General features: G+C 35.4%; 2 protein-coding genes, 4 long non-coding RNA genes and 1 pseudogene across 7 annotated transcripts; 4 read left to right on the top strand and 3 right to left on the bottom strand.

Moving 5' to 3' along the window:
• Nucleotides 1–5,877: 5,877 nt before the first annotated feature.
• Nucleotides 5,878–6,604, top strand: LOC114169548 (uncharacterized). The gene is made up of 2 exons (XR_003600963.2): nt 5,878–6,112; nt 6,285–6,604. It is a non-coding gene; the product is annotated as an uncharacterized LOC114169548 (long non-coding RNA).
• A 1,321-nt stretch (nt 6,605–7,925) lies between these two features.
• LOC146881825 (uncharacterized) lies at nt 7,926–10,099 on the bottom strand. Its single transcript, XR_014986425.1, has 2 exons — nt 9,484–10,099; nt 7,926–8,303 (listed from the first exon to the last, which is right to left on the bottom strand). It is a non-coding gene; the product is annotated as an uncharacterized LOC146881825 (long non-coding RNA).
• A 13,021-nt stretch (nt 10,100–23,120) lies between these two features.
• On the bottom strand, nt 23,121–23,746 carry LOC146881826 (uncharacterized). Its single transcript, XR_014986247.1, has 2 exons — nt 23,643–23,746; nt 23,121–23,525 (listed from the first exon to the last, which is right to left on the bottom strand). It is a non-coding gene; the product is annotated as an uncharacterized LOC146881826 (long non-coding RNA).
• Nucleotides 23,747–29,192: 5,446 nt separating this feature from the next.
• LOC146881827 (uncharacterized) lies at nt 29,193–33,300 on the top strand. 2 transcript variants are annotated; one of them, XR_014986391.1, is made up of 4 exons: nt 29,193–30,736; nt 30,828–31,888; nt 32,008–32,079; nt 33,123–33,300. It is a non-coding gene; the product is annotated as an uncharacterized LOC146881827 (long non-coding RNA). The 2 variants fall into 2 exon arrangements; XR_014986390.1 differs by having other exon boundaries at nt 29,193–31,888.
• An 11,817-nt stretch (nt 33,301–45,117) lies between these two features.
• LOC146881828 (uncharacterized) lies at nt 45,118–46,941 on the top strand. The gene is made up of 4 exons (XM_085669357.1): nt 45,118–45,560; nt 45,645–45,947; nt 46,034–46,118; nt 46,198–46,941. The coding sequence occupies exons 1-4, from the start codon at nt 45,190–45,192 to the stop codon at nt 46,939–46,941; spliced, it is 1,503 nt and encodes a 500-aa protein (XP_085525483.1). The 5' UTR covers nt 45,118–45,189.
• A 654-nt stretch (nt 46,942–47,595) lies between these two features.
• LOC146881829 (uncharacterized) lies at nt 47,596–48,914 on the top strand. The gene is made up of 5 exons (XM_085669358.1): nt 47,596–47,672; nt 47,752–47,878; nt 47,979–48,257; nt 48,352–48,456; nt 48,540–48,914. The coding sequence occupies exons 1-5, from the start codon at nt 47,596–47,598 to the stop codon at nt 48,912–48,914; spliced, it is 963 nt and encodes a 320-aa protein (XP_085525484.1).
• A 21,906-nt stretch (nt 48,915–70,820) lies between these two features.
• The window catches only part of LOC146881830 (protein OCTOPUS-like), a 4,113-nt pseudogene continuing 2,844 nt past the window's right edge, over nt 70,821–72,089 (bottom strand).

Below are 72,089 nucleotides of genomic sequence, written 5' to 3' on the forward strand. Positions count from 1 at the left end.
GATGAGATCGACGATCCGGACGGACCCGACAGCCCGGACGATCAAGACCGGCCCGATGACCCGAACGGGCTCGACAACCCGAACGGGCCGGACAATCTGAACGGGCCCGAAAACACAAACAGGCTCGACGACGCGAACGGGTCGGACGACCCGAATGGGACCAACAACCCAGACGGGCCAGACGACCCGAACGGACAGGTCCAAATAGTCGGGCCCAATCGGGTAGTCGGGCACGTTCGAATCGTGGGGCCGTCTGGGTCGTCAGGTACGTCAAGGTCATCAGGCCCGTCTGAGTCGTCGGGCCCATCCGGGTCGTAGGGCCCGTCCGGGACGTCGAGCCCGTCTAGGTCGTAGGGTCGTTCGGGTCGTAGCGCTCGTTCATGTCATCGTGTCATCCGGGTCGTAAGGCCCGTGTAGGTCGTCAGGCTCATCCGGGTCGCCAGGCCCGTCAAAGTCGTCCAAGTTGTCATGTCCGTCCGGATTGTCGGGCCCATTCAGGTCGTCCGGCCCGTTCGTGTCGTCGTGCCCATCCGGGTCGTAAGGCCCGTGTAGGTTGTTAGACCCATCCTGGTCGTCGGGCCTGTACGGGTCTTCGGGCCCATCCGGGTCATCGGGTCGTCAGGCCCATCCGGGTCATCGATCCCGTACGGGTCTTCGGGCTCGTCCGGGTCATCGGGCCATATGGGTCGTCAGGCCCATCCGGGTCGTCGGGCCCGTACGAGTCTTCGGGCCCGTCCGGGTCATCGGGCCGTTTGGGTCGTCAGGCCCATCCGGGTCGTCGTGCCCGTCTGGGTCGCCAGGTCATCCGGCCCATCCGGGTCTTCGGGCCCGTTCAGGTTGTCAGGCCTGTTCAGGTTTTTGGGCCTGCCTGACTCGTTCGAGTCTTTGGGCTGCCTGACCTGTTTTCGTCATTGGTTCTGCCTGGTCCGTTCGGGTTTTCGGGTCTGCGTGACTCATCAGGTCATTGGGCCAAATCGACTCGTTCGGTTTGTCGGGCCCGCCTATCTCGTTCATATCTTTAGGCCCGCCCAACCTCTTATGGTTGTCGGGCCTGTTCGATCCGTATAGGTCGTCGAGCAAGGCCCATCCAAGTCTGAATTTAGTATAGTTCCTCTCAACCTTTAGTCTAACCCAACTAAAAATTTAAATTGAAAATTTGGATTGGATTTTTTGGATTATCCATATTTAAAAATCTTGATTTATAAAATGGATATCCAATCCATAAGATATATAAAATGTAAATTAGATTGGAATCCATATCCATTAAATGGATTTTAAATGGATTAGATTTTTAATAAAATGGATTATAAATGGAGTGGATTGGAGCAAAAGTGGATTGGATCAAGAAAATTAAATTTTTTGCCCACCGCTACTGCTGGTGCTTCATTCCCTCTTCAACCTGTTCGGTTGATTATACAAGAGACACGATATCGTGACGTGTTTTGCTAGTAGTATGGCTTTCCTAATAATAAATATTTAGTAAACCTATATAAGAAAGCACATGTAATTAATCAGAACAATTTTAATTGATATTTTTTTAGCTAAAAGGAATCTGCTTTGATAGCATTCAAATACAAAAATTGAGTATGTATATGATTTGTTATTAATCACTGGTTTAATTTACATGATTTATCAGTCACTTGATTAATTATTTTAATTTAATTATAGTTTTAGAATTCATCGGACAACATAACTTATTAATTCAATTTTAACCTAGAATGAGTCGAATAACATAACTTAGATGACTCAGAAATTTGCTAGTAATCAGATAGATCGTTATAAGAAAATGTTTTATTAATAATCAATTTTAGTGACAAAAAATTATTAATCAATATAGTGACCAATTTAAATATCAATTTACAAAATAAAATAAAATTATTGGTCACTAAAATAATCACTATTCTGAATAAAAAAATTGTAATTGATCTCTAAGTTGGGTTTTAAAATTTAGTTACCAAAGTTTTAGCTACCAAAGAGAATTTGTCATTAAACACTAGTTACCAAATTTTTTGCTATAAAAGGAATTGATTTCTTAATTAGTCTTTAACTAATCAATGACAAATTTAACCACCTGTAGTAATTTTTTATTAATAATAGTGACTATTTTAGTAACCAATAACTTTTTTATTTTGTAAAATGATATCTAAATTGATCATTGTAGTAACTAAAAACTTTTAATCACTAGAATTAATGGTTAATAAGAAAATTTTTTAGTAATGTATGTTTATCATTAATGTACTTAATTATTTGATTTCAACTTTATGTGTATGGTAAATTATTTATGAAAAGAAAAAAAATTGATTAACTAACTGTTGAGATAACCAAGTTTTTAACATTGTTCAACAGGTAATGAACAGTTTCATTGGAAGATCAAGCGATGAGGCTTTGTTTAACTTCTTAATGAATAATTCATTAAAGTTTTGCTTTTTCAATAGCCCGAATCTCATACTATGACACAGAGAGTTCTAGTACCTCACAAGTCGAAAGCCTGATGCAGATTTTAGAATTCATGGTATGTTGCCTTACGATGATGACTCATACCCCTCTAACTATGATCCTAACTACCCTTTCAACCCATCTCAGATACTTCATTACCATATCTCATAATTTCTTAATGAAAATAATTTAGATATGGTACTTCAATCCTAATCTATAAATAACACAAACATCTCATATGTTATCAAGTTTCCTATTTTGTAGTAACATGCAAGTTGCTTTATTAGATTTCATATTGATAAATCAAAATAAAACTCTTTGTTGATATAATTATTTTGTTATGTTATTAATTGATGGAATTAATGGAAGATAAATGTTTTTTTAGTGTCATAATTTTTATATATTTTAAATTTTTATAATGATAGATTTTATTGAATAATTTTTCATGGTTTAAAAATAATTTTCGTGGTTAAAAAAAAAGATATACGAGCTGGTCCTGGTCCAGATAACTTTAGTGGACATTTTGATCCTATGAATTTTTCATAATTAATGATAGATTTTATTGAATAATTTTTCATGGTTAAAAAAAAGATATACGAACTGGTTCTGGTGCAGATAACTTTAGTGGACATTTTGACCCTATGAAATCAGGGTTTATTTTGTTTTTTTTGAACTTTTTGGCTCCAACCCATGGGGACTAGAGCCAAATCCTGTAGAGAAGACCAAAGTGACAACCCTAGCTAATCCTAAACAACATCAATGTAATTGTTAGCTCCCTGTAAGCTAGTAATAGTTTGCGTCAGTTTGAGAATTACATCCACTTTAAATCAATGATAAGTAAAATAATATAATTTTAAGCCTTATTTCATTCAAATGCACGCTTATTTGTCATTTTAAAGAAAATATTTATTGTTGTCACGATCAAGTTGAAGGTCGTGACTAGGACTGGTAAAAAATGAACTAAACAAGAATATACAATAATTGAAAACAAAGAATAAAAAGACATGATGGAAGAAGTGTATTGTTAAAGCAAAATTCAACAGCCCTTGGTTTTTTTAAGTGTTTGTCATAACATATACAAAGCATGAAGATATTTTGTTTGAAAGACAAGGAACTATGAAAAGAACATATCATGTAAAACATATTGTTTCATCTCATAGATGATACAACATATTGCAATTTCCACTTCGTTTGATAAGTGGAATATACAATAAATAATAAGTGCATGAAGACGTTAAGTTTACATTGTACCTAACAAAAATGTTCTCGAAAGGCATTATCATGTTGTGGGAAATGCATTTATTTGTTGAATGCTCGGCCAATTTGCAAAGTAAAAGTCTATACAAAATCCCTTGAATATGAGATAAAGTTGTTTTGTGTTAGAAAGGTTAAAATAATTTAAAAAAAAAAGTTAAAATAAAATAGTATTGTTACCGATGTTTTAATTTGAGTTAAATATTATTTATGTATAAACAATTTTTTTTCATTCATTAGAAATATTCTTATTTAAAACATAGTAAATACTAGAGTTCTCTCTAACACAACATCAATAATGCTTCAAACAGCCCAAAAAATCAATGCTCTGCTGAAATCTAACATGGTTTCTCATACGCCATATCATCAAGACAATACCAATAATCACATCCTGACGAGTCAACCTAATTCGAGGACTGCATTATTTTTTAGAAAAGCAATAATTGAATCAGGAGAAGTAATCATAAAGTCTCCAAAAATATGTTTCACCCATAACCAGAACTTCATTGCCATATCACAATAAAAAAAGAAATGAAAAACACCTTGAATAACCATTATAAACCCTATATTAACCTGAATATTGTTCAATAGTAACCATATCACTTAATATTTTTTTATAGGTAGTTTAATAATTTAATTGTGTCAATGTAATACCTTCTATAATCCTCTTGTTATGAACATCTTGGAAGAGTGCAATCAAATATGCTGCAAGGACTACTACTAAAGGACCAGCAATGGAGTGCCTATATAGATCATTCCCTTGGAGCTTTCAGTTGGTCAGAGGTATTTGGTGTGAGAATATATGTTTCCTCTACTTATCATATTGATTGTATTTTGCAACTTCTGATTTATTATAACTAAGTTATTCTTTAATGGATTCCCTATTTTAATTTAACTTTAAATGTTTGGTTCTGCCACCTTAAATGAAAGGTTTCTATATGTGAAAAAGATGAAGTATTTTGTGATGAAAAACTACAAGAGTAATGACTTGTGCAAACACAACTATTGAACTATTATTCTCTACGATTGAAATACAATTGATTATGCATGCTTCTTCAACTCTTTAAATAGAACTAGTACACCAATTGTTTAGCTAACATTAGTAATCCAGTTTTAAGCTCTGAAATATAGGTAGTGTTGAGAAGAAATGATCGCTTCTAAGCAACTGCAAAGTTATTGTTGTAGCCTTTAAACTGTAGAAGTAATATTTTTGCAAATTAATGACAATTGATTGTTTCCTGCAAGAATGTTTCTGTGCTTGTGTATCTGGCTGCAGTTACAAGGTCAGTGTGATCTCAAAAACATAAATTTTGGTTAACTTATCATATCCCTTCCAACTCTCCTCTCTTCCTATATTTTGGCTGCAATTGTGATGTATCAGCTGCTGTTTCAGATTTGCATACACGTGATGATGTGTTCATATTGATGATATTGTTAGTGCAAGGGATGGAATCACATGTTGTTACTGATTTGAGTGTTGTGTTTGACATTAAAAGCATTGGTGAGATTCTGTTTGGGGAAATTAAAATGGTTGCAGCTGCTGAGATTGAACAAAAAGTTGAGATTAAAATGTTTTAAATTTTTGTCCCTGTTTGAGTATGCATGTACACTGGTAGTCTCTTTACTGGTTTGGTGGGTCACTTAAGTAATTATACAGTGATAAGGCACAGTTTTTATCCATCCCAAAATTTCTATTAGAACCCTTTAATTATTCATCCTGATTGATAGTGAAACTGTGATTACCATGCTTCATTTAACAAGCAATTGAAAAGGCCATTTTTTCATGGGTTACCATGCGTGTAATTTGTTGTCTAAAAGAGACAATTTTAGTTTGATATATTAAGAAACATTGAACTATTTGTTTGTCCAGGAACAGTGAAAATAGTAGGAAAAACTAAGAAAGTACAATAAATTGAAAATTAGAGCTGAATGGGATTGCCAATATGATGGTGTTATATTTTTTGCTAATTTATTGTTGTTTTGGCATTTATATCCGCCCGTTTCCAAAGTGGTAAGGTTGGTAACATTGGATCCATTATGTCCTCTCCTTTTGCTTTTACTATCTCTAAAGTTCTGGTGTCTTATTTTAATCATGGTAGACCCCACCAAAGTTTCTTATCCACAAAATAAACATCTTTATAGTATGTCCATCACAGCAAAATTATTATATGTTAGCACATATGAAAAGTTGACATGTGTTGCAATATTAAAAAAGTTCTATCCTATGTCTTTCAATTTTGCAATATAAAAGTTGGAGCATTAAGTTCATGCTTTAATCACGATTTTAATAACTTTGAGTTCTGAAGCTCCTTTTTTCTTTCTCTAGGTTATTGCTGTTGGAATGAATCCTCTTCAAATTGCTCTTGGGATTGAGAAGACAACAACTGCACTTGTTTCTGAACTCAGTTTCATGTCAAGAGAGGTAGGATCCGTTTATTTCTTTTTAAAAAACTAAGACATCTGGATTATTAAAATTTTTGAAGACTTGTTTCTCATATTTTACCAATGTAAAACTTATTCTCATTTGAATTCTAACACAAGGTTGATTTAATTATGATTTTTGCTTCGTGTCAATTATTACTTATAATTTGCAGTGCGGGGAATGATTATGCAGTTGAAAACATGATTTTTGAGGCACTGCATAAGCAAGAGAGTAGTAGTGACAATTGAAACTAGAAAAGTAGAGATTATGGAGGGAATGCAATTTGATCATGTATATTTGTCCCCATACTTTGTCAACAATAGAGGAAAGATGACAGTGGAATTCCACATGTATTTATGAAAGATTCTACTCACTTCTATTGTGCCAGGTTATTGTTGGGCAGTTATAAGGTTAACCTAATGTATTATTCGGTTATCCTAAGGTAAATTTATCGTGCTCTATGGAAAGAGTTACTATGTTTATTAGCGGTTACCAATATGTACTTGGCATTGAATCACATGATATTTAATTGAACACTGTAAAATCTTCGGATGATTGGTTAATAGCTTTATAACTAGATTATAACGCAGCATGACCAAACATCTATCTTCTGGGACATTATATAAAAGATCATTCATTTGACTTGAATAGTCCAAACTAAGAATGATCATATATTGAATTTTTAAAGATCTGATGCAAATTTAATCAAAATCCAAAAATATAGATAAGATTTTAGATTCATATCTTTCTTTTTATGCTCAAACTAGTTTGGATATTTTTAAATCAAGGTCAAATTCATATCCAAATATTTAAATTAAGATAAAATTCCAAATCTACTTCTAAATTCAAATCTAGAAAATGGATTAAAATATGGATTAACTAAAAAACAGATTTAAGGAAATGGATTTTTAACGGAAAACAGGTTGAAGAGAAATGGATTCTTAATGAGTCAAAACAGAGCAAAATTGGAGCAGATTGATAAAAGTAAAACTTTTGCCCAGTGATAAGTTGAACTTAATAACTAATGTTGAATATTCATCCACCAAAGGCCCCGCGCATAGCTTCCATAGTTGCGTGTACAGATCAACATCTACCACACCAAATAGAACATAAATCAAAACAATTAAGGTCCTCACTTTCACAAATGAAAGTAAACAACTTCTCCCCTATCCAAGTTCCTCTAAATATAAATAATATATTAATTAATATTTAAATAACTATACAAAAGTTTTAATTACAAAAGTTTTAAATTCATCTACTACACAAATATATAAAAAAAGTTAAACAATATATGAAATAATAAAATTATAATAATATTATAATTTAATAATATTAAAAATAAAAAATAAAAAATAATATACTATATAATCTATATAAATTTTTAACATTAAATAAAAACTAAAATCATATAAATATCCATATAAATTCCATAAACCAACTTCAAGCTAAAACAAAATATGAGATAAATATAAGTTTTACACGCAGAAAAAATAGTTTACAATTTCCACTCATATAAAACCGCATGGTGTTTTTAGAAAACAACCAGGTGTTTTAGAAAACCGCATGGTGTTTTAATGTCTTCCGCATTAACTCTCTCCGCCCACGCATTAATTCTCTCTAACAACTCCTTTTTTCTTTTTTTTAAAAAAAACAACGTTCTCTCCTTTGCGTTTTCACTTACCCGTTCCAATTTATTGGTCACAACAACTCTTCAACACTCAACTCCTTTCAAACTTGATAATGAAAAAGAGTACAACATAAAGAAGGTTCTGGGGCCCTTGTCCACATGCAATTCTTTTCGATTCACCAAGACTAAGGGTCTTTGCAATGGACTCAAATATAGAAAACGCAACCTCATCACCACCAAAAGCTGGAATGATAGGTTTCCCATCAATGGGTAACCCAGTTAAAAAAAGAACATGCTCAAGCGTGATGTTCATACAGATATGTCATTGACTAAGAAAGAAAAAATTCTAAGTGTTCGACTTTGATTTGGTATTTTTCTAATAAAATTTGACACAAACGAGTTGGATAAGAGTTGCTTTATGCACTACCATCAATAAGCGAAAAAGACAACTCGCTGGACCATTTGAGGATATGCTTTCAATAGTGAAAGCCTTCATTTCATTATCCAATTCGCGATATAACTCTTTTAATGTGTCCAACTTGCCACAACCCTTAAATGCCATTCCTACATTTATTCAGTTCATAAACATATACAAGAGCAATTAATGAAAAAATATGAGCAGATAAAAGAATTAATGGAAGTTGGCAAAAAAAAATGTATACAGAAGTTCAGTGAATCAGAGACAGTATACAAGTTGCAATCCAATGAATACATTAACTCTAGAGATGAGAAGGAAAGGAGGGTGGAAAATGAGAATGATGAATTAAAGTGCAAAACTGTATACTTTAACGAAGCCAAGATTGTTGAGTTTTGTGGCAAACCAAACTGCACTACCTATAGAAATCAAACTACAACACAATTTCACTAAGAAAATACAAATCTAGGCTAAACTCAACTATTATTCTAGAAAAATATTCAATCCATTAAAACTAACTCCAAAGTAGTTTGAATTGGTGTGAAAATGAATTAGTTTTGACTACTTAGATATACACAGGATTTTGCAATTTATATCTACAACTAATACAAGTTATGATTTAAAATAATGACCCAAAATAAATATATAAAACGTCACATGTCAATAATTAGAGTATAATATAACACATCATGAACAACCAACACATTGACCTGTATGAAAATGGTAACCCACGGAAAAAAGGCCTTTTCAATTGCTTGTTCAATGAAGCATGGCAAGCACAATTTCACTATAAGTCAGGATGAATTATTAAAGGGTTCTAATAGAATTTTTGGGGTGAGTAAAAACTGTGCCTTGTCACTGTATAGGTCCCAAGATATAGTTTATCTCAATACAAACAACACAATTATTGCAAGCTTAAAAATAGCAAAAGAACTGAACCAGCAACACAGTCAAAACTAGGTCCCAAGACAAAGTTTATTTCAATACAAACAACACAATTGTTGCAAGCTTACAAATAGCAAAAGACTAATGGAAAAAACTAACTACTAAAAATTATGCAGAAATTTAAAATCATCTTGTGCCTTGATAAACTACTTTAGAACACTACTAAAATGAGTATGTAAATCTGAAATAGGCCTAATACTATCAAAATTAACCAGAAACAATAACAAAACAAGATCAATTTCATCTACTAAACAACTATTGTAGGTATTTATAGAATTATAACTGAATTGCAAAAAGTTCACTATATGCCTAGAAATATACCACAAAACATAAAAAATTTCAAGGTAAAATTGACAGAAAAATAAATTTCTAAAAACAGCATACTAGAATTAAGGAAAGGAAGATGGAACCAAGTTGGATGTGCAGCTCTCAAGACTAAAACTTGTGCAGCAGACCTACAACAACACAACAGTAGAGTTAAGCTTCTTCCACCCCACACTTTAAATCGTTACTGGTGTGAGTGAGGTGTGGGTTGAGTGGCGGCAATGCTCGAACAACGGTGGCAAGCTTGCGGTTTAGAGTGGCTCGAGATTGGGTGGGAACGGTGTTGGGTTCGAGCAGCGTCGGGGTTGAGTGTCGAGTTGGAGCTGCGCTGGTGTTGAGGTTGGAAGGAGTTGAGGTTGGAAGGGGTTGAGTGTTGAAGAGTTGTTGTGACCAATAAATTGGAAGGGGTAAGTGAAAACGTAGAGGAGGTTACGGTGTTTTTTAAAAAAAAAAGGGAAAAAAGGAGTTGTTAGAGAGAGTTAATGCGTTGGTGTCAAACTATGTCGTGGTAGCTTGTAACCCAAACGGAGATATTAAGGTGTTGGAACTTGTATTATTAGACTTATTGGTGCGACAATGGCTGTTTTCTCTTCTACTTCAAACGAAGTCCTATCTCTATATAACAACCAGCAGGTTGAAGAGGGAATGAAGCAATATGCAGTGTTTGATCGCCACCATCCACGGTCTCAAATATTATATAATACTACTTCGAACGTTCACTTTTTTATTCATTGGTAGTCCAACTTCACCACATACGAGAAACATAAAAAAAAATTAAAATTATATTTTGGATAACTTGTACTTTCTCTCATAGATATTCCCATCTAAAACTCTGACAACTATTCCTTTTATAAAGTTTTATTGAGTTCATTACCAAATTCATATCCATTTATAAATCTTATAAAATCTGACTATTTTGGATAGAACATGCAGATTAAAACGTTCATTGCCCTAGGTTGAGATTTATTGTTTTTGCTGTTGTAGCTATTCTGAGAATAGATGTACGTATACTTACAAATAGTTTTCTAGTTGCAACAATGCTATCATCAACATTTGATGAATAGGACTTAATAGTATACCCAATAAAAATCTTCGAATCTCAAAAAGCAAATATTCAAGTACCCTATATCTTTTTACAGAACATTTGTCCTTATTAGGTTAGAACACTCAAAGTGCTCTGTTACTATATTTATTAGTTTTTTACTGATAAAAAAATAAATTTTCCTAGTGGGGAAAACCTAGGTAATGAGCTGAATTTGGTTGGTTGACATTGATATTCCTTGTTTTAGTTATACTTAATTAAATTTTATCACAAGGTATAACATGATGAAAACATTTGACATCATATTTTGATAATTTGTTTGCAATTTTAAGATCATGAAGACAACGAAAACCATGAAGATAGTAAAGACCATACTAGGAAGACAACAAGATAATCTTTTACAATAGTAAAATTATTGTGTGTAGTGAAGAAACACTTCAACATATGTTGTTGTTTTTTTTTTGTAGCTTTAACTTTATAAGTTCATCCTAACGACTTGAAGGCAACTATTTTAATAATGTAGTTTGAATTCTAAAATATGTTTGAATTATAGTCATTATAGATTCAATAATAGTGGTCTAAATTTGAACGTATACAATAAATTTTGTATTTTAAAGTCTTGTATAAGTGATCTATACAAAATTAAAGTAATGTATTTTGTATAAAACAACAGTTAAATAAATATAACTTAGATCCAAAAACAATATAAAAATGTGGTATAAACCTTTTCAAAAAAAGTACATGTCAAAACTCGTGATTGTTGTTATGATTTTAAGCAACCATTTTTAAAGTATTCTCATACTATAATTTGTTGCTTATCAATTTCCTCTGAAACCTAAACCATACTTGAAAAACCATTGTCTACACCTTAAACACTGGTATAAAATAAGTATATTAGATCGGTTCTGGAATATATATTAGATTAATTGCATAAATTTAATATGCATCGATGTAATATGAAACAACCGATCTAATACTTTAAAGTCGAAAACCAAGAATCACACCCACACACAAATAATTATTCAACAAAAGATCTCCAAAATCCAATTAAAGAGCCAAACATTCTAACAACCTAACAAAAACCCTAATTAAATAGAAAGAAATGACTTAAGTAAAAAAGGAAACATTGAAGGAATCAATCACATTCAAAAAGATTGGGTGAAAGAATTTAATCATTTGTACTAAATCTCAAACGGGAACTAAGTTTCACTCACTGTATACTATAAGTATAATAAATCTACATATATAAAATAACACTGCAACAATAATATTCAAAAATAAAATGCAATGAGAATTATTTAAACATGCATATATCTAATAATAAATATAATTTTATTTTGTAATTTTACAAATATTATTATAAAATTTTAAATAAAAAATAGGCCAAAAAATTAACAAAAAAATAGTCTAAGACTAAAACTATAATGACATTTATAAAAAAATATAAGTAATTCTATACATACAATGAACAAATATATACATACAATGAAAAACTAACCTCTTCTAATTGAAAGACAAACTTTGAGAGGGAGTTTAGGGTCTCCGCACATTACTGGCCAAATGGGAACGAAGAGCAAGTGTGACAAATCTCAAAACGCTGCAAATGGGGATGAAAACGAAAAATAATCGGTTCAAAACGCGTAAAATCAACCCATAATCAAACCCCAACAAGTTTGATGGCGAAAACCTTTCGAAACTCACCTGGAGGGGGTCGGAAATGGCATCGCCGGCGGGAACTCTCGCGGAAACGATGAACAACGCGAGGGTTTCTGCATTTCGCGCAGAGATAAACCAAAACTTAACGTCGGGGGTGTGGTATCCGACGTTAAGTGACGTCTGGCGTGTCCTGGTCCGACGTAAAGGGACGTCTGGCGCGTCCTGGTCCGACGTCAAGGGACGTTTGAAGCGTTGGGGGCCGACGTCCTTTTTTGAGTGACGTCAGGGTATCTTTTAACAGACGTTAAGTGACGTCTGTCCGCTCCACGTCAGACGTTAAAAAGGTCCCGTTATTTACAAAAATGTCACCGATCACTTTTAACGCTGGGCTTTTTTTAGGCAAACGTTATTGGGGTGATGTTAAAGGGCTTTTTTGTGTCAGTGAATGTGGAAACTGATGAGCGTGAAGAGAAAGATTAAGAAATTGGAATTGGGTGAAATTTGAAGGTAAATAAATAAGGTTAAAATACCTTTTTGGTCATAATTTTCGTCAACTTTTTTCAAATAGGTCCCAATTTTCGCGGGGTGCTCAGATAGGTCCTAATTTTTGTCACTTTGGTTCAATTAGGTCTTAACTGGGTAACGCCGTTTAAATTGATAACGTTTCACTGTACAGTTGGCTATTCTTTGCTACGTGTCCAAATACTAATCTTACGTGTCAGTGTTTCTGTACAATGAGGTGGTTAATTAGTGGGTTAAACACATTACGTTTTTAATTAAATGTAAATAATGAAAATTTAAAAAATAAAGTGTTAGGGTTTATAAAAAGTCGAAGAAGCCATCTCATGTGTGAACTTGGTCATGCTTGGAACGTTGAAGCTTTGTTGCAGCTATGTCTCGGACCCAATCATCTTCTTCATATTGTAATAACTGTGTGCAGCGTAGTGTTCCCTCTTCTCGCACCCAAGCTTTAAGACCCATTTGTGACTGTGGGGAAGCTGCAGTTTTGAGGACAATGACAACACAAACGCACAATAAAACAAACAGAACCGCTTTCGAAAATCACACCAACCCAATCACAAACGAGCAAAACCAATATCGCAAACGACCAATCACCAAAAAACGAAAGTGAAAGCTCTAACGCAATAGAAAACCTAACCTGGATTCAATATCTGCAATGAATTGATTATGATCCCGTAACAATTGCACAACCCAAACGAAGCAAATTTGCTTTTCTTTCTTTCCCTCAAATTCGAGCATAGGTAACCTAAATCCCCAAATTTGCTTTTCTTTCTTTGCCCTAAACACGTTTAACCCCTTTTACTTTTTAATCTGCGTTCAAATATCTTTTTAATTTTCCTTTCTTTTACTTTTTTTATCTTTAAATACAATTAATTAAAACCTTAATGTGTTTAACCACCTAATTAATCACCTGATTATAAAGAAAAACACTGACACGTAGGATTAGTATTTGGACACGTAGCAAATAATAGCCAACTGTACAGTTAAACGTTATCGATTTAAACGGCGTTACCCAAATAAGACCTAATTGAACCAAATTGACAAAAATTAGGATCTATTTGAGCACCCCGCGAAAATTGGGACCTATTTAAAAAAAGTTGACGAAAATTGGGACCAAAAAGGTATTTTAACCAATAAATAATCATGTCTTTAAATATATAAAAGAAGACTTTAAATATATAAAAGAAGAGAAGAAAAAACTTGCTAAAGTGTGACGCGACAACGATAGGGCCACTACAACATTTTCAAGTAACATTTTCACAGTTACATTTATTAAAAATGTTACTTTTATGTATACTTTCGTTACATTTTTTTAAATGTTAGAATAAAGAATATTAACAGTTATTTTGTAACATTTTAAAAAACGTTACTATAGGTCATTACACTTTTTTATGCTTTTAGTAACATTTTTTTATTATAATTATTAAAAATGTTACTATAGATAATATTTATAACTTACAGAAACTTTTTTAAATAAATATTATTATAAATTATATTTTAAATAAATGTTTATTTCTATTACCTACAAATTTTCTTGATAAAAATTATTCATAAAAATATTTTCAATTTTTATAATAAAATATTTGCTACAAAAAATATTTATAATTTTTTTAAGATATTTTTTTTCAAGTAATACTCACAAATTTTTTTGTAAAAAATTGTTTCCAACAAATCAAAATTGATACCTGCAAATTTTATGAATTAATAATAATATTATAAATTGCAGAAAACTTATAAAAAAAATTTTCATAAAAAAATATTTTTAAAAATCCAATAATTATACTTATCAATTTTGCTGGATAATATTATATTTTTAAATTGTTTAATAAAAATTTGCAGCAAATCAACATTTTCGTATACTCTCATTTTCCTCGTCATAGATTTCACTCCCCTCGTCATAGATCGTCGTTGTCGTTTTCGTTGCCATTGGAGTCATAGGTCATCGTTATCAACTTTTTCTCTCACATTTTCACACAGTCTCCTCAATCTTTCGTTGATCTGGCAACGATTTCATATTTTCACTCCGATCTCAACGGCTTAATCTCACTTAGGTTTCTTACTTGTTGTTTTCGCCCTTTTTTCTTCTTATTCTCGCTCACCTATCTCTCACCCTCTCATGGTCTCTCGTGTTTGTGATTCACATTTTTATGTTTTTTCACATGTAATGGATTAAAATTCGTTCTGACATTTGAATATTAATTGTCTATTTTTGATTTTTTACATGTTCTCGTGTTTCGACGTTTTATAAGTTTTGAGATTTTATAGGTAAGTTTTCTTGCTTTTTCTTTACTTTTCATTTTCAATTGTGATTTGATTTTTGTTTTCATAGGTAGGTTTTCATTTTCATATGTAGGTTCTGCAATTCACATTATTGGTTTGGTTGTTCTTATTTTTATTGTTGACAATGATTTAATTTAACTAGATCAAACTGTTAATAAGGTCATGGGCTGGATGGTTAAAAAGGCCCAAATTGTAATTGTTAAATTCATGAGTCTAGTTCCTATAATATGCACACCAATGAGTTCTCACTTTCAATTGCTTTGTTCAAGTGAAAATTTCCCCAACATCAATATAAACAATGACATAATCAACAAAAAACATGTTTCAACAAGCATACATTTATATCCAAAAGAAGGCTAGAGTGAGAAAGGAACTTGTGGTCACCAACCATTATAAAGTAAATTTGAACATTAGATATAGTAGTTTTTAGATTAATGGCTGAAATGTTTTTTGTTTTTCTTCTCTTTTTGTCTGATTTAACAGTGTTACATAATACAATTTAATAGGGCAATTTTCTGAGTTCAATTCAAAAAATATTTATGTTTCTGCCTGGAAAGAATTCTGGATAGTTGATAGGTTCTAGGTATATAGGAAGGGACATATAGTAAACCAAAAAGACGTCAAAATAAAATTTCTCCCTTCTCTCCCCTTTGATACTAAGCTTATTAATAAAAAGATTTACCTGGATAGAAGCTTTGCAATGATCAACAGATAATTGTAATTCTCCTACTAAACAAAAAGCCTGAGTTTATAATATATTGTATAATACAAGTAATGGTTCTGTTTCCCTTTCGAATTTGAGTTTTTCACTTGGATAAAGGGAAAATAATGAAATTTGTTGAATGAGGGAGTTGATTAAATGGCAAAAGTTTGTTGGCCAAATTTTGATCTAGAGTGTGAGAACTTCAACAACGAATCAATCATGCAAGGTTCACTGTTTTATTTTCCCTTGAATTGCAAGTTTGGTTTCCTTTTCTTTTTCTTAGCAATGGTTTGCAAATTGTGTAGATTCTCTCTGCATTTACATATAGCTTAATTGGTTTAATGTAATCTCAAAGGTAAAAGGAAAATAAAAGCATAACAAAAAGGTTAAAAGCTTGGGTAATTTTTAACTTAATTAGTCTTTGTTATCAATTTAATCCTCACTTGAGTCCAAGGTTAGTCTTAGCTATAGCTTTCTATTAGCCATCTATTAGGCTTTATTTTTTTGTTCTCTTTTTCCTTTTTCATTTATGTTATTCTCCATCGTATATATACCTGCTTATCTTATAATAAAAGATGAAATCCTTCATTGATCATTCTTTTCACTTATTTTCTCACCCTAGGTAGCTCCCTATGAAAATGGAGAAGAAGTGACTCTTTGATGGTAACTTTCTTTATTGCCTTTGATTAGAAACATATGTTAGCAACTCCTCTGTTTTAATTTGAACAAATGAACAAAAAAGATAGCTGAAAACTAAATTGAAAAGCATATTGAACAAACATAATTTTTGTTAAAACTCCATTAAGTCAATTGTAACAAAAGACCGAGATGCACTAGTGGAATCTACCATCTACGGTTAGTTCTATCCACCATGAAATGAAAATCTACGTTTATATTAGAATATTGACAAAGTGAATGCTATTAATTGTAATTTGATTCTTGATAGGAATATATAATGGAAGAAGGGTTGAAGGATAAGAGTATCTTTGACTCATCAAGTTAACTCTCTCTTATAGCTTTTGATTCTATTTTGGTAATTTTGTTCAGCTTGAGACTTTAATAAAATCATTTTTCATTTATATGTTTCGTCCATAATGTGGTGAGAAAGAAAAACCATCCTTGTTGGCCAAGAATGTTAAAGTGTCATTTCCAAGTGATTATTGGAGACACTACAAGTGAGCTCTTAGAGAAAAATGCACATGTCTTGAATAACATCTCTACTAATCTTGAAAAAAAGGAAAAAGTCCAGAAAACTAAGACCAAGTTAACTAAGAGGTGATTAGCATATTTTTTCTTTATTTTTCTTTTATATTATCTATCAATTAGTTTTCTTAATAATATTTTGGAACATATCTTACTATTTCTTTTATCCAGGAAATTAGAAGATCTTAATGTTGAAATGGTCACACTTGAACAAGATCTTAGCATTCTCAAATATCCATCCAATGTCTTTGAGCTTTTCCTATAAGATCTAGTTCTCTAAAGTATGCTTATAATTTTATTGTTTTTGTTTATTGACTTATAAATGATCACTATTACAAGCAAGAATTTGCAAACAACTATAAAGAAACAAAAGTTGATTTAGATAATTTTGAATGTGTATGTGAATTTCAATATATTGATAAAGCTTAATTATTTGTTTAACATTTCATTTAAAAAAATAGGTTAAGAAAAAAGTTGTTAAGGCATGGAACTCTCTGACAAATAGTTTGGTTAAAAACATTTATGTATTTGTTATACCAATTTATCAATGTTAATTATCTTTATTTACAGTTGCTAGATAGTGCACATACATTGTTAGATGCAAATGAGCTGAAGAAGCGACTTGAATAAGGTGTGAATGTTACATTATATATATCTTATATGGTTGGTTGTTTTGAAAATAACAATTTTAGTAGCAAGTATACATAATATCTCATTTTTTTACTCATTTTTGCAGGCAAAATAGTAGGGTGGAGTTAAGAATAATCTTAGGACTTCTTTGGTTGTGATCATATAAGTCATTAAGAAGGAAGTCAATTATGGAAGGTGCTAGATGGATTTTGTTAAAGTTTGGGTGATTTGGTGCTTTTGTTTATTTGTGTTTGAATAATAATAGTTAACAATGATGAAATGCTCAAAAATATATCATTAGAGATTATTAATTTTTTTTACTCCCTCTATACATCTGAATTATCATCAAGTTTGAGAAATAAATTTCTCAAAAATATGGTGTACTATTTGTTTTTTTACTCCTTTTATGCTTTTGAATTATAATTAAGTAACATAATATATTATAATAAGGTGAAATATTTGATTATTTGCGGTAAGAACTAAAAATAACTAGAAAAGGGATACAAATAGTTGTAGAGATTTCAAAGAATTGATCTATAAAAATTAAAATCAAATTTTCCTGTGATTACAAGAGATCGATTGGTCAAAAAAAGTGTTGGTGTAACTATTTATATTAATGACATTTTTATAATGTTACCTTAACAAAAAACAAATATCGCTAAATTTTTTGAGTAACAATTTTAAAATGTCTCTTTATTTCAAAAAAAAAATGTTACCAACTAGTTTTAGTAACATTTTTGTAATGTTACTCATTTATAAAAAAACATATAACTAAAAGGATTTAGTAACATTTTTTAAAATGTTACATTTTTATTAAATAAATGTTATTAAAGATATCTAGTAACATTTTTATAAATGTCTCAATTCATACGTTAAAATGTCACTAATATTTATTAGTAACATAGAGTATACGTAACATGTGGTATAATATTACTAAATTATATTAGTAACATTTTTTATAATTTAGTAACATTTTTTAATGGGCACAGTGGCAACAATGGTGAGTGACTTGGAAGAAAAAAGAGTTTTATGGTTCTTTTAGCAGGTTAGAGCACTCAAAGTGCTCTTTTAGTATATTTATGAATTTTTTGTTGATAAAAAATAAATTCTCCTAGTGGAGAAAACATAGGTAATGAGCTGAATTTGGTTGGTTTACATTCATATTCCTTGTATTTAGTTATACTTAATTAAATTTTATCAAAATGTATAACATGATGAAAACATTTGACATCATAATTTTGATAATTGTTTGCAATTTTAAGATCATGAACACAATGAAAACCATTAAGATAGTAAAGACCATACCAGGAAGACAACAAGATAATCTTTTACAATAGTAAAATTATTGTGTGTAGTGAAGAAGTTCAACTCGACCCGATTTGTCCCGTCCTGCAATTTAATGACAACTAATTATGTCGGTTATAATCCACTCGGTATAATAAGTGACGTAGTGACAAGACTGTAAATTTAATAAATTTTCAAAATAAAGAGCAATCGAACAGTCTAACCAAAATCCACCCTAACATTCTAACAGCCAAACAAAAAGCCTAATTAAAGAGCAAGAAATGACCAAAGTGAAAAAGAAAAAATTCGTGGAATCAATCCCATTCAAAAAAATTGGCTTAAAGAAATTGTGAAATGAAACCCTACCTTCATAAAACTATCGAATCAAAATAAAAATTGAGGTCGTGGAATATGACGAGCGTGTAGAGAAAGATTGAGAAATTGGAATTGAAATTGGGTGAAAGAGAGAACGCAACTAGTTTAAAATTGTGGATTTAATTTTCCAAACATCGTTTCCAACCCTTGGATGTAACTATAAAGATGAAATTTGAAGGTAAATAAATAATCATGTCTTTAAATACATAAAAGAAGAGCATGTCTTTAAATACATAAAAGAAGAGAAGAAGAAGCTTGCTAAAGTGTGACGCCACAACAGTAGGGCACGGTGGTGGTAGTGGTGAATGGCTTGGAAGAAAAAAGAGTTTTGTTGTTTTTTCTAGGGAAGAGAAGAAGACGAAGTTAAAAAAGTGAAAAGGTTTTTCACACTTTGTAGTGAAAAAGACATATTATATTGGTTATTTCTTTAATCGATCTAATATATGTACATATTAGATCGTTTCTTTCTATAAGTGATCTAATATGTTCATATTAGATCGATTCTCCTATAACCAATTTAAAATACTTTCTAGTATTAACAATTATTCACTGCATTTTGTATTAAATCGATTTTGCTACAACTGATCTTATATCTTATTCTAATATCACAACTTTCCACTTGTAAAGTCACAATTTTCCACCATAACTTTATGTTGTTACTTAATGATATTTGTTGTAGTGTTCAAATATCTTTCTTTATAAAGACAAGATCAAAATATGTCAAAACGGAAAAGTTTGTTTTCTTTTTTATCTTGTTCTAGGAATAAATAAGTGTCTAAGTGTATGTTTACTTTGTGGTATGAGGTGTATTTATCTCTAGAATTTCTCTTATTATGTATAGGCACATTACTACTTAATGCCATAATAATGTTTTTGCAAATGGATTTATGATTTTGTAAATGGGTAGACGTATCACTAGTGCAAATAGCTTTTTATGACAACTTATTATGCCTGTAAGACCCGAAGAACTTAAATAATTAAATAAATAATTATTTAATAAATGTGAGTAGTGGAAACCTTTATGACATTAATTACTGATTGATATGATTGATATGACGTGGAAAAGTACTAGTTTAAAAGGTTGAGAGTACTTAATTGGGTGAGAGGACTTGAGTTCAAGTCTTATGTGTCAATTGTGTATTATTTAATCTTATTATTATTTTTATGATATGATTTGGGCGTGTTAATAAAGATAAATTTCTAGATTTATAGAAAATATCACGAAACATGTATTGGTTGAATTGGTTATGCATTGACTTGGTAACTGAATGGCTGTGGATTTGAACCTTGGCTTAACCAAAATAACTTTCTTTTTTTGCTAAAATTAATCTTTGGCATGAATGTGAAGAGCCTGAAAACCCTAGCCAATTGGTGAGGTAGATAGGAGGACTTAAGCATGAGAGAGAGTTCTATTGAGGCTGCCAATGGTGCATAAAGTGAGGAGAGAAATTTCAGAATACTCAAGGGTTGTAGAGAGTGAGAGGGAGTGTTGAAAGGTGGAAAGACAAAAGAAGCTTTGGGATTCATAGAGGCTAGCTGAGTGTTTGCAAGTGGAAGTAAAGAATTTCATGTTAGGAGAGTTCCATCTTGTGATTTAATTGTAATTCCATGATTTTGTAATGTACTTGAGGTTTGAAAATTCAATGTAATCCAATTCGTCTTAATTTCATCGTGTTTATGGAAATTTCCAAAAATCGTCGGGCGGCGTCAAATGACCCGCTAGGCGACGTATGCTCCAGAACGCAATTATGGGTTTTCTCTATGAACCGCCTAGCGGTTACGTGCTGCCCGCCAGGTTACACAAGCTGGCTTGTCCAGTTGTTGTGCTTTCTTGCGTTATGTGGTGTTGATGGTGCTCGGTTGGAATCTTTATATCAAATTTTAAACATTTATCGGTGTCTACATGTCGAAAATTGTATAAATTGGCTATAATTGAATGAATTGTGACCATGATGGGGAATTAGGGTTTATGCGGAAATTGGAAATGATGAAAGTATACTTCAGTTATATGAATATGCCTTGATGGATGGGATTAATGTCCCTAAGTTAGCCTAGATTGTATGCTTCAATGTTTGTGTTGTTCTAAAGTGTATGTACAATATTGACAATTTTGTGGCATGTTTCACTTAGTAAATAAAGGAGAACATGCTAGACATGATAATATTTGATTTGGGCATGAGTTGAATGTGTATATTGTGTTTTAGTCATAGTATTATGTTTGGAATATCATGATTGTGCTATAAATGATGTATGATTGGGGTCCCTTAAGACTTGAGGAAAATGCCAAAAAACCAATAGCATTGTGCTATGGGTATGGCGCCTGGCGGTGTGGGGCGAGCCGCCAGGCGATAGAGTCTCAAAACAGTGGTTGTGACCACTGTATGCGCGTGGCGCCTGGCGGCAGTGTTGTCCCTGCCAGGCGATATGGGTGCGATAGGGGGACTAGAAGGCGTTTGGCTCCTGGCGGTGTGAGATGCCCGCCAGGCGGTCTGGAACCAAGTTTCACCTAGCGACATGAGAGGTGCGTCAGGTGGTTTTGGTGCAGAGTTGGCTCGTGAGGAAAGTTTCTACATAGCTTTGGATGAGGGACACAATGCGATGCTTTGGTTGGGGACCCAATTACGAGTGTAACTTCTATTGGGGTAACACGTGGCCACTCTACGTTGTAGCTTGGTGGTTTAGGAAGTCCAGTGGAGTGTGCGAGATCGTGGCTCGTACTACGTGGTTTCAAATGATTGCCCTCTTCAATGCATCTAATAGAGTTTGGTAGTCTGGGGCAACTACGAACTTCGGTTTGTTTTGGGGAACTCCACTTGGTGCCGAGGATTGTGACCGTGACAATTTATTCTCGCATGTGGACTATTAGGTTGTGGCTTGTAATCGGAGGGGCGAGTAGACACTCGTGCAGCAAAGATCGATTAGTGTACTCACCAAAGGGTGTAGAATCAAGAGTCGTCTAACATAAGTATTGGAAGTTGAGGAACTTAGGAAGGAGAAATACTAACATGGATTATATTTTTGAGATGTTTTAATTATGTTATGTTGCAATTGTTCATTTTATTTGAGCTAACCTATCTGGGTATGTTTGGCGATGATCATGTAACTTGTTACATGGGAGTAGATGGTGATGCAAGTGAGCGCGTGGACACATAGTGTCGGAGTGGGGATCAACGATGGGAGTTTTTACTTGTTATAAGTTATTTTGTAACAGATATCATGATTCATTTATAATGGAGATAATGGAACGCTGTATGGATTTCTTTTAAAATTGACGCGCTGAAACAATTTTAAATTTCTCATGTTTTTGGGAAAAGAATCTATTAATAAATGAGGTTATTCATATATTACCTTAATTTTATTTCTTAATAAGTAATTTCCGGCTAGGACGTTACAATGTCGGTTATAATCACTAGGCATAATAAGTGACGTAGTGACAAGATTGTAAATATAATAAGATTTTTTATGCTGGTTATGACTAAAATTGAACTAGAAAGTGGATATAGTGGCAAAATTTCGTAATAAAGTAAGAAATGCACTCAAGCTTCAAGGAAGCCATCTATGGGAGGAAAGCTCACATACTTGGTCACCATGATTGTAACTATAACCAACCTAGATTTTTCTATAAATTAAGGGGCAGACCCCCCTTCATATCATCCATAAATTGAAATTCTCTCTTTGAAATTAGTCTCTCTCTAGATTCTCTCTTTTTCACTTATAAAATCGATTACAATCTAGATGAAACATAGGGAATGTGCAACTTCTCCTAGGATCAATTGTTAGAATCATCATGAATTATTGAACTTCCAAGTGTTGGGATTGGATGTAGCTCTTCTAAACTTATGAATGATACTATTTATTGTTTTACTCAATTATTTGTTAATGTGTTAATGATTCAATTCGCACTACAAAAAAAACTAATATTATCGACGGTCAAAATCTGTCGGTAATGGTCAAAATCCATCACGAAATCAACATTACCGACGGTTTATCAACGGTAAAAAATTTATCAGTAAAACACTTGTCAATAAAATTTTACTGACAAAAATCATGTTGTCGGTAATTATCGACGAAAAAATCCGTCAGTAATTATCGACCGAAAAATTCTTTGATAATTACCAAAAAATCTGTCAGTAAATAACATGCACTGTTCATCTTCTCCGTCCTCCCTCTTTCATTTTTTTTTTCGTTTTCTTCTTCTTTGTCATCACCGTCGCCGCCATCGCCGTCGTTGTCGTTGCCACCGCAGCCATCGTCTTCTTCCTCTTTCTCCTTTTTCTTCTCCTTCTTCTCTTTTATCTTCATCTTCTCCTTCTTCTTCTTCTCTTTCTCCTTCTTCTTCTTCTCCTTCTCTTTTTCTCTCTTCTTCTTCTTCTTCTTCTTCTTCTTCTTCTTCTTCTTCTTCTAATACTAGTTGGCATCAAGGTGGCAACAATTTATATAAATATTCACCAAATAAGAGTGGAATTATATAAATCGAAAACAATACTGAAATAAAATGGAAGTTTGGAAGAAATTTACACTTACAAGATTATTTCGAGCTTTTATTTCAAATTCAAAAGCCAGAACAGGAAAGAGTCTAGAGGAAAAGAGAGAGAGAGGTACAAAAAGATTCAGAGGGAAGTTTTTCGGAAAAATCCAGTCTGCCTCCTCCATTTTCTTTGAAGGTATTTATAGGAGACGAATTTCAAAATTAAATTTCATTCAGGTTTACAGGATTTCAAATTACATTTCATTACAAATTATTCATCATGGAACATCTTCCTTTTATGGTGTCGAGCATCTTTTCTTCGTGGAGTTTTTTCTTCTTTTCATAATGGAGTATCTTCTTTTTATTTTGTCGGGCATCTTTTTCTAGTGGAGTCATTTCTTCTTTTCTTTTTCTTTAATGTCACCTCAATTTGATTGATCGACGTTGGGAATCTTGGCATAGTGGCGAGAAGCTATGGCTTTATCCTCTTCCTGTTAATTCCATTATTTCGAGGAATTCATTCAAGTTAATTCAAGAGAGATATCTATCCCATAACAATCATCCTCATTTTCGAAAAAAGGATGATCATCAACTTCTTCTTCTTTAGAGGAATCAAAGGATGATAATGCTTGCAACAATGAAGCCTTTAAATCTGCTTTGGATTTTCCTTTTAATTTTAAACGGTGTCCTGACATCACTTCGTTTTTCTTTTGAGGGGGGCCAGATTGAGAGATTTATTTTTCCATGTTCTAAATTTTTCTTCCAAATATTGAACTTGAAATTTCTTCCACCAAAAAACTTTTATTTTAAGGCATAAGGTTTTTGGAATGGAGCTGGTTTATGCTAATGTAATTCATAAGTATGCTGATATAGTCAGCTTACACTCATTTCAGCACAAAAATTTTAAAGTATTTCATGGATAGGCATATTCAGAGTGGCTTTCTTGAAATCTTCATAGAATTTTACCACTATTAGAGGAAAAATAGACTTTGTAGGCCCTGCCCAACAAAACCATTCTTGAAACCATACTAGAATTTTTTCATTTAGAGGATTCTTGAAACTGATGTACCAGGAATGCTTGGGATTTGGATCACACATGATACGATACCAGACATTTTGATAATCAAAATAATTATAAGAAGGGGGATCAAACACTCTTGAAAATCTCTTTTCAGTTAAAGGACTTTGATTCCAATCTTTATAAGACAAGACTCAATTTATTTTTAATTTCGAGTAGATGGTTTTTGAAGGATCTTTCTTATCCACTTCAGGGTAAATTTCAGCATAGGCGATATCAATAATAATCATTTGATAGAATTTTTCTTTTTCTTAATATTTTCTTTCGGAATCCATCCCCATTTAGGGGCCAGGTGGTTAATTATCATTGTCGGGTCAATTTCTTCCTATTCCTTTTCAAGGGTTACAATGGTAGAACACGTTTCCTTGATAAGAAAATCCACGGGCGACTCTATACTATTAGTATTAGGAAGGGTTCTTAATACTTGAAATTTATTTTCAGTGTTTGTCATTTTCGGAATCCAAGTGTGAGTCTAAGTCCCACATTTGCTAGAAATGAGAAAGTAGAGCACTATACAAGAATAAAGACCCATAAACCCATTGCCTTACGGTTTTGGGTTGAGAGTGGTGTCAGTGCCTTATGTGGTTGGGCTCAGGTTTCATTGGTGTTGTATCTCCCTAGTGATACCCCCTCCTTAAAAAACCTAACAAGTGGTATTAGAGTCGATGGTTAAAACCGACTCAAACGAGTGCAGTATGATCCTAGTATCGAAAGTCTTCCTGGTAAGGGTTCCAGGTAAGCGTGTCCCGTTAATAAAAGAATGACGGTACAGTAAAGGGCAAAAAAGGAGTACTCGTGGTTCGGAATGCTTCCGCTGGAGGGGGAGTGTACCAATGGGGTTGAAGGGACTCACCCTTGAGGGGGAGATTCTTAGGAATCCAAGTGTGAGTCTAAATCCCACATTGGCTAGAAATGAGAAAGTAGAGTACTATATAAGAATAAAGACCCATAAACCCATTACCTTAAGGTTTTGGGTTGAGAGTGGTGTCAGTGTCTTATGTGGTTAGGCTCATGTCTCATTGGTGTTGTATCTCCCCTGTGATACCCCTTCCTTAAAAAACCTAACATGTCAAGGTATTAGGGAGAACTCTCTTTTCATTTAGGGTAAAGGTATTTCCCCTTCCTTAAAAAACCTAACATGTCAAGGTATTAGGGAGAACTCTCTTTTCATTTAGGGTAGAGGTATTTCCTTTTTCTAAAGTCTTTTTACTATAGGTAGGGGCAACGTCATCTAAGGTCAAACCCTTAGACTAGGGACTCTAAAAATTCTCTTGTTACAAAATTAGGAATGAAATTATTTTTTCCTTTTATGAATTCGATTTTAAAATCAAAACAAGATAACAAACTTTGCCAACGAGCAAAAATTTGTTTAGAATCCAAATTTTTAACATCTTTTTTCTAAAATTTCTTTTGTCGATTTACAATCAACTCTTACCAAAAACGATTTATTTATTAAATGTTTTGGAATTTAGAAATACACAAAATAATTGAAAGTATTTATTTTTTTATTGTACTATACTTCTATTGAGTATCTTTCCATATTCCCGAGTGGTATTTAACTATTTATTCCTTGTCTTTTAACTTTTGTTTTAAGATTCCTCCAAAACTTATTTCGATGCGTCCGTTTCTACTATCATAAAGGCTTCTGGATTATGGATTCCTAAACAGGAAGGTTTTGTACTAATTTTTTTATTTTTATTACTGCCCTACAATGTTCATTTTTCCAAGGCTTAGGGTTCTTTTTAAACGATTATAAAGGGGTTTTGCAATTATTCTTATTTCAGGGATAAATTCAGAGACATAATTTAAACATCCTAGAAATCATTATAGTTGGTTTTTATCATTTATTTTATTAGGGAACCTACTAGCAAATTTGATACTTCTTGCGATAGGGGTTATTTTTCCTTTATAAATTTCGTGACCCAAGAATCTTATTTTTGTTTGTGCTAAATTCATTTTCTTGTCAGATAAAACTAACCCATTTTGTTTTATTATTCTTTTAAATATGTTTAGATGTTTTATATGCTTGTCCCAAGATTCTGAGAAAACTAGTACATCATCTAGATATACCACAATGAGTTCATTCATGATATTTTGAAATTCTGCTGCGGCGTTCTTTAATCCCATAGGCATAACATTCCATTCGTAGTGTCCAAAAGGTACTACAAACGCGGTTTTATATTATCTTGTTCTTTTAATTTTATTTGATAGTATCCTGATTTCATATAAAAGTTAGAGAAAATTATTGCCTTATATAATCTCTTTATTAATTCTTGCTTGTCTGGTAATGGGTATGTTATCCATTTTAAAACATTATTTAAGGGTTTATAATTAATTACCATTCGGGGTTTCCCTCTTTCTCGTTCATTTGCATTATTTACGTAAAAGGCAGCACAACTCCAAGGTGATTTGCTTTTTCTAATTAAACCCTTTTCAATAAATTGATTTATTTCCTTTCGACAGTGTTCGAGGGTTTGTTGATTCATTTGTACGAGTTTTGTTTCGTTGGGATCATTTTATCATTAAAGTTTTCTTCACAAGGTAGGTCTACTTCAAAACTACTTCGGTGCCAAAAAGTCGTTGGTAGGTCGACACATATTTCTTTTTTAAAGTTATTTTCTATTTCTAGTATTTTACTTTTATTTTTTATTATCTCGTTTTCTATTCGTTCATAATCTATTTCCTTTTGTATCAACTTTATTTGATCTTTTTTATTTTTTATAATGCTTAGAAAATTTTCTTCTTCCAATTCTTTTATATTTTTTATTTCTTTAAATTTATAGGTTTAATAAATTCAAATAAATTATTATTTGTTTGTATTCCCTCTTCTGATACAGTCAATGGATAGATTTAGGTTGAAAACGGGTTCCTAAAATTATTTGTTTTGAAATGTCTTTGGTTAGAATAAAATTATTTTTATAACATTTTCCTTTGTTACAAATACTTGTTCTTCTTCTTTTTCTTCTTCTTTTTTTTCTTCTTCTCCTTATTCTTTTTCTTCTTCTTTTCTTCTTCTTCACGTCTTCTTATAAGGTGACCTTTGGGTGACAAAACTTTCGTTCCTTTTATCAACGGATAAATCCGTCAGTAAATTCGTCGATAAAAAAATTAAAATTATCAACAAATTTTACCGACGAAAAATCTATCGGTAAAAAGTTTTTAAATTATCGACAGATTTTACCGGCAAAATAATCCATCGACAATACAAATTTAAGCGAGAAATTTCCCGCATCTTTTACCGACAGGTAAATCTGTCGGTAAATTTGTTGGTAAAAATAAATTAAATTATCGATGAATTTTACCGACAAATTTTACTGTCGATAAATGAAATCTTTGTTACCGACAAAAAATTGTCGGTAATTAAAATTTGAGAATCTGTCGATAAAATCCATCTGCAATTCAAATTTACTGACTAAAACATATCCGTCGGTAAAATTCCATCAGTAATTTCAATTTTTTTTGTAGTGTCGTATTTCAGGTGTGATGAGTCGTTCAATCATCTGTTGCATTTATAATTTGAGTTAGGCGAAAGCGAACTCATCTTATAGATTCAATTAAGTCATCTGAGGCTATTAGGATACATATATGACTCAACTGGTGTAAAGAGTGTAACACCCTAGGTGGATATTATTAGATAAAACAAATATCATATAATTTCTTTGGAATTAAAAATAATATATAAAGTTCCCAAGCGCGAGAATATTTAAATTTATATTGATGACATTCAAATACATTGAATGCTCGTATTACAAATCCATAATAAAGAAAAATATCATAAAAACTTATTACAAAATGTTTTGAAATAGAACATAAAGTAATCTCCCATAGTCTACCCCACTTCATCTTTAGGCATCAATGTTCTCACCTGGATTCACATTTGTTCCTGTGTGACAAGTCACACAATCATCGCCAAACACAAACATAAAGGGTGAACTGAGAAAGAAAAATAACACAATAAATAAATAATAAGAATTAACCCTCATCCAATCTATCTTAGCCAATTTTAGTTCATCGACTTCTATATAACGTTCCACCCCAATCTCATAACCTATATGAGAATTATCCTTTCACAACCTTGGTCCTTAGGGATTATCATTCTTCCACGAAACTACCCACTCGTGGTCCAACTCTATGGACCTCCCGGCTCGTAGTCTAACTCTACGAACCTAACATGCGTGAACACCTACTATGAACCTCCCCATTCATAGCAGCCTCAAGTGTGAGCACGAAACATACGAACCTCCTTGCTCATATCCCCACAAAAGAGTACAACTGATACGGACCACCCTGCTTGCATCAATCACACATTTCCAATCTCCGTTATGAACCTCCTTGCTCGTAACTAATCCAGTATATTCCTAACCAAACCATCAAACCCATCTATGCAAAATCCATCTGCAACAGCCCCCTCACCACAAAAAAAAAAGATACATAGTAGGGGTCATTTTAGGGAGGTTAAAAAGATCTCCACAAATAAAGATCATATGGACAAATTATGATATATTTTATAAAAGCTAATAATAGAGGAGGTTTTTTATTTTTTTTAGGAGGTTTATGACCTCCGCAAATTACAACACATTCTTCCATGATGAATTCACGTGTTTCCTGCCAAATCAGAAAAGTAGTGAATCTTTCCTTTTCACTCGAAAACATAAGTTCAGAGTGCTAATCGATTCTGCTCCGCGATTAAGCCTCCGTTGCAGCGATCTTCATCGCGCCTGCTCCGCCGCCCCATCTGCGTCGCGCCAGCTCCATCGAAAACCTAAGTTTAGAGTGCCAATCGATTCCGTTCCGTGATTAAGCCATGTCGTAGTCTCCGTTACAGCGATCTTCGTCGCGCCAGCTCCGTCGTGCCGTCTCTGTCGCACCAGCTCCATCCTGTGGTGTTCGTCGCGCCAACTCCGTCTTGTGGTCTTTTGAGAGGACATGGTGTGGGTCCTTTGAAGATAGAAATTTCTCTCGTATTTGTATTTCTACTTTGTACTCTACGTACATGTTTCTGTAGATAGAAAAAAAAAAAGATGCTCGTGCAATTATATTGGGTGTGGAATCATCAATAATACAATCACACCAATCATCATTTTTCACAATAGGCATTATTGTCACTTGGTAATGGTTTGAGTTGGATCTCTTTTCTTGATTTTGTCTAATCCAGTGGGAGCTGATTAGAAATGGCTTACTCATTAGTTGGCGAATTGGTGCTCATAGTCCAAATATTGCTTGATTTTTAGGACTTTTCTTTATATATTATACACACATAGAACAAAACTTCGGCAATTTAGGCTTCTTTGGTCATTAAATCAAAACAGTAATGCAGGTGTTTTGTCAAGCCTATGGAAGTAACTTATAGCTTCATTATAGTTTTTACTGGCTTATTTGAATATTCCTCACTGTGAATCTTATCAAAATAAGCCAATGTGATAAGCTGTTATTAATAACCACTTGATTGAACTATTTCCCCAATATTGGTTGCTATACATTATCATATAAAGTGCATTAAACTTGTGTTTGCTTTGTGTTTGCAAACCAAAAACAAGAGTTTGCAATTTATGAATTGAACCTGCAAGGATTGATTTTAATTTTTATCATATAAAACATTGTCTATTTTGAGGGAGTTCATAATGGGTAGGATAGAATTGTTGCACTCATTTTATCCATCTCTGATTCTACAAGTTCTTAAAATTTCAAAAATTAAAAAAAGTAAAATTAAAAACTCAACTGAAACTGGATACAGTTTTAAAAATTTGAAAACTGAAGGCTATCCTAAACAGGGGCTTACTCTATGACCAGATACTAATTTGAGTTGCTGATTTTGCCCTGTGGTATTGTGCTTTTCTATTTTTATTTTGTTTTGTTAGGTTTGTAGACAATTAGTTAAATGTAAACTTGTATTGTACGTTGCTGTTCCCCTGTTTTGTGTCAGCATCATGAGGTTCTAGTTTCTGTTGAGTTAGTTTGTTACCTTTGTAAGATTTGATTTCATGCAGGAATTTTATCATCGTCAATTAAAGTCTGGTATCTCTGACCTTCCTCGAATTTTTAGGATGATTACTTCTCCAATTAAGTCAAAAGGTACACAGCCCAGAGAAAGTACATGGCTCCTTGCATTACTAGTTTTTTCTCTGTAATGTTGAATTCCCTTTTTATTTTATTTCTTTATCAGTTGGCAATTCTGATTCATCCTGGTCAGATAATGTACGGAAACTAATGACTCTAATGCATTCAAAGGTTGTTTTGTTATTCTTTCCCTCTTTCAAGCAGTTTTTCTTGCTTTCTTTTTGCTTGTTATTCTGTTGTTTGAGTGTTGTCTGCTATCTTCTTGATATAATTGTTTAAATTGGTGTAATTTAAAGATAATCACATGTAGATACATTGTAAAGATTATCCATATGGTCTCCATGACAAGTTTTATTACAAGAAGTATCATAAGGACATTTATATTAACTTGTGTAGTTTTGTTGATACCTTATATACTTATTTCTTGCAGTAGTTATTTTCTTAGATTTTAGAAAACAGTTCTATCTTAACAATTCTAGTGAAAAGTTGTGAAAAGACCTCCATAATCATCAAATTCTATAATTAAATTGGAATGCATAGATATAAGAGTTGTGAAAAGTTATTGCATGCTTACAATCTGCATCCATTTTGATCCAATATTCCCTGTTGGCAGATGAATCTTCTTCCTCTGGATGCACCAGATCATTTTTGTTATAGCCTTCATCATTGAGTATTTTCTTCTTCTTCATGTTCTTGTGGTGTTTAGCAGTTTTTTATGCAGCTGTAGAACTTTCGGGGTGAACTTTCTTCTCAGAACATATGGAGAATCTAGAAATGACCATAAATAAATAAAGTTTTTAGAATAAGCATGGAGCATTCTTTTTTTTTAGCTTTTCTTTCATCAGGTTCATGGCAGATTTGTCCACTTCCTTCTTAGTTCTTTTTTCCTCCTTTTCACATTTTGCACTGAAATTCTCCTCAGCTGATTTGCTTCTTTGCAACAGCTCCCCAAGTGAAGTCCTGTGTTCTTTCTTTGCTGCAGCAGTTGTTTCAGACAATTCAATAACACCATTTCCATTTGGTTATGCACCTTCTATTGGCTTTCCACGGAGTGTTATTATGCTGACATGGCTATTTCTCCCAGTGCTGACATGGCTACTTGAGGGGTAAATTTTTCCAAGGAGGCATACCGTCAAACATTGGAACTATTTCATATTTGAATATACTGTAATTCCTTGTTCCTTGCTTTTCTCTCTATTTCTTTATGATTCTTTGAGCTTGCTTCTACACTTTGTTCTCAGTTGCATTTTAATTTATCTAGAATTTACTACATAATTTAAATACAGGGATTTATCCAGTAACTCATTGAAAGGTGCCATACCTTGCTCTATTGGTCGTCTCTCACAGTTGCAAATTTTGTAAGTTAGTGTAGCCTAAACCTCTCTGGCATAATGAAATTAATAACTTTATGATTCATTTTTTCCTCCTTGTCTTAGGAACTTGACTATCAATTTCTTTAATGGAATTCAATGGAATTCAATCCTTAATATTCTTCCAGTAGAAATAAAATTGATTTTTAGGAATTGAAACAAATTGAAAACGAATAATAATACTTATTCATTGTTTACATTTTTTTGGCACAAATATAACGATCTTGCATGAAATAAACATGTTTGAAACTATAAACAAGATACTCAAATGAGAGGCAAATTCATGAAGATGGATGCACCTCGTGCAAGATTGCACATGTACATCAATACAAATAGATAGTTGGACTACAAAATCCAACTCTCCTAACTGTTCTCTATATTATGTTTCTATTCTATCCAAAGCAGCATTCTATTTATATTATACCTTGTAACATGCAGACTAATTATTCGCACTCATGGATTACAGTAGGGTGATAACCTTACAATGTGACTGTTGCGTTTTAAATTATTTGAATCAAGCATAGTGTTTGATTACCTGTAAACTATTTGAATGGTAAAAATTGTGGATCAAAGATTGAAGTCAACATTTCACTTTTGATTTCTGAACTTGTACCCTCTATCTTTTTAATATGTAAGGTAAAAAAAATAAAATCATTTTGTGTTGAAGTTTTCTTTGCTGTTGGAGTTAGTTCATGTGATTGCAGACAAATCCATTGCATGTAAATAGGTTTGAGGGTACTCACCCTTGGATTGCAGACAAATCCCCATGCATTCTTTATATCTAGTTTTCACTGTTGTGATTCACTTTTGGTTTCTCATAAATATATGTAGCCATAACTATTGTAACTCACTAATCATATTTGTTTAACACAATCAGCCAAATTAAATTTTGATTTATAGTGTATAATCATTTACTTCATTCACAACTCATGGTTCCTAGTATGCTCACACCTCTTATAAATAGCATGTTGATTTCATGATTTGAGGTTGACGTCCTTCTTGCAGCTAATATTTATCTTTTATAATTTCAGTAAACCGGTGATGCAAATGAGCCTGAGTCTTCTATGGGTACAAGAGGATCATCTGGTGGTAGTAACATTTAGGGTGTTGATGATGTTTTTTAGGATGAAACTATTTTAGTGTATTATGAACTTTGATTAAGTATGGATTAAGTTGTAATTGTTTCAATTTAAATTGCTTTTATGTTAATATGTTGATTTTGAGAATCAAAAGTTCTAATGATAGATATTTGAGCACTTTGGTTGAAGTATATGATCGAAGTTTACAAAAAATATTGTTGATGTAAAAATATAAGTATCTCAAATGATGACATACATTGTCAAGTATAGTAGGGAATTCTAATTACAAACAAAATATTGTTTTGTATGAGATTTGAATAATGCAAGAAAAATACATTAATAAATCCAAAATCTAAATAATACAAACGAAACAGGTTAAAACTTTTACGGTATAATTCTCGAATTGAGGAGGGTATTAACCCCCACAAAAAAATGAAAAATAGGAATTTTGTAATCACATAGGTTTATGGAAATAAAGGAGGTTTTAAACCTCCACAAAATAATAGTTATGAATAGGAGAGGTTATAACCCTCCATTAAAAAACTTCCACAGTATAAACCTGGTACCAGGGGTTGTAGAAAACCTCCACAAATAACTTGTGGGGAACCTATCTGTGGAGGTTTGAAAAACCCTTGCAAATTATTTCATGGAGGGTAAAAACCCCTGCTAAACGAAATTAAAACCTCTGCAATTTACCTTTTTTTTGTAGTGCCTGCCCTTGCATTATATATCGTTTGGCGCTGCCTATGTGCAGCCAAGCGAAATTAGGTTGTAGACAACCTAGCAGTCCATCCACGCTGCCGAGCGCCACAACATTGAGGACTCTCCCTAGTTCCTCTATTGCCCAGCGGTCCAATCCGCACACCACCATGCACTGCACCAACTGTAAGATCCAAGAAAAAAAATATACTAAAGGGAAACATATGGATAAAATTAATGGCTTGGTTAATATTGTTGATTTATTTAATTTAATTAGGCTATTAAATTATGAAATATGAAATAATTATTATTTGATTGATTTAAATTATTGTTGTATTTATTATAATAATTATTTAAGTTATGTAAGTTATTGTTTTATTTATTTTAATTTTAATATTATATTTAATGTTGCAGATATATGTATATAGTTAAGTGGTGCATATTATAACGTGAAAAAGTATATAGTTTAGTGGTTATGCACGTGTTTATCCTGTTTGGGTGCAAGGGTTTGATTTCGGTTAGCTAGGAAATGGGCTTACGTTTTCTTATTTTAATTAATTATGGTAGATGCACAATATAAGTTTATATTTTATTCGTGCACAATATATATTGAGAAAGCGTGTGGTATAGTAGTTGGTGTATATATATGGTGAGACGTGGTACACGAGTTTGAACCTTGTGCAGCCTATAATGTTTAACGTTCATTTTTATTTTTTTCTCTCTTCTTTCTAGTGGGGCCCATGCAAAACCTTTAGTTTTCTCTCTCCTTTCCACGTTGGATTGCTGCAGCATGGTTTCAATTCTCTTTTCCTTTCTTCTTTCTATTTCTTTGCTACCACAAATAAAAACGAAACTCCTTGTAGCATTTTGTTTTTATTTTCAAATACTTGTTAATGCTACATGAAGATAATAAAAAGGAAGAGGTTTTAATATAAAAAAAAATCTTAACCAAATATCCAAAATGGGAGAGTATTAGTATTAAGAAAAGGCTAGGAATAATAGGAGATAAATCTAGTTTTAAATATTAGGGTTTTGAGAGGGAGAAAAGGAGAGTTGGAGAAATGGGAGAAAGACGGAGAGTGAAAGAGGAGGTTGCGAAAATGAGGAAAAGTGTAACAAAGAGACCATTAGGAGGGGAAGTCAACCTTATTTTCTTTTATTGTTTTCTTGTTGTTTGTTTTTGTTGGAAGCCTTGATGTGTGGGGTGCAATTTCGTTTTTATATTATATGCATGCAAATTGTTTCCTTCTTTAAGTTCTTGGTCACTTAAAAATGTGGTTGTTTTCTTCATGGAGTGGGTGTGTGGTGTAGGAGTAGTGAGACATGTTTCCGCAGTCTTTGTTTTCCCTACTCTACCACATGTTTTTGTTATTTTATTAGTGGGTGGTGCACTGTAAAACCTTGGAACCTTAAATGAACGTTGAACCATGAGGGGTTGTAGCCATGTGTAATCTCTAACTTCTAATAGGGTTTTAAGATGTTGTGGTTTCTTGGCTTTATGATGATTGATGGTGCAGCCATATGTTTACGCACACAGACTTGATCTCTTTCTCTTAGATAACCACACTTTAAATTGGTCTATGTTTCTTGCCTTTTTCTTTTCTCAATGTGGAGTCACAGTGGGACATCAAAGAGTGCATGGTTGTGGGCTTGGTTATTGGAATTACATGAGGAAGTGCATGGGTGTGAGTGGTTCTTTTGGGTTTCAAAACTAGTTTCTCTTTCTTCAAAGAGTGTGTAACATCCCGTCAGAATATTACGTGTTTAAACAAAAAAATAAAATAACAAAATAAAAACGCATTAATTATAAATCCATTTCCCAAAAATGCGGGAAATTTCAAATAATTTATTTCATAATAAAGATAACTCTGAGTTCAAATCTTCTCAAAATTCAATGAAATACCAAAACAATCTCATAATAGATTACATCTTTAATCCAAATCTAATCTCCACCGTTCAAAGTGAAGAACCACATGTTATGGACCACTTGTCAAAATTTCACCTAAATCAGACGGTTAACGAACCGGGAAATGCAGTTTTACGAAAATTGCGCGAACTAGAAAAATTGGTAATTGGTAACGCCTAGCACCCAAAATCAGGAGCCTGGCGCCTGGCGGTACAAACCGAGCGCCGGGCGGTTCCTAGTCCGCCAAAATACAAAAAATAGCGTTTTTCATGAATTAGAACACCACACCTCTCTGGTATGGCGCTTGGCGGCCAATTAGGTGCCGTCAGGCGGTTCCTGCACCTGCAAACCTCAACGCATTCAACTCCAACTGTTCTGGTTTTAAATCAACTAACGATCCAATAAGCTTCAATCTCTTGTTTAGGTTCATGATTTATTCCTAAATTTCCTAATACATGCAATTTTCATAACAATTACCACTCAACTTTATGTAATTTGGGATAACCCCAAATCATAAACCCTAAATTCATGTTCATACCAATTCATCCAATTTGACCACTAATTCCACAAATTTCAAAGGCGTATAATTTTCTAATTATTCCCAAGCCATTAAAACTTGGTTTCTTCCTGATCAGAATCCTCCCAGAGCAATAAAAACATAACAATTGAATTAATTCGACTCGTGTCGCTTGGTGGGTATTCATCACCGCCAAGCGGTTCCTCAAAGGAACCCAGAAAACACTGAAATTGGGATGCGTCGCTTGGCGGCTACGAGTATCCCGCCAGGCGGTTTCTGGAAATTTCCAGAAACACGAAAATTGATCATGGCAGAGGGGAATCATACATATATTCATTACATACATCATGCATTTAATCAAAACGTAAAAATTAGCGTAGTCCAGCTTCCTTAACCTGATTTCCTTTGCTTAAAACTTGAGTAGCCCTTGGTTCTCCGTTACTTTCAATACCCTTCCTTAGTACTCCTCAATTTAGCTCAATGTCTCACTCAATACACTCACCTTACTATGATTTTCGTATTCCTCTACCCATCCAACAAAACCAGCCACAAAACCTCTCTCTTTTTCCCTTAATTGGCCAATAATTGGTGTCTTAATGTGGGATTAATGATGCAAAACGAAATTACAATTAAACTAAGGTTAATGCCATTCAATTTGTTGTCTTATGATGGTTTTCCAGCCCTCCCTTGGCTGCTTGGGTTTCCTTGCCCTTTCACCTTTATGCCAAAGAACATTTTGCCAAAAACATAAAGTTTAATTTGGGTGCACCAAGGTTTGAACCCCTCACCATGCCAAAGCCAAATCAATGTTCCACCATTTAACCAATTCATGTTTCATGGTAATTAATATAATTTTATGATTATATTATCACTCAACATGCTCTAGCATATTATTAAAAACAATAATAATTAAATAACACACAAACAACATACATAGGACTTGAACCCAAGTCCTCCCACACATTTAAGTACTTTCAACCACTTGAGCTAGTACTTTTCCATGTCATAGCTTTCCGCATTAAATGCCTTAAAGGCTCCTACTACCCGCATTTATTAAATAATAATTTAATTAATTATTTAAATTCCTCGGGTCTTACAGAGTGCATCGTTGTGGGATTGGTTATTGGAATTACATGAGGAAGTGCATGGGTGTGAGTGGTTCTTTTGGGTTTCAAAACTAGTTTCTCTTTCTTCATTTTTTTTTCTATTCTCTTTCATGTAAAGACTTAAAAGCTAAATTTGAATAGGTGATTCATACATATACGTACAATATTTTTCATGAAAGAATTCTCATGTTTTTAGAATGTGTGGTTGGTGAATGGGTGGGGTCATGTGTAGGGCCACTTAAAAACATGTTTCCTTTTACTTTCTCTTTTCACATCCAAATTGCATTCAGTTTCCATTGGTTGATGGGTGCAAGTTTGCTATACTTTTCTTAGCCACGAGTCCCACTTTTGCTTTAAAGGTGAGAGGTTACATGAGAAGGTTGGTAGCATGAAAGGGTGCATAGGTTTCACAATTTGTTTAAAGTGCAGTACATGCTTTTAATGTTTAAATGGTGACTTTGATTGGATATGGTATTTTGGGAGGGCCCACAGGGAATAAAAATTGTTTCTCTTCACTCTTTTTCAGCCTTGCGTCATTTTGGTTTGGGAGAGAAGTCTTCCAATCACAATTTCATTTCCAATATCATGTTAGTGGGGTTGTGTAGGTGTAGGTTTTGTCAATTAAATATATCTTAGTATTGTTGAAGTTTGGATGGTTAAAGCCTTGCATTTGTCTTTCTTTTTCTGGTTACAGTCTTGGTTCTTACAGTTAGTACATCCAAAAAGTTTCATGGTTTCCACTTTTAATAAATGTTAAGCCTTGGTCTTTTATTTTCAAACTTTATGTGTGGTTCTGGTTGGGTTGTTGCATGTTTCATTGGCTTACATTCATAGGCATGGGATTATTTTGTGTACTTAACGTGCAAAGGGCTTATGATGTTTGAAGTGTGACGTTATATCAATATTTGAATGAATGTCATTTATTGAGCTCATTGTATGAATGTATTATTTGATAAGTTGATGGGTTTATGTTATGCAACTTTATTTTTCAATGCATGGTTTGATGGTGTATATTTTGTTGGCAATATATAAATTCTCATGTGTTGCATGTTGAGAGTGTTTTGCCTTGTTGAGAACTCTTGGTGGAATTAAGTGTTGTGTGAGGTTTTCCGTACCTAGGAACCTAGTGAAAATTCTTTCGCTTGTGTGAAGTAGTGGAAAGGGGTCCTCTTCACCTGTGTGAAGCAGTGGTAGCGGATTGGTTCGAGTGTTGTACACTTCGCCTGTGTGAAGTAGTGGGGAGGGGAAAGATGTTTCACCTTATTTCGGCTCGTTGCGAGTATAGTTCCTAATGTGCGATGCATCAACGTTTTTACTCATAATTCCTTGAGGAATAATGGAGACAGTATGGCTGCAGTAGCGGGACATATTGAACCATCAGTTCTAGGAAACTAGATGTTGTGGGGTGAGAGGCTACAGAAAACCAAAGCTTGATTATGATCACTATGTTGGTTTGGTATGATTGTTTGGATTTTGGGGGTTGTATGTTCAACCCAAGGATGGATTGTGGTCATAATGTTTCGATGTTACTTGAATGCGACGTTGAGTATTATTAGACATGTTTTATTTACGAAATTCTTTTATGAATATCATTGTTTATGGTTAGCTTACCCCTATTTGTTTGTTTGTATGTTTATTTTATGTGCGATGATCGTATAACGTGTGTGTTATACGGGAGAAGATGATAATGTAGATAATTTTGGCATGGAGTAGATCGACGAGAGGCTGAGGTGAACTCGGAAGATTTTATATTTTATTTAGTTGTTTTAAATAAGATATTAAAATATATGTAATTTTCTTTTGTTGCAATTGTCATTTGAATCTTTTTGACCAAGTGTCGTTTTGAACAATGTAATTTAAATCAAATATAAGTTTTTTTATTAGTACATTTTCAACGAAGATCCTTTTCTGTTTAACAATGATAATTTTATATCTTTCTGTGACATCCCAAATTTTGGGGTGTTACACCAACGACGCGAAAATACTGGTTTAGGCGCTCTAAAACAAGTTCTAACACCTCGATCATACTAGACACACATCCACAAAAGCACAATGAATTTTCATATAATTTAACATGCCTCATTTGCATCTTCACAGCTCATATGCATCAACCATGCATAAGCACACTTGCAATCACAATATGAAACCATGCCAACACTTGAGTTTGGCCAAAAATAAACAATGATCAAAAGATTTATAAAACAGCAACAACAAAACTAAGTTTTAACATCAACAACACCAAATATTTTCCTTCACAACCATATTGTATTGACTTCACTTTTATATAAAAAATATTTTTGATGCTTTTGACATTCCACAATTTAATTGATATCACTACAAGAAATATTCAGATTATCGACGGATATGTTTCGACGGATACTGATCCGTCGATAAATTATCAATACCGACGGATTTACCGACGAACGATGAATTGATGACATTATCGACGGATATATTAGTCGGTAATGGCAAGGAAAGAATTGAGAGGAATGGACCGACAGAATCATCCATCGGTAATGTCCATAGTAAACTGGTCTGCCATTTACCGACGGATGGGTTGCTATTTTCGACGGCTGAAATCCTTCGGTAAGTAACTAATATCAAAAACCAGTTTCACTTTCTTCCTCCCCCAATTTTATTTTACCCCTAAAATGCGAACGTGAGCGCCAACCAGTCACCCTACATCGATCCAACATCGCCGACCACGCTGCCACAGTTTGACCGCCGACCACGCTGCCGCAGTTTGACGTTGTCGGTGCATTGTCATTGTCGTTGCCATCGACTGTCCCCTCCACCGTCATCGTTTTCGTGGGTTGAGGGAACACAGTGCTCTGCGTAGGTTTTCCCGGTGCGTTCTCCGACCATCTCACGGTGGTTGTGGTAAGTCTTACCGACAATGGTCATTTTGGTTCTGTTATTGTTTGTCCCTCCACTAACTTTCCCATTGTGATTGTGTGATTGGTAGGGGCAGTGATTGGATTCTCGTGTTGTCGCTGTTTTGGTGTGGGGCGTTTTCCAAATACCACGCTCATTAATAGGTGAGTATTTTTTACCTTCAAACAGGTTAAATTTTGACAATTACCACTCTCGCTTATTTATAATGTTATAATTTAGATTGAAGTGGCAAAGGTAGTCGAGACACAATCCAATTTGGAGTGGCAATTGGAGTTGATAGAGACTCATCAACAGGAGGTACTTTTAAAACTAATTTATTTCTGAATTGATTGCTAGGTTTGAGCCCAAATTGATTGCTTCGTTTTGTTTTAGATTCCATTAAGTTGTTAAGTTGATTGATTTTGAGTTCATGTCTCATACAACCATTTTCATTTCTGAATTGATTGCTAGGTTGGAGCCTAAATTGATTGCTTTGTTTTGTTTTGGGTTCCATTAAGTTATTAAGTTGATTGATGCATTTTCTGAATGTGTTCATGTCTCATACAAGCATTGTGATTCATATTTGACTCTAGATCTTTTGTCAATTAATTTGATTCATGACATTTAAAATAGAGTATTGTGTTCTTCACCACCAATCCGTGACCAAAAGCAACAAAAATCTCCATCTTGTCTCTACTTTTTGTTCACTTCATTCTTTCTTATGTTGATTGCTTCCACCTGAGCCATGGATGTTGTTTCTATCTTGCCAATCAAGTCTTTAGATTCCTTGATTTTCCCATTCAGTGCTGCAACCAAATTAAAATTATAAATCTAGGACTTAAAGTACAACTAGACTAGTCAATTAGGCAAATGCAAATTAGAACTAGATTTTGGATGCAACCCTTATTATTTGTCACCTGTTTTAAGTTCAGCAAGAGTGTAGGTAGATGTCCCCTAGGTTCTCCCACAACTGCCATAACATTTGGAGCTCAATTGCAAAAAGTCAATCTTTGTTAACTCTCTGGTCAACTCTGATTGAAAAAGTCAACTCTGATTGAAAAGTCAAGTCTGCATAATTTGATGATTCTCTGGCTTATTTGCATGCATTGGTTTCTTCCAATCAGTATTTCAGTGCTAAATTTACATGTTTTGGCTGCATTAGAATCATATAACTTAAGTTAAGGTTAGTCATGTTAAATAATCAACGTAAACAAACTTGACTATGCAACCCACTAGGCTATATTTCACTTAAGCAACCAAAAATAGCAGCTCTTGCTAGAATTTTCTATGTTTTAGTCATGGGAATTTTGGTCTGCAGTGAACCAACATAGGATTGTTGATTGGTTATGATTTGTGCCAATGTAGGTATTTTGCTATCAGATTTGCTATCCCATTCAGTTGTGGTCTACAGTAAAGGTGAGTGTCTTGTTTAGCTATCTAATTTTGGATTTTTATCTCTATTTATGCGTTGAATCTGTTTTGTGCATGGATTCACTTGATAGTAAATGTATCAATGTAGTAAATTAGAGAGTGGTGACATGAGGGACACTCACTTTTAGGATTTTTTTTCTTTTGAATGAATTGAACTTGCCCATTTGGGACATTCCTGCCACCAATATGGAGATAGCCAAGACAGCAAAGACATACTAATTAAACCACACTTGACAGCATATATATTGACTATTAATGTGACAACACAACCACACTTTATGGGTCAAATTTGGTACCCATGACTTCAAACTGTTAAAACTTGAAACCAACATAAAGCTAAACACTAAAAAAACATATTTGAATGATCAAAATATTGCATGAATAAAGAAAAATAGAAAACATTCATATTGAAACTCAAAGAATGAACAAGTTGTGGGAACTTAAACTAAATTAAATACTTTTTGGGGTTGTGATGATTTAAGCTTCTAATTCTAAAACTATGAATTGGAACATGTTAAAGATGATTGAAAATGGGTAAAAACAAGAAGTTATGACCGAAAACGAAATTAAAACTTAAAAAGTACAAATGAGTTGTGAAATGGGTTTGGAGGCAAACTCAAAACCATGAATCTTGATCAATGATTTTCATCTCTTCACACCAATCAGTCTTAATAGCTGCCATATAGGATTAATGCAAATGAAAAAGTCCTGAATGGTAGCTGACACTCAAATCTACAATCTAACAACACACTTGGTAGCCTAAAATGGCTAACAAAGAGTGCCTAAAATGCATATGAACACAAAAAATGAGTTTCAAGTGCTGTAAATACCTTGAACTCATTTCAATATGTTGAAATGTGTAGAATAAATAGTGAGGACCCTCCAACAATGATAGGTTCACGAAATCACTATCCAAACCCCACTTTCAAGTAAGAAAAGTAAGCCAATCATGCATATGCTTGTGTGATCAAGGGTCAAAACGTGTAGCAGTGTGCAAATGCATAATTCTACCATCTAGACATGGTTAATATGATGCTAATGAGTTACTAAAACAGTGAATATTCCTAAAGAACTAGTGGAGAATAAAAATCCCAATTCTAGGTAGTCTAGAAAACCTAGAATGAGCATATCACACTCAAAACTTGTAAAATGCTTAGAATGAGATAATTGATGGCTCAAACATGTTACAAATCACTAAATCAAGATGCTAGAATGCTTAAACCTTGAGTTAGAACTTTGATTTGAAAAGTCAACCTTTGGGTCAACTTTCCATCAAAAGTGACTTGTAGAGGTGGAAATCTGAACCCATGCTGAATTTTTAAGTTCATTAACCTCTAATCACTTTTAATTTGTTGAATTTGGGTTGCTAAGGTGCACCAAAGTCACACAATACAAGTTAGTGTGTCAGTTCCCTATGTACAAGAAAAATAGGCTATACTAGGCTAACTAGTTAGTCCCAAACTAATACAGATCATATTAAGGGTTAGTTTTTAGTAAATGGAAAGAAAAATGTAATCTAAATTGTGTCAATAACAGTAATGAAACATTACAAAACAGCAAACACATATCACCTCATCTCAACTTTTAAAGGCTTAAAATGAGGATTTTTCTTCAAATTGAGTGTGTGGGGTTTCAAATTGGGTATGAAAATGGTTTTTTTATCTTTTGGCCATGCATAATATGATGCAAGTGAACTTTAGAAACAAACAAATGAACAAAATATAAAGAGAATTACAAAATGACTAGTTCAAGTGTAAAATGGCTAACAAAGAGTGCCTAAAATGCATATGAACACAAAAAATGAGTTTCAAGTGCTGTAAATACCTTGAACTCGTTTCAATATGTTGAAACGTGTAGAATAAATAGTGAGGACCCTCCAACAATGATAGGTTCACGAAATCACTATCCAAACCCCACTTTCAAGTAAGAAAAGTAAGCTAATCATGCACATGCTTGTGTGATCAAGGGTCAAAACATGTAGAAGTGTGCAAATGCATAACTCTACAATCTAGACATGGTTAATATGATGCTAATGAGTTACTAAAACAGTGAATATTCCTAAAGAACTAGTGGAGAATAAAAATCCCAATTCTAGGTAGTCTAGAAAACCTAGAATGAGCATATCACACTCAAAACTTGTAAAATGCTTAGAATGAGATAATTGATGGCTCAAACATGTTACAAATCACTAAACCAAGATGCTAGGATGCTTAAACCTTGAGTTAAAACTTTGATTTGAAAAGTCAACCTTTGGGTCAACTCTCCATTAAAAGTGACTTGTAGAGGTGGAAATCTGAACCCATGCTAAATTTTTAAGTTCAGTAACCTCTAATCACTTTTAATTTGTTGAATTTGGGTTGCTAAGGTGCACCAAAGTCACACAATAAAAGTTAGTGTTTTAGTTCCCTATGTTTATGCTTTGAATCTGATATTGGATCCATCTAGGATCCATTTTTCTATCATTAGGTAATTACTATTGGGATTCCTATAACTAGGTAATTCCAATTACTAATTTTGGTCTGCATAGTCATGGGACTTGCATTCCAATTAGAATAGTGATGTTTGGTTTCTATTTGGATATCTTACATAATAAATGGGATATATCTTACATTTAGGCTTCATCTTCACCATATTCTTGTTGGCCCATGATTGTTACTCCATACAATCTTCCTCCTGAAATGTGCATGTCAAAGCCTTATATGTTTTTGAGTTGTCTTATACCAGGGCCATCCAATCCAAAGGCCTCTATTGATGTTTACTTGGAGCCTTTAATTGATGATTTGAAGAAGTTGTGGGTTGGTATCTTGACCTATGATGTTTCAAGGAAACAAAATATTATGATGAGGGCATGTTTGATGTGGACTATTAATGACTTCCCTGCTTATGGGATGTTATCTGGTTGGGGCACACATGGTAGATTGGCTTGTCCGCATTGCATGGAGCACAATAAGTCATTCACGTTAAATTATGGTCGCAAAAGTTGTTGGTTTGACTCACATCGTAGGTTCTTACCTAATGATCATCCCTTTAGGAGAAATATTAAAGCCTTTCGAAAAGGGCAAGTTGAAACAGATGGGACACCTCCTAGGTTGACACCATTACAAGTTTGGAGAAGAGTGAAACATTTTCCAAAAGTCACTGAAAACGGTGTAACACGGATAGATGGATATGGAGAGTGTCATAATTGGACAAAAAGAAGCATTTTTTGGGATCTTCCATATTGGAAAGATAATTTGTTAAGACATAATCTTGATGTAATGCACATAGAAAAAAAATTTCTTTGAGAACATATTCAATACTGTTATGAATGTGACGGTAAAGATAAAAGACAATGAGAAAGCAAGAAGGGATTTAGGATTGTATTGCAAGCGAAAAGACTTGGAGTTGAAGGTTCAAGATAATGGGAAAATATTAAAGCCTAAAGTGAATTACACTTTAACTCCAGATGAAGCTAAATCAGTTTGTCGGTGGATAAAGGAACTTAAAATGCCAGATGGTTATAGTTCCAACTTGGCTAGATGTGCTGATGTTGAAAAGGGAAGAATCCATGGAATGAAAAGTCATGATTGCCATGTATTCATGGAGTCATTACTTCCTATTGCATTTAGTGCTTTGCCCATTCATGTTTTAAATCCTCTTACTGAAATTAGCCACTTTTTCAAAGATTTGTGCTCTGCAACATTAAAAGAGGAATCCCTAAGAAGAATGGAGGAAAATATTCCAATTATTCTCTGCAAATTAGAGAGAATATTCCCTCCTGAATTATTTGATTCAATGGAACATCTCCATATTCATCTTCCCCATGAAGCATTGTTGGGTGGACTAGTGCAATACAGATGGATGTATCCATTTGAAAGGTACTAAAGGACCTCCCTATTCATATTTATAATTAATTTTGTCACCAATTTTTTTCATCATGGTGTATTTTTTTATTTGTATAGATTCATGGGTGATTCAAAACGATCAATAAAAAATAAAGCAAGAGTTGAAGGTTCTATTTGTGCATCTTATTTACACCGTGAGACAACATACTTTTGTTCTCATTACTTCAACAACTTCATGTTGTCACCACGCAATTGGAGGAATGAAGTTGAATGTCAAAGAGATGTGTCAACGTTGTCTGTTTTTCAGCAACAAGGTCGACATGCAGGGAGAGAATCGATTCATTGGCTAACTGATGTCGAGTTCAAATTTGCTCATGTTCATGTGTTAATCAATTGCACTGAAGTCAAACCATATCTTGAGTAAGTTATATCCTCCTTTGTTAACAAATTTGTGGTCAATTATATGTAAGCCTATAATTAATTTACCATTGCAATCTATTTTCCAGCTCATTCCTTACGGGCTTGCAAATACCTGAGAGCAGTGCTTTTGCTCGTATTCATTCAGAGTTTCCTGAATGGTTCCAATATCAAGTATGTATTGTACCATTAATTATGTAACAAATAGATTTTAATGTATCATAATTTTATTTCTATCTTTCTATACCTGTAGGTTTATAACGAGCCATTAAGTGTTAGAAACCAAGACCTAAGGGATTTGTCAAATTGGCCAATGAAATGTGTCAAAGAATGGCACACGTACTTCGTGAATGGGTACAAGTTCCATACTAACGCATGGAGCAAAGGGAAAAAGACTATAAATAGTGGTGTTCATGTGAAGGGCCTTATCGAAGGAGGTGAAGATGATTTTTATGGGATCATTCATAGAATATATGAACTAGAGTACAATACTTCTAATAAAACGAAGAAAGTTGTACTTTTTTTGTGTGAATGGTTTGATCCCTCAAGAAAAGGTACAAGAGTGGATCCTAAATATAACATTGTGGACATTCACATGACTTCAAGGTACCAACCATTTGATCCATTTATTTTAGCATACAATGTTAGACAAGTATATTATGTACAATATCCACCATCTCGAAAAGACAACCATGGTTGGTATGTTGCAATTAAAACAAAGCCGAGAGGTCGCATTGAATCAAATGAGGTGGAAGACGATGTCCCTTACCAAGTTGATGAAATGTCCCATGTGAACGAAGTAATTGAAGTAGAACGTGTATCGGGATTTCATCACATAGAAGGTCATGATGAAGAGTTGGAACACGAGGATGAGGAAGAAGAAGAAGAAGAGGAGGAGGAGGAGGAAGATCTAGATGAAGAAGAAGATGAAACTGAAGAAGAAGAAATGGAGGAAGAGGAGGACGACGATGAGGGTGACAGTGATGATATTGACTAACTTTGTCTTTTTTGTTTTAGTACTTAACTTTTTAATGTTTGTTTTTTTTCATTTCATTAGAACTTTTGGTTGTTGTATTTCAAGTTGTGTAATATGTCTAATGAATAGTTATTAAGTCGGTATATTTGTTTATTATTATACACCATCTTAATTTGTTTGACACTTAGATCCTATATGCCATACACCATGTCATCGGGAGATCCACCTCGACCACCCCCAGTTGACAAGGGGAAAGGTATTGCAAAAACAAGAAAGAGACATAATAATTATGTGCTTCGGATTCCAGTCAGACCCATCACCCCTACCCCGGGCTTACATATGCCATCTTTATCTTCCCCACCTCCACCCATAGGGTTACATAACTCAACATCTATCCCGGCGATTCATATGTCGTCCTCCTCTTCTCAACCTCCACCCACAGGGTTGCATACCCCTGTTGTTGCTCCCAGGCCCCCTTCTATACCACCCTCCCATATACCATCCTCATCTTCCTCAACTCCACACACTGGGTTACATACCCCTTCTACAGACATTGGAGCATCCCCATCACCTCATACTGTACCATCCCCAGTCTCCATTGGTGGCCCATCTTTTGTCGTTGGTCAGCAGTCTGCACCATCCCCAATTGTAGGTGATATAGTTGCCCCATAGCCTATGGTTGATGCTGATTTAGATGCAGAACCTGACCCTCCTCTGCAGGACCGCCTGATGATTGAACCTGTCGGTCGAGGGTAATATTTAAATACAATTATTCTCATTGTTTATGTTATGCAATTCTTTCATTTTCTAACAATTTTCCATGAATTGTAGGTTTGTTCCATCTAGAGTTGCTTCACAGGCTATCACAAAGACAATCAAGCAACAATTTCTTAATCCTTGGCCATCATGGGGATCAATACCTGAAAAAGACAAGGAAATTTTCTTGCAACGTTTCAAGGTAACGTGTTCTAACTTATTATATAGGTAAATTAAGTTGTTAACTACTATTCCATGTTTAATATACTTATAATGTTTTATATGTTTAAATTGTGTTATAGAGGAGAGTTCAGTGGGCACCAGAGCATGAAATTGGCATTAAGAGAAATTTCAACTGCAGAGCTTCCCATCGTCTATCTGAGCTGTTTAGAGATGCTAGAACGGCTAGAGAAAGGCCAGAATGGATTCCTAATGATGTGTGGACAAGGCTGCTAGAACATTGGAATTCTCCAAGTTATCGGAGCAAATGTATTGCAGCAAAAAAGAATAGGGCTTCTGAAACAGGTGGGACCCTACACACAGGTGGATCCATTACCACTTACGAGCATGCCCTTCATATGGTAAACACATTAACTGTTTGTATTTGTCACATTTGAACTACATTTTTAAAGTTTGAAATCAAATCAAATCTAACTCTATAACATTTTGTTGTAGGCACATGAGTTGGGACGCCATGTGTTTCTTGATGAATTTTTTCAACAGACACATATCCAGAAGGGCACTGGCGAGTATGTGGATGAGAGGTCTAGGAAGACAAATGTAAGTCTCTTTTACTATTCAATATTATTTACTCTTAAATGTATCCCACCACAGAATAATAATTGTTTATTGTTTACTTACAGGAAGAATTTCAGACTAGGCTTTCTCAAGTTAGATCTGAGGTTTCCTCATGTCCTGATGGAACACAAGAGCAATCCTCTGTTGATCCTACACAGGACGAGAATATTAGGACTAGGTGTTGGATTGAGATAGTAGGAGGGAAAAAGAAAGGAAGACTTTATGGGGCTGGTCAACTTGTTTCAAAATATATAGGTCCAAATGAAAGCTTGAACCAAGTACCAACTTCTTCCTCTTCTAATACTGAGGACCTCACTAATATTAGGCAGCAACTGTCACGCAGCCTAGAGAAAAATGAGCAATTGAGGTCTGAGTTTCGATCCTTTCAGTCACTAGTCCTGCAATATCTCCCTCCTGGTGCTCAGGCTCGTCTTCAGTAGCCATAGCCACAGCCACAACCACAGCCAAACCCTACTCAACCAAACTCTGAAATCCCTCCACCCCATTCTCAACAACAAAATAATGAAGAGCACGATAACCTAAATGAAAAGTCTTCTCCTGATTATGAAGATTATTAGCTTTTCATGTTCTTAAGAAAAACTTTGTTCAAAATTTACTTAATAAACTTATGTACTATTAGTCCTTCTTGGTACTAGTCGTGCTTATGTAATATTTGACAAACTTTCTTGTGATACATATTATTTTCTCTGTTTTATGAACAATTTAGTGTGTCATTTGATATATATTGTCATGGAGTTTGATAATGATACAATATTTGATATAGTACTGCTAGATTTGTCTGTATTGGAATTTTTATATGTAGGTATTGTGGAATGTCTAAAAAACAAACCAACACAAACCAAATTTTTTATCTTACCGACGGAATTACCGACGGACATATTCGTCAGAAATAACCGATGGAAAGGACGACGGATATATCCGTCGGTAATTACCGGCGGATTTCAACAATCCGTCGGTAAATGATTACCGACGAACAATTTACTGAAAGATATTTTACCGTCGAAAGTCCGTCGGTAAAACATCATTACTGACGGATTATGGCTATTATCGATGGATTCTGACCATCGGTAATTAACGTTTTTCTGGTAGTGTATATTATTCAAGACTTAAGACAAACCTGCAAGCATCCTATTACTATTATATACCTATTAACAAATAAACACAATTGTCGTTACTAAGCACATAAATTCAAACCATTGCTACAATTTCACCAATTCAAATAACTCTTTTGCAGTGACCATAACCCCATTTATATCCATAAAACTATTAATACTAAAAAAATTAAATAGAAAAAAAACGAACATCACAATTACTTCTTATATATTATATTATAATAATACTAAAGTCCCAACCAACCAAATGCAATAATCAAAATCGTGATTACCACGCGATTATACAATCATATTGATTATGAAAAAAATCTAAGCACAATTAAAACATTGTTTTATTTTTAATATACGCCCTACGATTGTCAAGTGCTATTTCAGTTAACAATATAATCATTTGCCAAATTCATCACGCCTCCAAATGAAAAGTTAAATCACTTTTTACTTTTATTTTACCTAAAATGAACGCTTACTATTATGATATAATATAATCTTTTCTTCCTAAAAGAAAATAATGATGCTTATCAATTATTAGAAACCATTCAGATTTCGTGAAATAAGGAACCGCATCCAATTATCTATAGAATTTTATAAATTTAAATAAAGAAAATACAATATTACTATAATCAATCCAACAATAATCCTAAATTCCATGTTCCTAAATAAAACAAGTATATTTTAATTGTCTCGCCTTTTTTTTAGTTGTATACCCGCAACAATAATGGTAATATTACACAATACTTACATTTTATTTTAATTCTTATAATATATTTTTTGTTTTGCGAAATCTATAATTTATTTTCACCTCCCGATATGTTTTTAATTATCTTCCAAAAGACTTAGATGAGGACAAAAAAAATTATATTTATTTATTTATTATTATTTTCTATAATATATTTATAAAATTCAGAGGAAAAAATTAATATTCATATATATATATATATATATATATATATATATATTTACAATATTGTATGCATCTTATATCCACACCATTTAGTACATCTTATACTTCCTACACTAGAAGAGGAAGAAGTGTTATTTATTTACAATTTCCCCCTTATATATTGGTTTCAAACAGGTGGAGGGAAAAGGTTATGGATATGGTTCACTTGGACTGTTGGGGGTAAATAGAAGGCAATTCCAATTTTTCCTTCGATGATAATCGGCGTGTTTGGAGTAGAGAAGAAAGTAATAGTCGACTTTCCTGTTCCTTAAAATTTCACAGAATTATTCACTATATTGGTTTGCCATGTATTCCCCAAAAAAATAGCCACAATATCGGCGAAGAAGGGATCAGACATGTTGGGAGCAGCCATCTATGATAAAGTTATAAAATTTTGTTTTTCACACACAATAATAAAATAGGAAAGTGAGACAAATATCACATAAAAAATATACAGCATATCATAATAAGATAAAATGAAATGAAAATTCTTCCAAATCCATAAAACTGGATTTTATTATACTTTATAAAGATATTGATTAATTTTGTATTGACTAGTCAGGATAAATGAGTTCATGGCCAACAAAGTAACTCAAGAACATCTCATCTTGAGTAATACTAACTCGTTTAAATCCCCAAGGTCATACCTCCAACTACAATAATTAAATATTTATTTATCATAAATTTTATTTCAATATTAAATCATATAATTATATAAATAAATAAATAGGATCAATGCATAATTAAAATAAATATAAATAAATAAAAAGGACCAGTATGAAACTGGAGATAAATATAAATAAGTAAATCAGGGTAAATATAAATTGAATAAATACGACTAGTGCACAACTGGAGATGAATATAAATAAATAAATATGAACAAAAACTAAATATAAATTAGAATGAGGTTAGGGACACCTCACTTAAAGTAAATATAGAGATAAAATAATTATGAACAGATAAAAAAAATAATCAAAGTAAAAAGATAAAATGATAAATGTCTTCTCCCATACCTTAGTTGTTATGGAAATTATACTAAGATTGTATTGAGAATTTCATGATATATAAATTTTTTTTCTTCTTTCTTACTTCTCACTCGCATGACTCTGCTTCTGTTTCTTTTTGTTTGTTCTAATTGTCTCTCTTCTCCTCTCTATTTCATTTACCTCATCCTATTTATACCGTCATATGTAATCTTTGCATTAGTTTAAATTGAATTCAATTTTTTTTAGTTTTGCTATTTCAGTTTGAAAAGAATTTCTCGTTCGTAGATTTTTTCTTTCTACAGTAAAAGGATAAAATCGCATTAAATGTTACATTATCCTTTCATTTCCTATTTTTTTGTATAATAATAGTTTCTCTGATATTGTTATATATTTGTTACTTTTTTATCCGTATGCTTTAATGTACAAGAGAAAATACCTTTGTTTGTAGTTCCTTTATGGTAATAAGTATTTAAAAGTGATTTTAATATTAATTCAATCTTATAAAATATTATAGCTCTTTTAATTTAAAAATTAGTCGTATCGAATATAAAAATGTATATTTTATATAAAAGTAATTTAAAAAATCTAATTAATCTTATTAGGATCTATTTTAAATTGTCCTAAATAATTCTAACATTATATGAGAAAGAGAATTTTAGCTAAATATAATTTCTTAACAAAAATATTCTTACTAAAATAAAACATATACTTCTTTTATATATATATATATATATATATATATATTATAATTTAGTTTTATTTCTAATTGATAAAAAAAAATAAGATTTTTAATGTCTTTACAGTAATCTATTGTTGGAAAATGAAATAATTCTACACGTTGACAGTATATTTTGATATTTTAACATATTGAATCTATTGGTTGTTATATCCTAATTATTGTATAACTTTGACGTTAGATTTTTATATTTTAGAAACCCAATTCTTGGTGAGTTAATTGACAAAGAAAATTTGGTTACATACATAAAAAAATGGAGGATAAAGAAAACAACCCTCTCAAACGAGAAAAACCTAAATCAACATTTTAGTAAAAAATTTAGCAATACAGCGCATGTCATAGACTTCTATTTATTGTGTACAACTCTTGTTCACTACACTTACCAACACCATCTAATCGATCATTAGTAATGAAAAATTGATGTTGCAGGTGTTACATCCCTAAGGAATATTACTTAATTAAATAATTAAATATAGAAAATAAATTCAAACGTCTCAATATTATTATTTCCAAACGCGGAAAAATTTTAAAACAATATCCAAGGCGCCAATATTTAAATGAAATGAAAACATAATGTCGTTACAATTTCCAAATTTCAAGAACATAAATGAAAACATAGTGAAATCCCTAGCTCTAGTCCCAAGCTAGCCCCCACTCCGTCGTCTGTGCATTCACAACATCATATGTATCATCATCTGCTCCCGTGTAACGAATCACACGATCATCGTCAATCACAAACAGAAAGGGTGAACTTATAAAAATAAAAACAATAAGTAAAGTAGCAGAATAAAAGCAATACCCCCATTTTATTCACACTAGTTAGTTCTTGGCCAAGACTTTACCCCCAAGACTTTTCAGCCTTCACCACACAGAGATAGTTAGCCTCAGATTCAGGGTTTATGATGCTGACACGAACCTGCCCGCTTGTGGTCCTGCCCCTACGAACCTCCCCGCTCATAGTCCTACTCTACGAACCTCCCCACTTGTAGTCTTGCTCTACGGACCTACCCACCCGTAGTCCAACACATGTGATCCACCAACTACGTACCTCCTCGCATAAGACCCGTGAAATTTAACTAATTAAATAAATAATTAATTAATAAATGCGGGTGGGAGGATTAATTATGACATTAAATTATGAGTGGAATGACGTGGAAAAATGCTAGCTCATGTGGTTGAGAGTACTTTAGTTTGTGTGAGAGGACTTGGGTTCAAGTCCTATACATGAGTTTGGTGTTTTATTCTGCTAAGAAGAGGAATCTAGTAAGATTTTTCAGTAGGATTTATAATTAAATGAAAAGACTAGTGCCGAGGCAGGTGTATGGTGATATTTTCAATCCATCTACAAATGGAATATTATGGGTGTATAACGTAGTGAGAGAATGGTAACTTACAAATATAATAAGCATGGTAGCTCATGAAATATTCTAGCATTGTCAGGACCTTAATAAACTACATATAGGTATTGGTTTCGAAGAACATGGATGACCCCCAACAATTGGGGAGTCTCTTGAAGTGGGATTATTTCATGTGGAGTTATTGTAGAGGGAAAAAGTGGTATATGTCCATACAAAATACAATACGTTGCACTGAGTTAGGAGCGTAATGGACTGAGAGTAGGTCTGGGAGTAAGGTGCGAAGAATATCTGACCAAAAAACCAGTACAACACAAGTACTGATACGGCGCCTGGCAGCAGGGCTAGGTCCGCCAGGCAACAGCGAGAAACTAGTGGGTTCATGGTGTAGGAGGCGCCTAGCGAAGGGATAGGATTCCGCCAGGCGATGGCGAAAGAAATAGTGAGGTCTGGTATCATGTTCGCCTGGCGGTAAAGGAGAATCCGCTAGGCGGTTGTGTCTGAAGCAGTGGGGTCCTGGAGAGTGTGCGCCTGGCGGTGAGGGCTGATCCGCCAGGCGGTAGCTGCTGTGTTTGCGTGTTTGAGGCGCTTGGCGCATGGCGGTACGTGTCCCCCGCCAGACGGTCCGGAAGTTGTGGCGCCTAGCGGTATGTGTCCCCCGCTAGGCGATTTGCCTGCTGTAAGTCCTAAGTATTGGACTTTGTAGGGTGATCTATAAGGCTTTTGGTGATGCCTCAAAGGTAAGATTGTTGGGTTCCTTGAGTTGAGCTCAGAACGTATCCCTTGAGTTGAGCTCGGGATGGGGGTTAAGCACGTACATTCCTCGAGTTGAGCTCGGAAAGGCATCTCTCGAGTTGAGCTCGGGATGACGGATGAACACGAGGAACCCTTGAGTTGAGCTCGGGTTGGCGAGTGTTGCCGGTGTGAGTGTGCTGGTTGTGGCCAGTACGGATGGGTCCAGTTAGATTGCCCTCCTCAATTGTTGACTGACGAGTTTGGTAGTCTTGGGACATTACGGACTATGTTCGTAATTGGGAACTCCACCTGGCGTTACGGTGTGTGATCCGTGGCATTGGTTCCCGCACGTGCTCTGTCGGTTGTGGCCGATAGGTTTGGTAGGAAATTATCTTGGGGTAATCACTAGAAGAGGTAGAACACGAATGGTCTGGTTGTGGCCAGGCGTTAGAGAATTGAGTAAGCTATGGTATTTTGATTTTTGTAGAGTTATAGCTGTATAACTGGTTATTTGATTATTGTTATGATGTATGTTATTTTCATAAGCTCACCCTATCTACTTGTGTTTGGCAATGATCATGTACGCGGTACACGTGAGCAAAGAATGTTGATGCAGGTGGAGCCGGTGAGGCTTAGTCATGGAGCGTGGGAAATGCTGGGGAGTTTTATATATTCTTTTATTATTTTGAGTTGGACTATTTTGTAAACTCTTATGAGAGGTTCTATTATGTTATTTCAGTTTTATGAACTATGAATTATGCTTTTATCCTCGGAAGTTAATAAAATTTGAATTTTCCGCGTTTTTTGGAAATGAGGTTTATTCATAAATGCGGCAACTTTATAATTTTAATAGTTTTATTTATTTAAATTAGTAATATCCTGACGGGATGTTACATTTGGTATCATAGCTTTGTTTTCAAAATGATTGTTAGGGCTAAGGGGAGTGAACTCATCGTGTTACGAATTGCGTAACTAATTGATTGTGTGTTTTTATGTTAATTTAATCGTTAGATGTAGAACTTTGATTTAAGCCGTGTAATTTAATTAGCTGTAAAAATGTGGCGTGCTCAGGCCATGGCTAACAGGACGAGGAGAAACACTACTGGAGCTGACGAGATCGCTCAAGCGATTCATCGCATGGTGGATGCGATGCATCCTATTACAGCTTAGCCTAGAGCCATGGTGGCACTTGTGTGCCCTGTGACGATGGAGGATTTCATGAGGCATAAGCCCTCAAAGTTCTCTGGAAAATCCACCCCTGACGAGGCAGACGCATGGTGAGAGAGTCGAGAAGATCTACAGGGTGATATACTGCATTGATGCACAAAAGCTGTCATTTGTCACTTTCCTCTTAGTGGCAGATGCAGAGTACTGATGGGTGGGCATGCAGCAGTTGATGCAGACTCGTGCCGAGGAGATCACCTGGATTTCCTTTAGGACCAGATTCCTGGAGAAGTATTTTTCAGACTCGACGAAACACGAGAGGGAAGCTAAATTTCTCACTTTCCAATAGGGGAACCTGACTGTGCAGGTATACACAGACAGGTTTGAGTATTTGGCTCGATTTCATTCACCTCCAGTCACTAAGGAGTGGAGGTGCAGGAAGTATGAGGGCGGGCTGAAACATGAGTTGCGCCGATTCATAGTACCACTCCGCATCAGGGAGTTTCTGATCTTGGTGGAGCAGGCCAAGGAGGTGGAGCAGTTGGAGACGGGACCCAACCGTGGGACTCGACCACAGAGAACCACGACCGATCCCTGGCAGCAGAAGAAGCCATATACTAGACCATCACCTTCTTCCAGAAAACTACAATGTTTTAACTGTGGTGGTGAGCACTTGAGGAGGGACTGTCCAAAACCCTTTGGCAGTGCTGGAGGCAGCAGTAGCACTGGCAAGTGCTATGTGTGTGACTAGACAGGACATTATGCCAGACATTGTCCTAACAAGAAACCAGCTGGAGGTGCACCAGCCAAGAAACCAGTGGGAGATAGGCCCCGAGCCCAGGGCGTCTCTTTGTGTTGACGACCATAGAGGCGACTGAGTCAGGTAACCTAGTACAGGATACTTGTTTATTGTTTGGTAACCGTGTGGTAGTGCTATATGATTCAGGAGCTACCCATTCATTCATATCTAATGAATGTGTGAGGAGGCTCGAACTTGTGATGCGAGAGTTGGGATGCGAGTTAATAGTCTCCACACCAGCGTCAGGCGAGGTATCCACCAATTATGGTTGTTTGGGATGCCCTATGGAGGTGGCGGGCCGCAGATTCAAGGTGAATCTGATTTGTTTGCCCATGGAAGGTCTGGATGTCATTTTGGGTATGGATTGGTTGTCGAGCAACCATGTGGTGATTGACTGCAGACGACGTAGAGTAGTATTCCCCGAGACAGCGGGATTGAAGCTCATCTCTTCTAATCAGGCTGTGAAGGAAATTGAGGATGGAGCCACATGTTTCATGATTGTGGCTCAGGCAGAGAAGTTGAGTACTGCAGAGAAAATCAGCAGGATTCTTGTGGTGGAGGAGTATGCAAACGTCTTCCCGGATGAGATTCCAGAATTGCCACCAAGTCCGGATGTCGATTTCACCATTGATCTCATCCCTGGAGACGGTCCAGTATCCATGGCACCCTATCGGATGGCACCAGCCGAGTTATCTGAGCTGAAGAAGCAGATTGAAGATCTGCTTGAGAAAAAAGAAAGATTGTAGTTCCAGACTGTGTGTCGATTACCGACAGTTAAATAAGTTAACTATTAAGAATAAGTATGCACTGCTGAGGATTGACGATTTGCTAGACCAGTTGAGGGGAGCTGCAATGTTCTCAAAAATTGACTTGAGGTCTGGGTACCATCAGATCCTAGTCAGGCCGGAGGATGTTCAGAAGACAGCTTTTCGGTCGCGCTATGGCCACTACGAGGATGTGGTGATGCCGTTTGGGGTGACTAATGCGTCAACCATATTCATGGATTATATGAATCGGATCTTTCGGCCATATTTGGATCAGTTTGTGGTGGTTTTTATTGATAATATTCTGATCTATTCTGAGAGTAGGGAAGAACACGCAGAACATCTGAGATTGGTTTTGGAGATTCTCAGAGAGCATCAACTGTATGGGAAGCTGTCGAAATGCGAGTTTTGGCTGGAAGAGGTACAATTCCTGGGTCATGTGATTTCAGCCCAAGGGATAACAGTAGATCCGACCAAAATCGAGACAATGGTGAAGTGGGAGAGGCCACAAACAGTTACTGAGGTGCGGATTTTTCTGGGCTTAGCCGGGTATTACAGGTGCTTTGTGGAGGGTTTCTCCAAGTTGGTGAGTCCATTGACACAGCTCACCAGGAAGGATCAGCCTTTCTTGTGGACTGATGAGTGTGAGGCATGCTTCGAGGATATGAAGAGGAGGTTGACTACTGCACTAGTGTTGGCGATTCCTAATACGACTAAAGTGTTTGAGGTATATTGTGATGCCTCTTATCAGGGATTTGGATGTGTACTGATGCAGGATAAACGACCTGTGACATATGTATCGATACAGTTGAAGGTGCATGAGAAGAATTACCCGACTCATGATTTGGAGTTGGCTGCAATGGTTTTTGCACTCAAGACCTGGTGACATTACTTGTGTGGGGCTTAGTTCCAGGTATTCAACGACCATAAAAGTCTGAAATATTTGTTTGATCAGAAGGAGCTGAATATGAGGTAGAGGTATTGGATGGAGTACTTGAAAGACTACGACTTTGAGCTTTTGTACAATCCTGGTAAAGGCAATGTCGTTGTCGATGCGCTGAGCAGGAAGAGAGTTCATTTGGCAGCTATGATGATTAGAGAGTTGGAGTTGCTAGAATAGTTACGAGACATGAACTTGGGACTAGATATGGGGGAAGGTCAGATATGGTGCAGTATGCTGAGGATCACCAACGAGTTTCTAGATGAAGTTCGGGTTGAACAGGGTAATGATCAGGAATTGCAGCAGATCATTAGTGAGTTGGGTACTGAGAAGAGGAAGGACTTCAGAATGGGCAGGGATGGTATTCTGCGATTCAAGGAGAGGGTGTGTATTTCCAGAAGTAAAGTTTTGAGGAAGATGTTATTAGATGAGGGGCATTAGAGTCGTCTTAGCATACACCCAGGTATGACTAAGATGTATAAAGATTTGAAAGCTACTTTCTAGTGGACCGGTATAAAGACAGATGTGGCTGATTACGTCGCTTCCTGCTTGGTGTGTCAGAAAGCGAAGATTGAGCATTAGAGGCCGGGTGGTATGTTGGAGCCTCTGGATATTCCTCAGTGGAAATGAGACATCATTTCCATGGACTTCATCACCCATTTACCGAGGTCAGTAAGAGGACACGACTCCATCTAGGTAATTGTAGACCGGTTGACGAAGTGTGCACACTTCTTGCCCATCAATTAGAACATGTCCTTGGATAAGCTAGCAGAATTATATGTCAGAGAGGTGGTCCGACTACATGTGTGCCTGCCAGTATTGTATCAGATAGAGACCCAAGGTTCACATCGAGGTTTTGGCAGTCCTTGTAGAAGGCCTTGGGTACTCAATTGAGAATGAGTTCAGCGTATCACCCTCAGACTGATGGGTAGTCTGAGAGGACTATCCAGTCATTGGAGGATCTGTTGAGAACTTGTGTGTTAGATCATCTGGGCACCTGGAGTGATATGCTGCCATTGGTTGAGTTCACGTACAATAATAGTTATCACTCTAGCATCGGGATGGCACCTTATGAGGCATTGTACGGTAGGAGATGTCGAACACCCCTGTGCTGGCAACAGGACGAAGAGTCGATAATGCTTGGTCCAGAATTCTTGCAGCAGACCACCGAGAAGGTGAAGATGATACAGGATCGCATGAAGGCCACTCAGAGTCGGCAGAAATCCTATGCAGATAAGAGGAGGAGGCCGTTTGAGTTTGACGCGGGTGATCATGTATTTCTCCGTGTGATCCCCACAGTAAGCATTGGGAGAGCCCTGAGATCGAGGAAGTTGACTCCTCGATTCATCGGTCCATACCAGATCACGAGAAGAATTGGACCTGCTGCATATGAGATCACTTTGCCGCCACACTTGGCAAACTTACATAATGTTTTCCATGTGTCGTAGCTGAGAAAATATATAGCGGATCCTACACACATTCTGGAGGAGGATGATGTGCAGGTACGAGAGGACTTGACTGTTGGCGTCAGACCAGTGAGGATCTTGGATTTAGCTTTGGCAGGGTAAGGGGTTCAAATCTTGATGAACTCAAATTGAACATTTTTTTTAGTCATTTTTGGTTTTGGCATGAAGGTGAAGGGTTAACGTAAATCCTAGAGAAATGGCAGCCAAGAGGGGGAAGAGAGGCTGGAAACAGATCATAAAGGGGTCCATGAATGGCAATAAACATCATCATTAAGTCTTATGTTCGTTTTGTATTATTACCTAGTTTTTAGGACACCTTTAAAAGGCCAAAGTGAGGTAAAGGGAAGGGTTTTCGCAAGCTGAAAAATACACCAGAGAGAGAGAGAGCACAAAAATCTGAATTTTGTGAGTTGGAGTGAGATTTGAGGGGCTGAATAAAGAGGAACCAAGGAGGGTTGTGATCAAAGGAGAATTTCTCAAATTATCAAGGTTAAAAGCTAAGGATCCAGGTTAGGGGAGCCGGACTCTGTTGTTTTTATGTACTCGATAATAATGTTTGATGTATGATAAATTGGGTGCTTGTATGTTGTATTTTTCGTGAAATTCTGCGTTTCTGGAAATTTTCCAAAAACCGCCTAACGGGTGATGAATCACCGCCAGGCGACACATCTGTCTTAACTGGTTTTGTGGTTCTAGGGAAGGGTCCGCTTGGCGGCACACTCCCAGCCGCCAGGCGATGCAGAGAGAAATCACGTAAATGGCTGGGTTTGGATGAAATGCCTGGCGGTAGCTAGTGACCCGCCAGGCGACGCAAGTTAATTCAACTCGTTCTTGGTGTTTTGGGGTTCTGGGCTATACATGAACGTTGGAGAAGCTAACTGGGATTATATGGAATTGATCTTGATATTGTTTTATGTTAAATTAATAGTGTTGGCAGGCATGAATTAATAGAACAATGGCAAAGGGTTGAGGGTTGAACACTTGGGGCTTGAGGTTGTGATTATTGCTCCCGATTAGAATGTTTGAAGATTTATAATGATGCATGTATAGACTGTGTGGTATTATGGTCGCGAGAGTGTTGCAAGAGTAGTAATGATATTGATTTGGCAGGGAGAAATAAAACGGAAGAAAAATGTGGAAGCAGGTAGGTGCGGAAATTTTGGAATTTTTCCAGAAGTCTGATGCACCGCTTGACGTGGATACGAGTGGTTGTTCGGGACTGTAATTGTGTTTTAGGATATTAGGCATTTGGTTCTTTGGTAAATCAATTTTCGTATTTGCGAGGGGGTTGGTGAAGCGAGATGGATAAAAACCTTGGTAGGGCAAGTGTAGATTATGAGTTTGGTGTTTTATTCTGCTAAGAAGAGGAATCTAGTAAGATTTTATAGTAAGATTTATAATTAAACGAAAAGACTGGTGCCGAGGCAGGTGTATGGTGATATTTTCAATCCATCTACAAATTGAATATTATGGGTGTATAACGTAGTGAGAGAATGGTAACTTACAAATATAATAAGCATGGTAGCTCACGAAATATTCTAGCACTATCAAGACCTTAATAAACTACATCTAGGTATTGGTTTGGAAGAACATGGGTGACCCCCAACAATTGGGGAGTCTCTTGAAGTGGAATTATTTCATGTGGAGTTATTGTAGAGGGAAAAAGTGGTATATGTCCATACAAAATACAATACGTTGCACTGAGTTAGGAGCATAATGGACTTAGAGTAGGTCTGGGAGTAAGGTGCGAAGAATATCTAACCAAAAAACCAGTACAACACAAGTACTAATACGGCGCCTGGCGGCAGGGCTAGGTCCGCCAGGCGACAGCGAGAAACCAGTGGGTTCATGGTGTAGCAGGCGCCTGGCGAAGGGATAGGATTCCGCCAGGCGATGGCGACATAAATAGTGAGGTCTGGTATCACGTCCGCTTGGCGGTAAAAGAGAATCCGCTAGGCGGTTGTGTCTGAAACATTGGGGTCCTAGAGAGTGGACGCCTGGCGGTAAGGGCTGATCCGCCAGGCGGTAGCTGCTGCGTTTGCGTGTTTGAGGTGCTTGGCGCCTTGCGGTACGTGTCCCCCGCCAGGCGGTCCGGAAGCTGTGGCGCCTAGCACTACGTGTCCCCCGCTAGGGGATTTGGCTGTTGTAAGTCCTAAGTATTGGACTTTGTAGGGTGATCTACAAGGCTTTTGGTGATGCCTCAATGGTAAGATTGTTGGGTTCCTTGAGTTGAGCTCGGAACGTATCCCTTGAGTTGAGCTCGGGAAAGGGTTTAAGCAAGTACATTCCTCGAGTTGAGCTCAGAATGGCATCCCTCGAGTTGAGCTCGGGATGGCGGATGAACACGAGGAATCCTTGAGTTGAGCTCGGGTTGGCGAGTGTTGTCGGTGTGAGTGTGCTGGTTGTGGCCAGTACAGATGGGTCCAGTTAGATTGCCCTCCTCAGTTGTTGACTGACGAGTTTGGTAGTCTTGGGACATTACGGACTATGTTCGTAATTGGGAACTCCACCTGGCGTTACGGTGTGTGATCCGTGGCATTGGTTCCCGCACGTGCTCTATCGGTTGTGGCCGATAGGTTTGGCAGCAAATTATCTTGGGGTAATCACTAGAAGAGGTAGAACACAAATGGCTTGGTTGTGGCCAAGCATTAGAGAATTGAGTAAGCTATGGTATCTTGATTTTTGTAGAGTTATAGCTGTATAGATGGTTATTTGATTATTGTTATGATGTATGTTATTTTCATAAGCTCACCCTATCTGCTTGTGTTTGGCAATGATCGTGTACGCGGTACACGTGAGCAGAGAATGTTGATGCAGGTGGAGCTAGTGAGGCTTAGTCACGGAGCGTGGGAAATGCTGGGGAGTTTTATATATTTTTGTATTATTTTGAGTTGGACTATTTTGTAAACTCTTATGAGAGGTTCTATTTTGTTATTTCAGTTTTATGAACTATGAATTTTGCTTTTATCCTCAGAAGTTAATAAAATTTGAATTTCCTGCGTTTTTAGGAAATGAGGTTTATTCATAAATGCGGCAGCTTTATAATTTTAATAGTTTTATTTATTTAAATTAGTAATATATTGACGGGATATTACACACAGCATCTTCCGACCCAAGTATAGCATCATTGCATCTTCCCGAGTCGCCAGGCGCTGTGACAGTAGCGAAACCTGTTGGTTTTTGGCACTCATCAGATTGTCCTGTAATCCAATTGCTTCCATGGTCGAAATGGCATGTTCTCGTATCAAAACCGGATTCTAATTACCCACCAATCACAACCTGATTTGATTTCCTATAACTCATTTTTACCATTCAAACATTCCAACTATGTGATTCACTCACCACTTTGTAGTTATATCATGTTTCAATTAGCTTATAGCAGAAACAAATCTTACTCCTTTCTTATACCCAATTCGGCTCATTAGCATGCAATCCTATACTTAACAATTGTTTATGTACCCCTTCCTCACTCAATTGTTATTCTTGATTTTACCTACTCCAACGCACCAGAACCCATATTTCCAGTTTAATCATCCTTTCTTTCAAATTTAGCTATTCTCTATTGGTAGTGTTCCCTTGTATTAGATTATTAGTCTCCACTAATGTTCATTAACTATTAGCCATCCACGCATTCCAATTACACTCTCCAAAACAATGAACCATCTATAACCATAACAACCTCCTATTCCTCTATCTTTCATTTAGTCATGCTAAATTTTTCTCCCAACTCGATTCACCTACAGCCTCTCTTGCAGCCATTGTGCCAGACTTCCCATATCAGTACTGTCCAGCTGGCATCTTATTGGCCACCAGGCGGCACATCAGTACCTGGGTTAAATCGCAGGTTTCCTGTACCTGCGAACCCAAACTTTCCCTTTTGTTCTTTTCCAGTCAGCTGCTACGCACTAACATTTCAGGATGAATATAATTTCATGATATTAACCCATTCCAAAACAACATACCAATTTAACTAAAGTATCATTGACGAGAAATTTACCGATTCAGAATCCCTCTGTCACATAAAATGAACCTTTCAAGTTTATAATCACAACCCAAATTCTAAACACTCCAAGTGATGACAGTTATGTAGAATTAAACATTCAATTAGGCAAAAATATCCCAAAGGAATATCAACACATCATAGAATTCAGAAAAACGAAACGAAATCGCCTCATTCAAGTTGTGTCGCCTGGCGGTTAAACCTCGTCGCCAAGCAGCTCATGACAGAACCCAGAAATTTGGGTTATAGCTGATGCGGCGCTTGGCGGCACCAACCTTGCCGCCAGGCGGTTTCTGGGCGGAAAACCATAAACATCGAAGAACAGCGTGATAGAATAGGTTTACATGTAAATTGATCATAGCAAGGCACAATACATGTTATACAAATCAAACACATAACATAACAGCTCCCCTTCCCTGGAATTCATGCCCCAATTGATCTTCCAAGATTATTCTTTCAAGAGGTCTAAGAACCTTTCTTTCCTATTCCAAGATTCTCAGTTTTTGCCCTTCCAACAACAGTATTGATGTCTCTGGAAACCTCTTTTTTCAGTACCACGAAATTATAGTCCAAAATTTCTTCCCTAACTCCCCTCTCTCTCAAAGTTAATACCCCAATTAATTGTGCTTAACCCAAAAACTGAAAATGCCATAAAGTCTTATGTTAATGGTTAATCATAGACCATTAGTTGGTTGTCTCCAGCCCATTAGGTTGCCCCTCTTGGCAGCTAGGGTTTCTATGCCTCTTCATTCCCATGCCAAAATAAAATTAGGCAAAAAGGAAGTTTTAGTTTCATTCCTAACAAGGTTTGAACACACAACCATTCAATTGTAAAGACAATGCATAACCCATTCAACCAATCATATTATGTGATAATTTCTATAATTTTAGGATTACATTATCACCCACCATATTCCAATATAACATTAAAATAATGCACAAATTAAATAAAATACAATTGCTATACATAGGACTTGAACCCAAATCTTCTCACACAATTAAGTACTCTCAACCACTTGAGCTAATACTTTTCCACGTCATAGCACTCCGCATTAAATGTCTTAAAGGCTTCTCTTACCCACATTTATTAAATAATTATTTAATTAATTATTTAAATTTCTCGGGTCTTACAGCAAGAATTTATAAGTAGTTGAGTAAGTATTTTAAAAGTAAGTTGTAGTATCTTTCATTTTAGTTTCATTTCAAAATTTCTTTTATTTTTGGATGTTACACTTTCGGTGCATCCAATTCACCCAAATAATTTCCCAATTTTCTAATTTTTAACCTATAAAACTTTAATTCATGCCCACCCATTTTCTCTTTAATCAACACCTCTACAGATACTTATCTCTGAAAAATGCATCCAGCCTCAAGAAAAAAAAATATTTCTGACACCCTAAATACCTTTGGGATAAACAAGAGGAACAACAATCATTCAAGGGCTTAAATTACATACAAATTTTAGTTGTATACTCATTCATATTCAAATATTATCAACATCACTACACAATGCATACTCATATAAAAGAAGAAGATCTAGTTAGCTCCCATGACCTGGTTTCTTAGCTCCAAAAATTTTTCAATGAATTCTTCCTTGTTTCCAAAGCTCCCTTCTTTGCCTCCACTCTAACTCACTAGTGCATTTTGGGCTTTCTAACTTGAGCTTTATGCCTCGGTTATAGCAGAAACGAGACATATAAACACGCGGTGGCAGTTTTGAAATTTATGCAATGTTTTATGCATCGGTTGTTACTGACCCGAGACAGTAAAGCCAGTTTATTCCTCGGTTGTTACTGACCCGAGGCAGTAAAGCCACTTTATGCCTCGGTTGCTACTGACCCGAGGTAGTAAAGTGTCAGTAATATTTTTTTCTTTTTTTTTGGACTCTATGGCTTTAGGTGTTAGGACTCGAGGCAGAAGATGGTGATATGCCTCGGTTTTCAATTGAACCGAGGCAAAAGGTGAGATAAAAATCTCAAAAACTAGAAACAGTCCATTTCCTTCCTCTGGTGCGCAAAAACCCTAACCCTCTTATTTCCCTCTTCAATCCTCTATGTAAGTTTCATCAAGGAGTTGGAGAAGTGTAGCAATGGAGTGCTAAAGCGTTGCATTCTAAATGGGTTCGTGACGTTGTTGTGTTCGTGACTCTTGTTGCGGTGGTTATGAAGATCTCATGGAGGCATTGCTATGCAAAGAATCTCGCGATTAGGGTTCGTGATGGCTTGTTTCAGATGTTGCAGCGTTGAGTTTTCTAGTGTGGTGTACGTGTGTTGGCCAGGTTCGTTGTGGTTCATCTGCGTGGAAGAATCCATGGCGCGTTCTAGATCGTTAGGTTTGTTCCTTGTTGCAATGGGATTTTGGCGAAAAACTGGTTCATTTCGTGAGTGCAGGTACGTGAACGAAGCTACACCAATGGTGATTCGAAGGTTTTGTGCCGTTCTCGATCTGCTCCGTCAGCACTACGTGTGGTGAAGATGGTGTCGAAGGCTAGAGTGGAAGGTCGAAGAAGAAGAGAGAAAGATGATTTCTGCAACTTTTTTTTTTAATTTTTAATGCATATTATGCCTCGGTTGCTTTCAAAACCAAGGCAATAATGATGGGATATGCCTAGGTTGAGAACCGAGGCAGAAAGATAACCCTTTTTACCTCGATTGCATATGCCTCGGGTTTTAAACCGAGGCCAAATTACCAAAATAACCGCGGCAGAAAGTCTTTCCTGCACTGGTGACTCCCTCTCTAGATTGTTGATTATTGCACCCCAACTGCTACCTCTCTGGTTTATCATGGATTTCTACAGTTTCTAGATTTTTCCACCACTTAGCAAAAATATAAAAATAAAGGGCCTACTTACTCTAGCCAAGATTCAAATCCATATCCTTCCAACCCATCAAACATATGCACACCAACAAACTATTACATTATTCATGTCTATTCACACATTCATACAAGCTTAAAACATTAATGGCACACAAAAAATGTTGGTATCGCGCAACGGAATGTTTAAGCGTTTGGACAAAAACCAAGAGGGGGGTGAATTGGTTTTAAGTAGTAAAATTTATACTTTAAAATTTTTCCAAAATTTTATCAATTGAATCAAATATTAATTTCTTTAAACGTAAGAGTAGAGGAAATAAAGAGATAGAGAAGAAGATTGAACACAAGTATTTATACTGGTTCAGATCAAAAGACCCTACGTCTAGTTGTTAATCTCTCAAAAACGAGATTAACTAAATCACTAACAAATACAAATTACAATCAGATAATAAAAGAGTAAGGAAAGAAAACACCTCTCTTGAACACACAAGAGATGAACACCTTTCTTTGAATCACACAGAGAACCTTGACCTTAGCTTTCCTAGCAACAGCAGCAGCACTCAATCTCCTAGACCACCTCTTAGGAAAAGTTATCGCTCTACCCACACTAGGTTTTTCAAAGCTTCTTTTGAGAACACTCTTTGCAGTCACAGCACTAGCACTCTAGCTTCTAAAAAAGGTAAGTTAGAAGTAACTCTGATGTTCCTTAAATAGGGGTTCCAAAAATTAGGTCAAAAACTGAACAATCGCGCCCAACTGACCAAGATAATCGATTATCACTAGTGATAATCGATTATTCCAATGTATTTTCTGAAAACAAGTTTTTGAGCAGTTAATCGATTATTCCAGTGCCTTCCTGAAAAATTAATTCAGCTTAGGATAATTGGTTATCCTAAGTGGTAATCGATTATCACTTTGATTTTTCGAGAAATACCAGAATTTGTTTTTTGCATATTGATTCTAACTATTCTAATTACATTTTACAAGATAGCTTTAAACATAAGAACACATGTTCTTCATATTGACTTCCAGATGGCTTTTAGGCTTCTTTTATCATCATCAAAATCTTGCTTTAGCATTTAGACTTGTATTTGCTTTTGCCAACAATCTCCCCCTTTTTGATGATGATCAAAACAATATGTTTAAAGTATTTGCAATCAAAATATCTTACAAGTAGATTTGTTAGTAGCACTGTTTGGTTTAAACTTTAAACTTTTTCTCCCATTGTTTTGATCATTTGAAAAAAGTTTTAATAGAAAAGCTCCCCCTCAATTAGACAATTGTAAATAATAACAATAAAAATGGACTTTTATTAAGAAATAAGAACACTGGAAAACACTTTACAATAGCAATAAAAATAATAACAATGATGTAGACATTTAAAATGCTTGACTCATGTCATCGTCTTCATCATATTTATCAAACTTATGTTCTAAATTAGAAATCCTAGAATCTAGTCCTCTAATTAAGCCAGTGACTTCTTCATGTCGGTGAGTGGAGAGAAGAAAGAATTCTTCAAGTCTCTGGTTTAAGTTTAAAATGTGATCCTCTAAAAAAGAGGATGAGCCACCAACACACTGGATGATCCAATATTTGTGTCAATAGGAGGGATAGGAGTAGTGGGAGGATTCTCTTCTTCTTCATTGTCCGAGGGAGGCATATCATCCTTGTGAATGTAAGTATTCCCAAAAGGAATAAATTTCATCTACTTCAAGGAATTTTCCGCAGTTTTGTTTGCCTTAGTGGTTTTATGAGATTGTTTATCAGAGACATTTACACCTTTGTACTCACAAATACAAGAGATTAACAAGGAATACGGGAGTGGATATCGAGGAAATCTCTTGGCTTTGAGCATTGTGTCAAGAATGATGCTTGGCCAATGGGTAGGAATGTGATTGAGCATAGATGATCATGAGATCTGCTTCACTGCACTATGCATGATTTGTACCACGTGAACATAAAATCTAGACAATAAGATAGTGAAGTAGACGCTCATCAACTTTGAGAGGTCCTGCTAGCAATTGTCGGCTTATTTCTTGATCTGGTCTTCGTATAAAGGATCTATAGGCGAATATTCTGTTGAACCCTTCAATGCCATCAGTGAGGATTGGAGATGTGCCATCATGAATGGGAAATTGAGCAACATTTTCCCAAATATCATCATCCAAAATGATGTCGACGCCTTTCACTTTTGTAAAACCCACTCCATCTCTAAATTTGTAGTTGAAGTAGAAGGCTCGTACCAGATCGGGGTAGTATGTGCCTTGCATCTCTGTGAATAATTTGACCCCTTGTTCAGCAAGAAAAGCAAGAATTGTGAAACGTCAATTGACAAACCATTGAGATTTGATGAATTTCGAGTGATAAGGGGCCTTTCTTTCCACAATGTGATGAATTCATATCTTTTATCTTCATCTGAAATCCAGCCTTCAATGGAGGCAGTCCTAGGTGTAGTTAAGGGTTGAGGGGCACGAGATGCAGTTCTTCTATGGGTAGGAATCTTCCTACGAGAAGGTTCAACCATTGTTGAAGTGAAGGAGAAGGAAGCTTTGACAGTTTTTGAGAAAATGAGAGGTTCTTGAGTGTTGAAGGTGAGAAAAGAATGTACCAGTGACCAAAATGGCTGATATTTATAGAGAAGTGTCTCCAACGGCCATATACACACATTTTAATGCAAATCTAGCTGTTACAACGACTAGTTTTTGAATTTATTTGGTCCAACGACGTGTAATAATTGATTATCTAAAGGTGATAATCGATTATTGTTTCAAAGGTTGTGTAAAACATGAATCTTGATGAGCTGATAATCGATTATCCTAACTGATAATCGATTATTCTAGAGAGTTATTGATATTTGGCTCAGAACTAAGGATAATCGATTATTGCTCCAAATAATTGATTATTCCAAAATGGTTTGGGGTTTTTTAAGGGTGGCTGATAATCGATTATTGACACGCATAATCGATATTGACACTATTTTTCGGATTTTTGAAGGAAATTAAGTTTTTGGCAATTTAAGAGATCTCTAATATGCCTAAGTCTCTTCTTAGTTCATAAAATCTATCTTTAGCTAAAGGTTTGGTAAAGATATTAGCTAATTGATGCTTTGTATCTACGTATTTTATCTCACATTTCCCTTTATTTATGTGATCTCTTAAGAAATGATGTCTAATTTCAATGTGCTTTGTCCTAAAATGCATTATGGGATTTTTGGTTAAGTTAATAGCACTGGTATTGTCACATTTCAGAGGTATATGATTTAGAAAGATATTATAGTCTTCTAATTGTTGTTTCATCCACAGAATTTGAGCACAACAGTTTCTAGTTGCTATGTATTCAGCTTCTGTAGTTGACAAAGCCGCACAAGCTTGTTTCTTAGAGTGCCAAGAGACTAATGAACTTCCTAAGAGGTGACAAGTACCACTAGTACTTTTTCTATCTATTTTACAACCACCATAATCAGCATCTGAATAGCCTATCAAACTAGGAGATGCTCCTGAAGGATACCAAAGTCCAAAACATGTAGTTCCTTTTAAGTATTTTAAGATTCTTTTCACAGCAGTAAGATGTGATTCTTTTGGATTGGCTTGAAAACGAGCACACACACATACAGATTGCATGATGGCCGACTTGCAGTAAGATATAGCAAAGAACCTATCATGCCCCTAAACATAGTCTGATTTACTTCTATTCATGATTCATCTTTGTCTAAATAGCAGGAGGTTCCCATAGGAGTACTTGCTTCCTTAGTAGTATCCATTCCAAATTTCTTAAGTACTTCTACAGTACTTAGATTGAGAAATGAAAGTTCCATTTTCCATTTGCTTAATTTGTAGACCCAAAAAGAATGTCAATTCTCCTATCATTGACATTTCAAATTCTCCCTGCATTATACTTGCAAAGCCCTTACATAGAGAACTATCAGTAGACCCAAATATTATGTCATCTACATAAATCTGAACTACCAAAATATGCTCATCTACTCTTTTAATAAACAAGGTTAGATAAATTTTACCTCTTTCAAAATCATTTTCCAACAAAAATGTACTTAATCGTTCATACCAAGATCTAGGTGCTTGTTTTAATCCATACAATGCTTTCTTTAATTTGTAAATGTGATTAGGAAACTTATAGTCTTCAAAGCCAGGTGGTTGTTCAACATACACATTTTCTTTGATAAATCCATTTAACAAAGAACTTTTGACATCCATTTGATATAGTTTAAATTTCATGAGAGAAGCATAGGCAAGAAGTAAACGTATAGCTTCTAACCTGGCAACTGGAGCATATGTCTCATCATAGTCTATACCTTCTTCTTGTCTGTATCCCTTTGCTACAAGTCTGGCTTTGTTTTCAGTGATGTTTCCATCTTCATCCAACTTGTTTCTGAACACCGACTTTGTTCCTATGACTTGGTGTGAATTATCCCTAGGAATGAGTTCCCAAACTTCATTCCTTTCAAATTGATTCAGCTCTTCTTGCATTGCTATACACCATTGATCATCTTGAAGAGCTTATTCTACATTTTTGGGTTCTATCTGTGAAACAAAAGCAACAGTCATACATAAATTTGACATATTTCTAGTAACTACTCCCTTTGATATATCTCCAATGACATTTTCACCAGTATAGTGAGGGCTTTTGGCCTCGATTATTTTCGTGATTCTGTCTCGGTTTTAGAACCGAGGCATATTTTGGCCTCGGTTATCACCCGAGGCCATATAATATCTCTTTTCTACCTCGGTTGCAGAGAGACTAAAGCCATTAAACCCTCTTTTCTGCCAAGACTCTACAAGTGGCTTGTTAACCACATCACCACCACCGTAATCACCTTCTCCAAACATATCTTCCCTTCTCCTCTGTAATGACCCCAACTTACTCCATAACCTACTGTGAAACTTGTTCAATCCTTGTTGACCATCCTCAATTGCAATACACAAGCATCAACCTTGGAACCAGACCCCATTACACTATCAGACGATTTCAAATTCACATCCCTCAAACCGTTCTCAGTGATCAACACCTTCGCCCCATAGAACAACTCGGTTGTGGCTGGAGAAACCTTAGCCTTAGATATCACTCTCAATTCATCAACATCTCCCATTATCAACTTCCTACGAGAATTTGATCCATCAAAACTCCTCCTCCTCCTATGCCAATCAGAATAGTAATGCTTCGTCTGAGCAGAACCACCAGGACAGCATTCTTTGCCTTTCTCCAAAGTCATGTCTCCCTCTTCTTCTTCCTCGACCAAAACCTTATCACCAACACGAACCATGGGGGAAACCCTAGGGTATGCTTTCCCAATCAAAGAACCATCCCAGGAAGCTCGATGAGGTTCGAACGAAAACCGCGAATCATCAACGGTTAACCTCGGATCAGTGTCGCACGATCTTCTACCCAACGCGAAATCGTATTCTCCAACCTCTAATTGCGTCTCCTGCAACGACTTAAACCCTAGCTTTTCGATCGAACAAACGTCCGCACCGGCGACGTCACTGTGGCGGTGGTTTCTCCTCAGATTCAACTTCCGTTTCCATTTCATCAATCACTTGCCGAATTCGGAAGCCGCGCTGCGAAAACTCGCTGCAATATCTTTGAAATCTCTCCCTGCGCCCTTCCTGCTCCGTAATTCGAGATCTATGAACTCTTTCATCGTCTTCCCCTCCCCGTCTTCATCGCCAGAAACCTTAACTGCGTCGCCGCGCTCGCTCTCACCGATTTCTACGCCAGCACTGCTGCAAGGGATCTTGGCGTGCCGATTCGTTGGCTTCTTGCTCTTG

Source organism: Vigna unguiculata, chromosome 11 (assembly GCF_037176805.1).
Source record: "Vigna unguiculata cultivar grain cowpea cultivar isolate G323 ecotype 2 chromosome 11, ASM3717680v1, whole genome shotgun sequence".
NCBI lineage: Eukaryota > Viridiplantae > Streptophyta > Magnoliopsida > Fabales > Fabaceae > Vigna > Vigna unguiculata.

What these genes read in the sequence shown, in the direction of transcription:
- LOC146881828 (XM_085669357.1), top strand. Translation starts at nt 45,190, where the DNA reads ATGCCAGATGGTTATAGTTCCAACTTGGCTAGATGTGCTGATGTTGAA. An exon ending in GAAGTCAAACCATATCTTGA is followed by an intron (nt 45,948 to 46,033) that starts GTAAGTTATATC and finishes TCTATTTTCCAG; the next exon opens with CTCATTCCTTACGGGCTTGC. An exon ending in CTGAATGGTTCCAATATCAA is followed by an intron (nt 46,119 to 46,197) that starts GTATGTATTGTA and finishes CTATACCTGTAG; the next exon opens with GTTTATAACGAGCCATTAAG.
- LOC146881829 (XM_085669358.1), top strand. Translation starts at nt 47,596, where the DNA reads ATGGTTGATGCTGATTTAGATGCAGAACCTGACCCTCCTCTGCAGGAC. An exon ending in TTTTCTTGCAACGTTTCAAG is followed by an intron (nt 47,879 to 47,978) that starts GTAACGTGTTCT and finishes ATTGTGTTATAG; the next exon opens with AGGAGAGTTCAGTGGGCACC. An exon ending in AGAGGTCTAGGAAGACAAAT is followed by an intron (nt 48,457 to 48,539) that starts GTAAGTCTCTTT and finishes GTTTACTTACAG; the next exon opens with GAAGAATTTCAGACTAGGCT.